This window comes from Schistocerca cancellata, chromosome 9 (genome assembly GCF_023864275.1).
Source record: "Schistocerca cancellata isolate TAMUIC-IGC-003103 chromosome 9, iqSchCanc2.1, whole genome shotgun sequence".
In the NCBI taxonomy this organism is placed as follows: Eukaryota; Metazoa; Arthropoda; class Insecta; order Orthoptera; family Acrididae; genus Schistocerca; species Schistocerca cancellata.
In genome coordinates this window covers 315,664,274-315,736,362 of record NC_064634.1, presented here as the reverse complement: position 1 = coordinate 315,736,362, position 72,089 = coordinate 315,664,274, and positions in this window count along the sequence as shown.

The following is a 72,089-nucleotide window of genomic DNA, read 5'->3' as shown; positions in this document are numbered from 1 at the left end:
TGTGTATTGAAAAGCAGCAGGGTTAGAAAATTGTAGCAAAGTGTAGGCAGACCTGCACAGGATGGACGCTAGGTGCAGCCAATGGTAACTGACCATCAATATTAATAAATGCAACGTGCTGCGAATACATTGAGAGAAAGATCTTTTTTTGAGTAATTGTACGATTGCACAACGATCACTGAAAGCAGTTACTTATGTAAATTATCTAGGAGTATACGTACGAAGGGATCTGAAACGAAACGGCCACTTAAAATAAATCGCAGGTACGTCAGGCAGATTCACTGGAAGAATCCTCAGGGAGTGTAGTCCACCGATAAAGGAAAAAAATGGTTCAAATGGCTCTGAGGACTATGCGACTCAACATCTGAGGTCATCAGTCCCCTAGAACTACTTAAACCTAACTAACCTAAGGATATCACACACATCCATGCCCCAGGCAGGATTCGAACCTGCGATCGTAGCAGTCACGCGGTTCCGGACTGAAGTGCCTAGAACCGCACGGCCACCGCGGTCGGCCCGACAAAGGAAGTAGCTTAAAAAACACTCGTTCGACCAATACTGTTCATCAGTCTGGGCTCCGCACCAAATGGTGAAAATAGAGAAGATCCAAAGAAGAGCAGCAAGTCTCGTTAGAGTTTCATTCAGTAGGTGCGAAAGTGTGACGCTGACGCTCGGTCAAAACCAGTGGCAGACACTGCAAGACAGGCTTCGTGTGCGACGGTATGTAGAGAATGTAGAAGAGCGACCTCCTATGTTCCTCCCACGAAAAGGCCATGAAAATAAAATCAGAAAGATTCGAACCCACACCGGGGATTACCAGCAACCGTTCTCCCAGCAAGCCATTCGCTACTGGAACAGGAAAAGAGTGAGGAGACATTGGTATACAAAGTAACGTCTGCCACATACCGTAAGGTGGCTTCCCGAGTATAGGTGTAGGTGCAGATGTAGATGAATGCGAACTTAGCTTAGTAAAATTAATAGAGCTGGGCGTGAGTAAGCTTCCTTCCTTGCTGGGGTGTCTGCGAGATCTCTACTGTCACGAATACGTAGCACCGAGTCGCGTCGCTGGCATAGCCAAAATAAAAAAAGGAAACGCAGAGCGGTTTATGACGCATGGGCCGGGCCAGGCCGGGCCGAAAGTAATAGCAGCGCTCCGCTTCACCCCCCCCCCTCCCCTCCCCCACTCCGCCACTCCATCTCTCGTCTTGTCCGCGATGTTCCTCAGAGTTACGGGGAGAGAACACGAATTGTTGGTAAATTGCAGTCATCGTCGACGGCGACGGATGCGGGCCGGCGAAGGCGGGGAAGAGCGAGGGAAGGACGAAAAAGGAATTAAAACTCACACGCGCGCGCGCCCACACACACACACACGCACACGCACACACACACACGAGAGCACGTCTCCGGCTCGCCTCAGCGTGCCCGGCCGACCGCAGCCGGCTACACAGGCCGGAACCCTCTTATTTCCTCTCAGCGCTGCCGCCGTCTCGGGCGGACTTGCTGAGATTCTATTAGGCGACAATTAAATGCGGACCTTGCTCAGCCAGACGTGAGGCGAGGGTACCGCACACGGCATGCCGCGGTATAGCGTAACGAGCGCCGGTCGGGTTTTTACGCGACCCGACATGCCTCTCCCCACCCCATCCCCCTCCCTTCTTCCTTCCAAGCCCTCAGCCCGCGACGGTCAACTATCTGGATCGGCGGAGCAGTGTCACGTATTAGCCGTTCGACAAACAGACAGCGTCTCCGATAGGGATCTGGCCGATAATTTGGGGGCTTTCGGGGTGAGATAGTAGATCACCCGGTTCCGGTTTCCCAGCGTCTCGCGGCGAGTCGAGCCAGCGACACCCCGCAATTAAGCGGGAATTGTGGACGTGGCGCGGCCGTAATGCGCGGCTGCCGCCGGCCGGCGTTATTTCGCGAGACGTGTCCCGCCAGCGACCGCCGGCACTTGTCAGCGGTTGCCTGCTGCCGAGCTGCACACCGCACCACACTGTACCACGCCTACCGCCTCCGCCCTGCCTCCTGACTTACATGTTGCTCCTCCGCCTCTCTACATCAGTTCGCTGCACAGCTCTTGAGCGTAGTCTGATGTGACGTGGAGTGCTTGTAATTGTGCGTATCCCCCAGATGCGGAATTAAAGTCCCCTTGATCGAAAAACGGAGAGGAGCTCTCTAAGCATTCATGAGCGCAATCGATAACGACTTATTAAATCTAAATGGCTTAAAATGGCTCTGAGCACTACGGGACTTAACTTCTGAGGTTATCAGTCCCCTAGAACTTTTCGAACCTGCGACCGTAGCGGTCGCGCGGTTCCAGACTGTAGCGCCTAGAACCGCTCGGCCACAGCGGCCGGCATTAAATCTAAATTTCATAGGGTTGGGCCCACCGTTAAAAAATGGTCGTGCATACACAGGACAACCACTTCCCGACATCACGTATTAGTTAAGGGAGGCATCTAACTGCTGAACGAAAATGCACTCTCATAAAAGATGCTATTTATTTCCCTTAATATGCATTCACGAAGGAAAAACCATCAACAAAATGACAATGAGTACAAAGTTAAATAAGCAATTATGTTTAACTCCAATCTTGGTCGAGGCCTATTCAGTCAGGTCCGATCGGTCGCAAAATGTAAACCACTGTAAAAAATCAATTTTTTTTATTTGAAACAGTTAATTACACCTTCCAGCTACTTCTCTACATCGAAATTAGAATTATATTTTAATACCTTCAGCTGCTACTGGGCGTTGATACACTCCTGGAAATTGAAATAAGAACACCGTGAATTCATTGTCCCAGGAAGGGGAAACTTTATTGACACATTCCTGGGGTCAGATACATCACATGATCACACTGACAGAACCACAGGCACATAGACACAGGCAACAGAGCATGCACAATGTCGGCACTAGTACAGTGTATATCCACCTTTCGCAGCAATGCAGACTGCTATTCTCCCATGGAGACGATCGTAGAGATGCTGGATGTAGTCCTGTGGAACGGCTTGCCATGCCATTTCCACCTGGCGCCTCAGTTGGACCAGCGTTCGTGTTGGACGTGCAGACCGCGTGAGAATACGCTTCATCCAGTCCCAAACATGCTCAATGGGGGACAGATCCGGAGATCTTGCTGGCCAGGGTAGTTGACTTACACTTTCTAGAGCACGTTGGGTGGCACGGGATACATGCGGACGTGCATTGTCCTGTTGGAACAGCAAGTTCCCTTGCCGGTCTAGGAATGGTAGAACGATGGGTTCGATGACGGTTTGGATGTACCGTACACTATTCAGTGTCCCCTCGACGATCACCAGTGGTGTACGGCCAGTGTAGGAGATCGCTCCCCACACCATGATGCCGGGTGTTGGCCCTGTGTGCCTCGGTCGTATGCAGTCCTGATTGTGGCGCTCACCTGCACGGCACCAAACACGCATACGACCATCATTGGCACCAAGGCAGAAGCGACTCTCATCGCTGAAGACGACACGTCTCCATCCGTCCCTCCATTCACGCCTGTCGCTACACCACTGGAGGGGAGGCGGGCTGCACGATGTTGGGGCGTGTGCGGAAGACGGCCTAACGGTGTGCGGGACCGTAGCCCAGCTTCATGGAGACGGTTGCGAATGGTCCTCGCCGATACCCCAGGAGCAACAGTGTCCCTAATTTGCTGGGAAGTGGCGGTGCGGTCCCCTACGGCACTGCGTAGGATCCTACGGTCTTGGCGTGCATCCGTGCGTCGCTGCGGTCCGGTCCCAGGTCGACGGGCACGTGCACCTTCCGCCGACCACTGGCGACAACATCGATGTACTGTGGAGACCTCACGCCCCACGTGTTGAGCAATACGGCGGTACGTCCACCCGGCCTCTCGCATGCCCACTATACGCCCTCGCTCAAAGTCCGTCAACTGCACATACGGTTCACGTCCACGCTGTCGCGGCATGCTACCAGTGTTAAAGACTGCGATGGAGCTCCGTATGCCACGGCAAACTGGCTGACACTGACGGCGGCGGTGCACAAATGCTGCGCAGCTAGCGCCATTCGACGGCCAACACCGCGGTTCCTGGTGTGTCCGCTGTGCCGTGCGTGTGATCATTGCTTGTACAGCCCTCTCGCAGTGTCCGGAGCAAGTATGGTGGGTCTGACACACCGGTGTCAATGTGTTCTTTTTTCCATTTCCAGGAGTGTATATATCAAAGGGGACCGGTTAAATATGTGTGTCCCCACTGGAACCCGGAATCTCTTGCTTACATGGTAGACGCTCTATCCTTCTTTTTTTTTTTAAATCTCATTTCGTTCGCTTTTGTTCGTTGCATCTGCTCGGGGAGGACGTCGTAAGACAACCGTTTAAGTTCGTTATTGATCAATTAACTCAGTTTTTTTTTAATACAGAGGGCGCGTAACCCTCTGACCGAACACGCTGAGCTACCGTGCCGGCTACCCATCTGAGCAACCGAGGGCACAGAGGATAGTGCGACTGCAAGGACTGTCTCGCACACGCCTCCCGCGCGACCCACATTCTCACCTTGTATATCCACACACTACATTCGTAGTGTCCCACCCCAACACACTCATTACTCGTGCAAGACATTCTTACCAAGTCTCGTAAGTGTTCGAGGAATGTGTGTGCATCCGCACAGAAGAAGAAGGTCATTGCTAGTGTTGCCATAACTATGTACTTACACGGATATGATGTCAGGTCTTTCGGACATGTGCGAATTCGAATTTCATTCTGCACGGCTGCAGGTCATCAATGGTGTCTGTTCTTTCGGACATGTCCGAAATAACAGACACCATATCCGTATAAGTACTTCTCTACATAGTCGTCGCTCCGATGAAGACATTTGTCGTAGCGTTGTACCAACTTTCCAATACCCTCGTCATAGGAGGCAGCCGCCTATGCTTCCTGCCAATTCTCTGCGTTGGTCTACAGGTCGTTGTTGGTGCCAGAACACTGTGTTAATAACCAGCGGTTCATGTTGGCAGAGAAGAAACTCGGGGAGAGTCAATTTCGAGCTCTATTGTGGGTGATCAAACGCACCTCATCGTAAACGCTGCAGGAGCATCTTCACTGCCCCTGCAGAGTGCGGCCGAGAATTGTCTTGCAGGAGGAAACGCATGACAGCTATGTTATGTGGGCTGCATAACATCAGGCGATATCTCACCCCAGACCCTCATACTTTCCGGGAAACACTGTTGTTCTAAGCATCATTATGTGCTCACTGCGCGTCCAGAACTGAGAAGAGCAACGTGACGAGATCGACGGAAATACTGGAGGCACTCTGAACGCATCTGTGCAAGACTTAATCGGATTTTCACTGTGGTTTCCATTTCGCATTCCATCGGATCCTATTCGCCGAATAGTCCTCATAGCAATATTGAAATGGAAATGAGTGTTTGGCGTCATTGGCCGAGAGGCCCGTTGCGGGGCAGGTCCAACCGCCTTGGTGCAGGTCTTATTACATTCGACGCCACATTGGGCGACCTGCGCGCCGCATGGGGATGAAATGATGATGAAGACAACACAAAACCCAGTCCCTGAGCGGAGAAAATCTCCGACCCAGCCGGGAATCGAACCCGGGCCCGTAGGACGGCAATCCGTCACGCTGACCACATTTATTTATTTATTTTTTCTTTTTTTTATATACTTATATTAAATTAATAATAAAGTAACAGAACCTAATAAAAATGTAAATGTTAGAAAAAAATTCACGTACTGGCGACTCGCGAACCACCGCCCAAACATAAAACTTCCACAAATCAGTGACGCAACTTTTTTTTTTCTCTGCAAAAACAAAAAAAAAATCATTGTAAAACAAATCACAAATGTAAAGGAACAGGGAGACAGGGATGTCGTTTTTATTTATTTATTTATTTATTTTCCATAAAGATCACTCTGTTAATAGGAACATGTAGATCATTTCATGGCATAGTATGAGCATCATATATGGAGCGGTGAGAGAAGCGTGAGGTTCATTATCAGCTGTCAAATGTGCACACCGACTGCACCCGGCACATCCCAACTGCGTGGGGGGTCGAGGAAGACTGCCTGAAGATAGCTGGCAAAGGTTTTCCGATAGTGTGACCATCTATGAACCTCATTGTGGGCTTGCTGCAAGAAATACCAAAAGTCGAGTCGCGACTTGGCAGCGTCCCCATAGAGGTACGCGATCGTCCAACCTTTGACCCAGATGATCGAGTGTGATTTAGTCGCCGGAAAGTAGTCACTCTCCGGATGTAAGAAGGAAGCAGGTGTAATATGTTGCGGGGTCACACGGAGGTAGCAAGCCACCATCTGTCTTCCTAGGAGCCATACGTCCTCCACCGCGATATAAGTTAAGCGGTGATTGTCGTCATCCACTTGGCGACATTTCGGGCATAGCGGAGTGTCCACTAGTCCAATTGCATAGAGTCGTTGGTTGGTGTTGAACTTGCCACAGGTGACAGAGAACCACAGTGCCCGAACGAAGGTAGGAAGGAATTTTTGGTGCACATGTCTCCAAATCTTCGGCCAATGAAACTTTGGGTGTTTGAATTCAATGACATTACGACTTATCCGTCGTTGCAGCCAAACATAAAAATCCTTCGCGCATGGTGGTCTCGTGCGCGGAAGCTCGTCTCTGATATAACTAAGTTCCACGATAAATGTTGATACATGCGCAAAATGTGGCGTAATGTTGCCCACCGCTACCGGAGGCGTGAGGGACGCTGGAACTAGGAGATCCAGTAGGCGGGATGTAAGGGCATCACGCCCGCTATGCCATTGCTTGTACATCGTGGCTAGAAGGAGCGCCGTCGCTCGGCAGTGAACATTCGTAAGTCCGAGTCCCCCCTTGTCCGTAGGGAGCGTGAGCGTTGTGTACCGCACCTTGAGGGGCGATCCAATCATCACAAAATAGCCTAATGCTGATTGAAGTCGACGTCCGAGCGTGAGTGGTAGGGGCAGGATCTGCGAAATATGCACCATTCGAGAAACCACATAAGTGTTCAGATATTCGACTCGCTGCAAAGGATCAAGGCGCCGTAGGAGATGTTGTCGGACCATGGTACGTGTTGTCTGTAAAATACGTCGGTAGTTAACTGCCGCAGTATGTTTTACAGATGAGGTAAAGTCTATGCCGAGATAGCGGAATCGTTGCACATAAGGAAACGGACTGATTTCTTCCGGCGTAAGGCCCCTTCCAACAGGCATTGCTGCCGATTTGTTCATGTTCACTGCACTACCCGCCGTCACACTGTGGTCCAACAACAGTTCAAGGACCGTCTTCATCTTTTTTTCAGAACGAACGAGCAGCAGGAGGTCGTCCGCATAGGCACGACATTTGAAGGTGTAACCCCGCAGTTCCATCCCAGAAAGAGAATTTGTGAGCCTCCCAATTAATGGTTCCAAAGCTATCGCGAACAGCAGCATCGAAAGAGGGCAGCCCTGGCGAATGGATCGTCGAAATTGAATGGGCCCTGCTATACGCCCATTAACCTGTACCAAGGATTGTGCGCCCCCATAAATCCATCTAATGAGACCAGTAAAACGGTCTGGAAATCCCATTTGTTCCAGTACAGCGTACAGATAGTTGTGGCGCACCTTATCAAAAGCACTGTCAAAATCAACCGCCACCATCGCCGCTTTAAGCCGGCACTCCTCCGCCAGCGCTGTCACATCACGGCATTCGCCAGTAGCTGTTTGCACATTCACCGATCCACCCGGTGTCGTCTGTTCTGGAGAGAGAACGCTACGAATTAACATGCGACATCGGGACGCTAGCAACCGTGCAAAGATCTTATAGTCGGCATTAAGCAGGGTGATGGGGCGATAATGTGTGACCTTAATTCCTGGCTTCGGTTTATGTACTGGCACCAAGAGGCCTTCCATAAAAGCCGGTGGAATAGGCGCATCGGAATTTAACATCTCGTTGTACATTTCCGTCCATCGCGGTGCCATTTCGTTGCGAAATTCTCGATAAAATTCAGCAGGAAGTCCATCAATGCCTGGGGACCGATTCAACGCACCCTTTGCGATCGCATCATGTACTTCCTCACAGCTAATGGCTTCCAGTAAGGTTCCCGCGGCGTCCATCGTCAGTGTACGGGAGACGTACGTGGCTATACGTTCGAGGTCATCGACAGGGGCTGCTTCTTCCCGATAGATGTGTTGGTAATGGTCGACGAATGCAGAGACAATGTCCACTTGACGCGTCACTCTGCGGTCTTCGCGGGTAACTAATTCCCGTACCAAAACGCGTCGTCGGTGCTTTCGGTCATTCACGACGTGGTGCATGGAAGGAATCTCGTGCAGTATCGTATCGTGACATCTGGCGCGCACCATGGTTCCCTGAAGATGTTTCCGAGCTAAAGCCACTAGTTTAGCTTTTATCCTTTTGCGTTCGATCCAGACGTCCTGTCCTGGCGGACCATCGACCAGGTCGCGCAGCGCTGCAAAATAAAAGTCGGTCGTACGGCGGCGCCATTCTGCCATCTCCCTGCTATATGAGATGAACGTACGGCGAAGCGCCGGTTTAGCACAAGTCAGCCACCAATCAAGCTTCGTCGCATACCTTCCAACCCTTCGCTCGCACATCGTCCATGTCTCAAGGATCCGGTGACGGCATTCAGGATCATGTAGATGTTGAATGTTTAATTTCCGCGGGGCCTTACTGTTCCACACCTCTCTACGGGGAAGAAGCACCGTACAGATGTAAGCGCTGTGATCGGAAAATGCCAATGGCCAGCGTTCCGCGTCCTGGACATCATTTGCATGAGCGCGTGAGATATAAATGCGATCTAACCTGCTCGCCGAATGACTTGTCACATAGGTGTATCCCGGTGCATCTCCATGTCGTAATTCCCACGTGTCACTAAGTACAAGGTCGTTGACAACGATTCGCAACTCTTGGCTGATGTTTGCTTGCGGCCATTGGTCTTTCTGGCTGAGAACACAGTTGAAATCTCCACCAATTATTACACATTCATAACGTCCGTGGAAAAGTGGGGCAATGTCTTCTGCATAAAATCGCGCCCTTTCCCGCCGCCGATTGTTTCCCGACGGTGCATAAAGATTGATGATGCGTGTCCCAAACGTCGTGAAAGCCATTCCCCTGGCCGACGGAAGGTAACACACGTTTTCCACTGGGAAGCCATCTCGCACGTAAACTGCCACCCCACTCCCATTGTGATCTCCATGTGACGAATAGGATTGGTAACCTGCGATGTATGGGAGTGCAGCTATGTGGACTTCCTGCAGCAAAGCAATATCCACATCAGATGCCCAAATCGTTTCCTTCAGTAGGTGTATTTTGGCCGGTGAACGCACGTCATTTATATTTAATGTCGCAATACGGTTCGCATGGCGTTGAATCCCACTCTGTCGATGCGCAACACCATCTCCCTGCATCGGCGCTGGGGGCTGAGTTAGAAGACGTTCTCTCGCCCCTCTCCCTTCACCTTCAGCAATTATTAGGCCGTCTTCGTGAGTGCCGGCTGCCTCTGTATGACGTCCGGCGCCTCCTCAATATCGTCATACCACATCTTTGCAGGCAGTGATATATTCGTGTCCATTGCCACAGCTTCTGCGTCTGGAGAGCCAACTGGTTGTGATTCCTCTTCAGCATCACCACGTCCCGGTACCGTCAATGTGACAGACCGCTGCGGGTCTGATCGAACAGTTTCCATTGCCTCATCCTGTTTCGTAGAAGCTGTTGTGTCGTCTTGGTCCACAGGCACATCATCGTCGGGGCAAGGGGAGTCATCCCGAGGAGATGTCGTGCGACGCCGCCGTTTCCTCCTTTTCGGCGAACGTTGTTTGCGTGATCTGCCTTCCGTGTCCTCAGATTGTAGGGAATCACGGCTGCCCGACAGAAAAGCATCCGTAGGAACAGGAAGTGTGTCAAGTCCCATCGTTGTACTGGGCGGGAGTTCGGTCGAAACTGATGGTGTCGTCACAGAGTGCGTTCCAGACGGAACAGCATCCGTAGTGGCTGGAACTGCTTCGTGTACTATCGTTGTGCTTGGTGGCAGCTAGGTCTCATCTGATGTCGTCGCCGTAGATTGTATGCTCGATGGAGCAGCATCCTCTGTCATCCCGACGTCTGCTACAAGGGTTCGGAGAGTGCCATCTTGATCTTCCACCAGGGCTGTGTCTTTTCGGTCATCAGCGGACGCAGTGAGGGCTGTGGCATAGGTGATCGGTAGTACTGTCATCGCCGGCGATGGCTCCCGCACATCTGAAGGCAGTTGCGTAATCCGCCGTTGCATACAGTTCGACCTGAGGTGTCCCTCCTGGCCACAGCCAGAACATGTACGTGGTTGACCATCGTAAATCACCACCGCCCGACAACCACCAATTGTCAGATAGGACGGTACATGCTTCTGAAGATCAATAGTGATCTGTCGCACTCCGTTAAGAACTGGGTACGTGGCGAATTGTGTCCAGCGTTCTGCTGTGTAACCATGTACCGTGCCGTATGGCTTAAAAGCCTCGATAACTTCGTCAGCCGGGAGCTCAAATGGCAGCTCAAAAACACGTATTGTCCGTACACCCAGACCAGCATGTTCTACAGTTACCGTGCCGACATTCCCGTCACTATGGCAAAATCGGAGACCTGCTTTTGTCGCCTGTAGAATTCTCTCACACGCCGCGTCATTTACCATCTTAACATACACCGTGGGACTAACGATGGACAGATGAATTCCGACAATATCGTTTGGCGGTATCTTGACGTCCTCTCGAATGAATCGTTCCACTGCTAAAGCCTTTGGTCGTTCGTAGTCTTTGCAGAAATTGAATCGTAATGTAGTTTTCCTGTACTTGTTCGCCATGATCGTTGTTACTAGCCCGCGCGCAGACTAAGTCCACAAGTAAACAAACACTCGCACACGCCGCACAGGCGGAAGTATCGGACCTCCGCTTCGCACGGCCGCTAGCGCCGAACTGAACCACTCAGCTATCGGGGCTGACATACCAATATTGGGATTTTGTAATGAATATTGCCAATGGTCAAGCGGAAAGCGCATCAGAAAGTGCCAATATAAAATTAACTCGGAACACCAAATATCGTTGAAGGTCGCAGAGTGCGTCCTGCAAATAAATCAACTAACCGCGATCATCAGTTACCAAAATGACTAACTCCGCAAAGTTAACAAACACTGTACCACCTGAATTATGCCACGGGAAAGTACTGCTGCCCGAATCTCACCAAATAACTTCCAGTACTCTTGCGTGAATGCGCGCCACCGTGTTTGGCAGTCAACAGCGTTTGCGACCCATTTTCGAGTACGCAACCCGAGAGACTGCAGCGAGACCGTCGTTCTTGGACGCAGAAGGCAGAGTGTGTCCTTACTAAAATTCCACCTTCTCCTGTGTCTTGGAAAAGCTCCAAGTCGCCCACCAAACACGCTAATGATTCCGAGTACCGTCCAGCCTCTAGGAAAGTTTTTCCGAGATTGCGACCATCGCCCCAATAAAACTTCAAGATTTTGACAGACCGTCTGAGAGAGGGAGATTTTTTTGTTTTATTTTTTAGACAGGGACAAGGGCAGAAGTTGACCGTCTTTCAAGCCACATTCCAAAGCAGCCGTTGAGACGCCGTGGAAGCGTCAAGCCGCCGCTTTTTCTAACATAAGGAGACAGTCCTTCAGGTACCACTCGCGTTTTTGAACGAGTGTTTGCTAGCCACCTAACGTGCTGTCTCCTGCCGCGTTAACATGGTCAGCCCAGAGCCAGGAGCCGGGGGGAACAGTTTCACTCCTGAGATACACGTCTATGGACGTCGCAAAGGTGGGTTGCTCACTTTCCTCTGCTGTTCTCTCTGCTAGGCTGTTGTGCCGAATACACAGAAAAATATGATTTTTCACAAACAGAAGTGAACAGCTAATTCATTTCATACCTTGGATGTGGGCTACATGTGAAGTCACATATGAAGTAGTAACATAAATTATGGAAAGAAGATATAAATTACCCATTCATTATTTTAATAGACCTGGGGTGTACTATGAAAGTATAGAAGGGTGAATAAAAACATTTCGGGTGGCGCTACATGGGTATTATACCAACTTACACTGAGTTCGAATATAATAAATTTCTCTCCTGCCCACAAAATAGCCCGGATGAAGGAAGCACCACTTGTGCAAAACACAGCTTGCCCTTTTCTCACATAGAATTCTGTGAACCACTCATCAAGGCCACCAGGCACATTCCAAATTCCAGACGTCCGGAAAACATTTTACACGCTGCCCCACTGTATATTCCTTACGAAGGTGCGAGCTTACGGAACAGGTTCTCAGATATTACTTTTGAGTAATAGAAACCAGCGCGCCGTCCTGGAAGGTAAGTGTTCATCAGAGACAAAGGAACCGTCAACAGTGCCACAGAGAGGTGCATAGAAGCGTTTTTGTGCTGTATATACGAGAGACATTCCATATTGGCTCAAACTTTACTTTTTCCCGCCATTCACGGTACGCTACTGCACTAATTCGGATAAAAAACTATATTCAGTTCCGTGCAAAAAAGAGAGTCATACCAGCAATTGATTTATCGCATGAGCAGGAGTCAGTAAATAGGGTAGAATTCTGGAAATTTTCTGGTGTACGTATTGAAAAAAAACTTTTACTGGAAAGAAGCACACTATTGATCTTCTCAAACAATTAAGTTCTGCTAATTTTGTTGTTCGTATAATGGCCAATATTGGAAAAAATGTTATCAGTCTCTAGGCGTAATTTGCATACTTTCATTTAATAAAGTCTTGTGGAATAACTTGCTCGGGCAGTTCATCACTTACAAAGAAAGTGTTGATGGCATAAATGCGAGTAGTAAGAATAAAATGTGTTGCTCACCAATGGATGTCATGTAGTTATCTCTTCAAGGAGCTAAGCATTTTTACTGCGCCGCCACAGTACATATATTCGCTAAAAAATTCGACATAAATAATTCGTCACTATTCGAGAAGAACAGTGATGTGCATACGTAGAACATTAAAAATTGACCTTTCTTACCCAGTATTAAAGCTGTCAGCAAGTTTCAAATCTAACTTAAAATCATTTGACCTAGACAACTCCTATTCTAGTTACGAATTACTATTTAAAAGCAGGTAGCCATAAAAAAAGAGGAGATTTTGTTTTTAACTGTTGTTGCATGAGTAGGACTAAGATGATAATGTTTTCACTAATGTTGACTCTAATTATGTGTACATATCCTGTAAAATGACTCGTTATAGATCATTTAGTGGTCATTTCTTTACACTTAGCTGCTATTTTCTTACATTTGGTTGACAAATCTTTACGAAACTCATTATTTTCACTTTGCGTTTGATCTGGCATTTAAGTTTTAAAAAAAGTTATATATCAGATGATAATCTATTTCCCATTCGTTGATAACTTGTCTAACCTTTCTCCCTATTTTACTAACAGTCGTTCAAAAGCCACTTCCAACATAGTGAGTTGATCAAGTGTGAAAACAAGGTTTGGGACTTATATGTCAAAAAGCAAACACACAAATATATGCTGTCACACAGAGTTACACCTTATAACACCAACATAATCATTAAAATTCGTTGTAATTCAAGTCGCAGGATCTTTACCATCGGCTCAGGGTGAAGTTAAGTACACACATCAAAAAAGGTTTTGCATCACCTCGGTTCATAGAACTCCAAAAGACGGACGTTGACTGTTGATATTCTATCACAGACACAGTCCCTTTGAATGTTCAGAGATGTCACTAAACCCGCCTAAAGATGTAAACAACCATGCGTGAGCAGCGCCTATTAGACGGAGGTGTTCCGACAGCCGATCAGTTCCCGTCATTCCACCAGGAAGGAAGTACACGGCTCATGTTGTCTGTAGTTCAACCATGCTTAGACGGTCAATACCGAGGTTCGATCGCGTCCGCATTGTAAGTTTCTGCCAGGAAGGGCTCTCAACGAAGGAAGTGTCCAGGCGTCTCGGAGTGAACAACAGCGATATTGTTCGGACATGGAGCAGATACAGAAAGACAGGAATTGTCGATGGCATGCCTCGCTCAGGCCGCCCAAGGGCTACTACTGCAGTGGATGACTGCTACCTACGGATTATGGCTCGGAGGAACCCTGACAGCTACGCCGCCATGTCGAATTATGCTTTTCGTGCAGCCACAGGACGTCGTGTTACGATTCAAACTGTGCACAACAGGCTGCACGATGCGTTAATTCACTCCCGACGTCCATGGCGAGGTCCATCTTTGCAACCACGACACCATGCAGCGCGGTACAGACGGCCCCAACAACCATCCGAATGGACCGCTTAGGATTGACATAATGTTCTCTTCACCGATGAGTGTCGCATATGTCTTCAATCACATAATCGTTGGAGACGTGTTTGGAGGGAACCTGGTCAGGCTAAACGCCTTAGACACACTGTCCAGCGAGTGCAGCAAGGTGGAGGTTCCCTGCTGTTTTGGGGTGGCACTATGTGGGGCCGACATACGCCGCTGGTGGTCATGGAAGGCGCCGTAACGGCTGTTCGATACGTGAATACCATCCTCCCACCAATAATGCAACCATATCGCCGGCATAATGACGAGGCATTCGTCTTCATGGACGACAATTCTCCTCACCATCTTGTGACTTCCTTCAGGATAACGACATCGCTCGACTAGATGGGCCAGCATGTTCTCCAGACATGAACGCTATCGAACATGCCTGGGTAGATTGAAAAGGGCTGTTTATGGACGACGTGATCCATCAACCACTCTGAGGTATCTACGCCGAATCGCCGTTGAGTAATAGAACATTCTGGACCAACAGCGTCTTGATGAACTTGTGGATAGTATGCCACGACGAATACAGGCATGCAAGAGGAAGTGCTACTGGGTATTAGAGATACCGGTGTGTACAGCAATCTGAACCACCACCTCTGAAGGTCTCGCTGTATGGTTTTACAACATGTAATGTGTGGTTTTCATGAGCAATAAAAAGGACGGAAATGATGTTTATGTTGACCTCTATTCCAATTTTCTGTACAGGTTCCGGAACTCTCGGAACTGAGGTGATGCAAAACTTTTTGATGCGTGTATAATTCAAAAAGCTAATATTTATGAAAAATCTATAATATTCCAATAGTGCTCAATGAGGCCTGCCCATAGACACTTCGTTTGTGAAGATCGTTTAAGGCATTACCAATGTACTAATTCTTAAATTTCATTTTGTACATTTGGTGGATTTAGTTTGATTTGATATTTATTCTGGACATTCAAACCATAGCAGTTACAGCTCCATGTTTCACAACTACTGGGCACCAGTTTTCCTTATCACGTTGTAGGGAAGCAGCCTACTCACGCCATAAATAAGTGGTGGTGGTGGTGGTTAGTGTTTAACGTCCCGTCGACAACGAGGTCATTAGAGACGGAGCGCAAGCTCGGGTTAGGGAAGGATTGGGAAGGAAATCGGCCGTGTCCTTTCAAAGGAACCATCCCGACATTTGCCTGAAACGATTTAGGGAAATCACGGAAAACCTAAATCAGGATGGCTGGAGACGGGATTGAACCGTCGTCCTCCTGAATGCGAGTCCAGTGTGTTAACCACTGCGCCACCTCGCTCGGTCATAAATAAGTCATGTGCTTTCCATTGTGTGCTAGCCTAGTCCGCTGTAACTAGCTATGACATCACAAATGTTGCGCAATACCTTAATAGTAAAGTAAATGATCTGAAAAGTTAATAGCATTTCAGTAGGGATGCTAAAATAATAATGTTTTAAGTTTCAGTTTAATAACTTTAACAGTTTTCGAAATTTGGACATTTTACGTAAAAATCATCAGTGCAACAGGAAGGAGCTAGAAAGTTCAAAATTTATATTCGGATTCCTTTTCATTGTAATTTAATGGAAACAGGATGCTGGATCCTACAAAGTAATATTCTGGTTGAAATTCATAATTTTCTCTTTTTGTGTCCTAAAAGTACAGAAGCAAGATAGATTAAGTAAGTGATTAGATAAAGCTAGGATGTTTAGATCCTTGTAGAATGGAGATACGCTATAATAACAATGATGTGAGAAGTTTCCAAAAGGTAACCATAAAACTACAGCTGTAGCGTCTCTCCAAAGGGCAAGTTCAGAGCTCATCTATTGCGTGCAGTGCAACTAAAATAATTCTCTCACCAAAAGTATTTAACATAGCCACATCAGAATTTTATTACAGATACTTACCTGTGTGATGATAGCACAATTAAATTGAGAGCTTCACCGAATGAAGCAATTAATTATTTAGTAACTTGAAGAGGTTTTCTGATAGCCCCAGCGGCTAGTCAGGAAGGCAAATGTCGGCTGCGCCTTCGGCGGTCCGCACGCGGCTATACAGGTTGTTACAAAAAGATACGGCCAAACTTTCAGGAAACATTCCTCACACACAAATAAAGAAAAGATGTTATGTGGACATGTGTCGGGAAACGCTTAATTTCCATGTTAGAGCTCATTTTAGTTACGTCAGTATGTACTGTACTTCCTCAAAATGGTTTAAATGGCTCTCAGCACTATGGGACTTAACTCCTGAGGTCATCAGTCCCCTAGAACTTAGAACTACTTAAACCTAACTAACCTAAGGACATCACACACATCCATGCCCGAGGCAGGATTCGAACCTGCAACCGTAGCGGCCGCGCGGTTCCAGACAGTAGCGCCTAGAACCGCTCGGCCACTCCGGCCGGCTGTACTTCCTCGATTCACCGCCATGATTTCATACGGGATACTCTACCTGTGCTGCTAGAACATGTGCCTTTACAAGTACGACACAACATGTGGTTCATGCACGATGGAGCTCCTGCACATTTCAGTCGAAGTGTTCGTACGCTTCTCAACAACAGATTCGGTGACCGACGGATTGGTAGAGGCGGACCAATTCCATGGCCTCCACGCTCTCCTGACCTCATCCCTCTTGACTTTCATTTATGGGGGGCATTTGAAAGCTCTTGTCTACGCAACCCCGGTACAAAATGTAGAGACTCTTCGTGCTCGTATTGTGGACGGCCGTGATACAATACGCCATTCTCCAGGGCTGCATCAGCGCATCAGGGATTCCATGCGACGGAGGGTGGTCGCATGTATCCTCGCTAACGGAGGACATTTTGAACATTTCCTATAACAAAGTGTTTGAAGTCACGTTGGTACGTTCTGTTGCTGTGTGTTTCCATTCCATGATTAATGTGATTTGAAGAGAAGTAATAAAATGAGCTCTAACATGGAAAGTAAGCGTTTCCGGACACATGTCCACATAACATATTTTCTTTCTTTGTGTGTGAGGAAAGTTTGGCGGTACCTTTTTGTAACACCCTGTATAAATAAGAGTGTTGTGAGCTAGAGTCAGGCCCCAATTCTCATCTAGATTCATATCAGTGTGCACTCCGTTTTGGAAGCCGCGTCGCGTCTGTGCAGTTGCAAGGAACAGCCTTGGATGCCGTATTATGTAACTCAGTATGCACGTAACAATGAGTTCGCATTGTGGTAAAGTATTAATTGCGGAACGACTTCAGTGATTTATTCTCAGTTTGCGTATCTCGTATTTTCACGTGTCGCCACAGGACATACCTTCTACTATTAGTAGCGTGGCATTTGGTAAGTATTAACAACAAATTTTGGCGAGCATTCACTTTGAACATTTACATCAATAACGATTATTGAACAGTTTCGTTAACTAGGGATAATAGGATCCGTGCAATAGACTCTGAACAGCTCTGATAGTACTACAGCTGATAGTAGCATTGCTTGGGTAAACATTTCTCATAATCTTTACGCGTTATCGTTTTCAGGATATAGTGAAAATTGTTATACACTCCTGGAAATGGAAAAAAGAACATATTGACACCGGTGTGTCAGACCCACCATACTTGCTCCGGACACTGCGAGAGGGCTGTACAAGCAATGATCACACGCACGGCACAGCGGACACACCAGGAACCGCGGTGTTGGCCGTCGAATGGCGCTAGCTGCGCAGCATTTGTGCACCGCCGCCGTCAGTGTCAGCCAGTTTGCCGTGGCATACGGAGCTCCATCGCAGTCTTTAACACTGGTAGCATGCCGCGACAGCGTGGACGTGAACCGTATGTGCAGTTGACGGACTTTGAGCGAGGGCGTATAGTGGGCATGCGGGAGGCCGGGTGGACGTACCGCCGGATTGCTCAACACGTGGGGCGTGAGGTCTGCACAGTACATCGATGTTGTCGCCAGTGGTCGGCGGAAGGTGCACGTGCCCGTCGACCTCGGACCGGACCGCAGCGACGCACGGATGCACGCCAAGACCGTAGGATCCTACGCAGTGCCGTAGGGGACCGCACCGCCACTTCCCAGCAAATTAGGGACACTGTTGCTCCTGGGGTATCGGCGAGGACCATTCGCAACCGTCTCCATGAAGCTGGGCTACGGTCCCGCACACCGTTAGGCCGTCTTCCGCTCACGCCCCAACGTCGTGCAGCCCGCCTCCAGTGGTGTCGCGACAGGCGTGAATGGAGGGACGAATGGAGACGTGTCGTCTTCAGCGATGAGAGTCGCTTCTGCCTTGGTGCCAATGATGGTCGTATGCGTGTTTGGCGCCGTGCAGGTGAGCGCCACAATCAGGACTGCATACGACCGAGGCACACAGGGCCAACACCCGGCATCATGGTGTGGGGAGCGATCTCCTACACTGGCCGTGCACCACTGGTGATCGTCGAGGGGACACTGAATAGTGCACGGTACATCCAAACCGTCATCGAACCCATCGTTCTACCATTCCTAGACCGGCAAGGGAACTTGCTGTTCCAACAGGACAATGCACGTCCGCATGTATCCCGTGCCACCCAACGTGCTCTAGAAGGTGTAAGTCAACTACCCTGGCCAGCAAGATCTCCGGATCTGTCCCCCTTTGAGCATGTTTGGGACTGGATGAAGCGTCGTCTCACGCGGTCTGCACGTCGAGCACGAACGCTGGTCCAACTGAGGCGCCAGGTGGAAATGGCATGGCAAGCCGTTCCACAGGACTACATCCAGCATCTCTACGATCGTCTCCATGGGAGAATAGCAGCCTGCATTGCTGCGAAAGGTGGATATACACTGTACTAGTGCCGACATTGTGCATGCTCTGTTGCCTGTGTCTATGTGCCTGTGGTTCTGTCAGTGTGATCATGTGATGTATCTGACCCCAGGAATGTGTCAATTAAGTTTCCCCTTCCTGGGACAATGAATTCACGTTGTTCTTATTTCAATTTCCAGGAGTGTAGTAAACAGCATTTTCTATGAATCCCAGACATCATCTTAATCCTCAGCGTAATGAACTTCAATGATCAATAATCTTATCTCTCCATCAGAGTAGGAACAGTGAACTTTAATTACAGGCATCAAGTGTTTGCTAATCACTTTCTGGTTGCCAACAGTGTAGTGAGAGAGCCTGTGTTGAGAACGGCAACAATAGACAAAGTTTCCACCTGCCATCCCACAATGTGGCCACAGTTTGCTCTTACCTGACACGTGGTCCTGTGCCAACCAATCACTGAGGCTGGAAGCGTGCCGCCAGCCATCTATTGAGGACCCTGCGGAGGCTCGCGCACCTGCTCGGTTCGTGCCGTATCGCCTGACCCGCCGTGCTGACTTGCGCTGGCTCTGTCACTCCTGTCTCAATCACGAACAGAATGCACACACACGGCTGCGTCTATTCTGAAAGTCCATCGCAGTTGCGGGAGTGTGCTGAGGGAGCTTCGTGTACCACTGCCATTTCCCCCTTTTCCTGTTCCAGTGGCTAATAGTTGACGGGGAAAACCATGGCCTCCATGTGAGCTGGAATATCTCTAATTTGTACATGTTTGAAATCTAATGAATAATTTCACACACCCAAACTGAAAAGTATAAAATAATTATGTAGATAAAAGTGAATTTTTAATATACTACATTTCTAAATTGGACCAAAATTTATGAAATAATTTTTTCTAACTCCGTACGGGTCTCAAACTCCGCACAGGTAGTCCTGAAACTTTTGTGATAGCAAATTTTGTAAGTAGGCTGTTTATGTTTTCTTATTGGCAACGTTACATAGCGCTCTGTACGAAAATCACTGGCTGTGCTGTGTGCAGTCTGTGGCTAGTTTGCATTGTTGTCTGCCATTGTAGTGTTAAGCAGCTGGATGTGAACAGCGCGTAGCGTTGTGCAGTTAGAGGTGAGCCGCCAGCAGTGGTGGATGTGGGGAGAGAGATGGCGGAAGTTTTGAAATTGAACTGCTATATGTATTATGATTATTAAGGTAAATACAGTGTTTGTTCTCTATTAAAATCTTTCATTTGCTAACTATCCCTATCCGTAGTTAGTGCCTTCCGTAGTTTGAATCTTTTATTTAGCTGGCAGTAGTGGCGCTCGCTGTATTGCAGTAGTTCGAGTAATGAAGATTTTTGTGAGGTAAGTGATTTCTGAAAGGTATAGTTTAATGTTACTCAGGGCCATTCTTTTGCAGGGATATTTGATAGTCAGATTGCGTTGCGCTAAAAATATTGTGTGTCACTTTAGTGAATGTTTGAGTACGTTCAGTTTTGCTCAGCTGTTTGAAAAGCAAATAGTGTAAGAGGTTTATCAGCACAGTCGTGTATAAATTGTTCTAAGGGGACGTTTCAATTTTTAATATATATGAAAATACTTGTAAGATTTAAATCGAAAACGTGGGGCATATGCAGTACAGAACTAATGCGTGAACAATTCACTTCCTTACTGCTACACTATTTAATAATTCGCACGTGAATAGTTGACGTCACAAGTCTGTCTGTTTAGGAGAAATTATTTGATACTTTTTAGTTTGAGTTAAAAACATGTTATGTTAAAATTCATTTTTATTGAAATAATTATTAAATTTATGAAAATTTAAAACACATTGCCATTCTTTGTAACAATTGGAAATCTGCACAAGCTTTGAATGTATATTTGAGTAGTTTCCGTGAAAGTCTGGGTTTGCTACACATATACTGTGCAACATCATTAACATACAACATGTACAACGCAGTTTCCTGGAGCACGCCTGATGTTAGTTGTACTTTTGTGCATGACTCTCCATGAAGATAACATGTTGCGTCCTTGCTACCAAGAAATCGTCAGTCAAGCAGAAATTTTTTATACTCCATGTAATCCTACATATGCTAGTAATTGTAATTTATATCTGTGGTCTGATGCTATATGCCGATAGGTCAGAATTTATGCTCAGGCCTCTTTAGCCTAGTCTGCAGTATATTTCAAGCCTGAAGTGTTTTTGGGCTTCCGAGTTGAGAACTGTTGGATTAAAGGTTTTACGATAAGATTGTAAGCGGTAAGGTCTTATGGAACCAAACTGCAGAGGTCATCGGTCCCTAAGCCTACACATTACTTACTCTAAATTAAGCTAATTTACGCTATGGACAACACACACACACACACACACTCACGCCCGAGGGAGGACTCGAACCTCCGGCGAGGGCAGCCTCACGAACCGTGGCAAGGCGCCTAAGACCGCACGGCTACCCCGCGCCGCTTTTACGATAAAATAGATTGTAACAGTCGCCTTATGCTATGGCTGAACCGATCTGATAAGTGATTCACACCTTTACTTTGCCGCTTCGAAAAACTCGCGAGGTAATTTATATGGATCATGAGAATCTTTCACAGTTCTTTGTGGATGTTACACAGGTGGAAGAGCCAATTAACTTAACAATTATTTCTGAAGAACCAGTGAGTACCTTTGTGCTTTAGGTTGCACAGTCTGGCAAGATGTATATGCAGTTAACCTTTAAAACCAGTCTGCTACTCAGATAACTCCTCCATTTCTTTGAATTCTGGCCGTTTCGTTTCTTTAAGACAGATTAACTTCTCAAATCTAACAGACCACATGAAATATATTACTGTAATCTGCAATTTCTCTTGCCACTGCAGCACCTGCAGCAGAAGAAACTCTGAATTCTCCGATATGTATCTTAGATTAAGAGTCTCTATAACGCGTTTCCTGTTTTTTTTTGTTCGCCAGCTGACAGGCGAGCAGAATGCTAAAACGGAAAATATATAGCTGCGCGTTTGAGCTAATAAGTTCTGATATGCACCTGCCTGATTATTATAATTACGGCCTACGTGATATTAGTTTCTTTGGGCACGGTTCTATCTCGCACGGTATTCAATATAATGGCAGGTACGCGCGTATCTCATAACAGGACGGACGCAGTCATCGATCTTTCTTTCCATCGTAACGTCGAGATCATACCCGCGCTAGGCTACTTTAGGCAGTGTTTTTTCCTCACCTGGAGAGCCTTCTGATAAAATGCTAGCACTTGCTTATTTAGTCTCTTCCGTGGTTTGCGGTATCAGTTGAACCGTTGATCTGTGTCAGACGTGTCAGATGTTATGGATTTTCTACATAATATATGGAGTTGTAGTATGTTTTAAAATAGCACAAATCAGCAGAGCTAGCGTCCGATGTCTTAAATTACGAGCTCGTTGCCGTCGCATCCGGCGGACAGATGGAGCTCTGAAACTTCCTGGCAGATTACAACTGTGTGCCGGACCGAGAATCGAACTCGGGACTTTTGCCTTTCGCGGGCAGGGGATCTACCAACTGAACTACTCATGCACGACTCTGGACCCCTCCTCACAGCTTTACTTCCGCCAGTACCTCGTCTCCTACCTTCCAAACCTCACAGAAGCTCTTCTGCGAAACTTGCAGATCTAGCACTCCTGGAAGAAAGGATATTGCGGAGGCATGGCTTACCTACAGCCCGGAGGATGTTTCCAGAATGAAATTTTCACTCCGCATCGGAATGTGTGCTGTTATCAAACTTTCTGTCAGATTAAAACACAGTTTCATAACAGCGTACTTCATTTGAAGTAAGCTATTATCAATCCTAAGGCCCCGGGTTCGATTCCCGGCTGGGTAGGAGATATTATCCGCTCAGGGGCTGGGTGTTGTGTTGTCCTAATCATCATCATTTCAACCTCATGCCGGCACGGTAGCTCAGAGTGTTCGGTCAGAGGGTTAGCTGCCCTCTGTAATAAAAAAAATAAAAAAATAAAAAAAAACCTGAGAGAATGGATCAATAATGAACTTCAACGGGCGTCAGGGGATGTCCGCCACGAACAATTGCAATGAACTACAACGAACAAAATGAGATTAAAAAGAATAAAAAAAGTTGGTAGAGCACTTGCCCGTAAAGGCAAAGGTCCCGAGTTCGAGTCTCAGTCCTGTACACAGTTTTAACCTGCCAGGAAGTTTCATAACAGCGTACACTCCGCTGCACAGTGAAAATTTCATTCCAGATCGAGCTCTGCCCTACGAATTTCGCCATCTAGATACAGACGGGAAAGACTAATTTCACCGTGTATTCAGTTTAAAATTTAATAAGACTTCGGTCTTAGCCTGTTACCTTGTTTGCTTTGAGCAAACAATAATAACTGAAGTCCAAGAGATAAGTGCTCCGATTAAAAAGACTGTGCATCGCGTTTCGAGCACGGTTCTGCTGATCTTCAGACATTTATACATACAGAAAAGTGTTCCTTAAAAATAAAATGTTTTACAATAAATTAACATAGGACTTTTTGTATATTGTTCACTGATGATTTGGTTGCTGGAGAATTCTGCGGGAGGGGGGCAGCGGTTGGTCATCAACTGATGTCCAGTGATGTGTTCTAGCCAACCACTGCCCCCTTTCCTCCAAATACCTCAACACTCACACAAACAGTGAACAAAAAACAAAAAGTCTTATGTTAATTTAGCTTTAGGCCTTTTATTTTTTGTGTGTATAAACGCTTGAAGATGAGGAGTACTTTCTCGAAACGCATTGCAATTTGTTAAATTAAACATAATACAAATAAAAATGATGGCTAGCAGAAAATAAATAAGGAAAAAGACATTTGTCACTAAAGGAAGTCTTCTAGTATCAAACATACAACTTAATTTGAAGAAGAAATTTTTGAGGAAGTGAGTCACTCCTGGAATTGGAGTGAAGCATGGAGCGTGGGAAAATCGGACAAGAAGAGAATCTAAGCGTTTGAGAGTTGGTGTTATAGAAGGAAGTCGAAAATTAGGTGGACTAGTAAGATACGAAGAATCCGCGAAGAAAGGAATATTGTTGCTTGTTGTTGGTCTTCAGACCGAAGAATGGTTTGATGCAGCTACCCATGCTACTTAATCTAGTGCAGCCCTTTCCATCTCCGAATAACTACTGCAACACACAACCATTTGAACCTGTTAACTGTACTCATCTCATAGTCTCCCTCTACAAATTTTATCGCGCACACTTCCATCAAGTACTCAACTGGTCCCTTGATCCAAAACGTGTCCTATCAATCTACTCCTTCTTCTACTCAAGTTGTGCCACAAACTTCTTTTCTCCCAATCCTATTCCGTACCTCCTCATTAGTTATATGATGTACCCATCTCATATTCAGTATCCTTCTTCGCACGACACTGCAAAAGCTTCTATTCTCTTCTTGTCTGAACTATTTATCCCCCATGCTTCACTTCCATACAAGGCTACATTCGGGACAAATATCTTCAGAAAGGTCTTCTTAGCACTTAAATATGTATTATATGTGAACAAATTTCTCTTCTCCAGAAGAGCTTTTCTTCCCATGGCCAGTCTACATTTTTTATCTTCTCTACTACGGCTATGGTTATTTTGCAGCCGAAACAGCAAAACTCATCTACTCCTTATAGTGTCCTATCTCTTAATTTAATTCCCTCAGCATCGTCTGGTTTAATTCGACTAGAGACTGCCACGCTTGTTTTGCTTTTGTTGAGATTTATCTTATATCCTAAACAGTATGTTAATTCCAGTCATGCGGCCATAATTACGTCTGAAATCTTTTCACATAGTGCAAATGACATCTCTGCCAATGCACTGCCCTTTTATACGTTCTGCGCGCGCTAGTACCTCCGTCTGTATACGTGCATACTGCTATCTCACGAGTTTTGTCAGCTCAGCGAATAAATGCACACTACAGCAGTTTCAGTTGGTTTCATGAAGCCATTCTTTAAATAAATAAATGAAACTGTCACTAACGAAGGAATCGCATAACAAATGCAGTAAAGTTGTGATGTAATATGCCACGCTCGAAAATACGAGGCGTGTTTTTTTAAGTAAGTACCGTTTTGAAATTAAAAAAAGACGTGCAAAGATATCTCAATAATTTTATTTTTACATGAAAGCCTGTACCTTAATCTACGCACTGACGCCATTACAGTCTGATTCTTCCTTGTTTACGTTGTTTAAGATGGCTCCGATAATCGTGGGTCCCGCCGACTGTAAAGTACGGGCTGTTATAAGATTTCTTAGTGATATCTGTGCAGTTTACGGAGAAAACATTATGAGTGATGGAATGGTAAGAAAGTGGGTGAGAGCATTTAAAGATGGGCGCATAAATGTGCATGATGAACAACGGAGTAGGCGACCTTCGGTCGTTAATGAAAGTTTGGTGCAGGAAATGGACAATAAGGTGGGAGAAAACAGACGCTTTACGATTTTCTGCTTGCGAGATGACTTTCCTAATGTTTCTCGTAGTGTTTTGTATGACATTGTGATCGAGCACTTGAATTACCGAAAATTGTGCCCACGTTAGGTACCGAAAATTTTGACGGATTTGCACTAAACCAAACGTTTAGACAGTGCATTGACTTTCCTTGAGCGGTACCACAACGACGGTGATGATTTCTTAAGACAAATTCTTACGGGCGATGAAACATGGGTGGCTTACGTCACACCAGCATCAAAGCAACAGTCAATGGAAGTTGAGCAAGGGCATCGTTTTGCTGCAAGACTATGCCCGTCGGCATGTGGCGAATCAGACCAAAGATCTCATCACATCTTCTCGGTGGGAAACTCTAGATCATCCTCCGTACAGCCCCGATCTTGCGCCCAGTGATTACCATCTGTTCCTGCACTTGAAGAAACACCTGGGCGGTCAGCGTCTTCAAGACGATGATGAAATCAAAACAGTGGTGATGCAGTGGTTAACAAGTCATGCGTCAGGAGGGTATTCAAAAACTGGTACAACGTTATGACAAGCGCCTCAATATTGACGGAAATTACGTATAAAAGTAGTTAAGGTACAGGCTTTCATGTAAAAATAAAATTATTGAGATATCTTAACACGCCTTTTTTTAAATTTCAAAACGGTACTTACCTAAAAAAACACGCCTCGTACGATATCTGATAATGATGTTTTGAGCCTCAGCTCCTTATAAAGGCCACGAGTGAGGTGACACTAGCCAGAGGCCGCCCTTACCGACATGCTCTGAGAAACGCCGCAGGTGGTCCCAGAGACAGAGGACAGCGGCGTACATTCCTCCAGTATGCGCTAACCCCGTGGCCCGCCATGAGTGTCGAGCGTCTTCCGGCGACTGTTTCAGCGCAGCCAGTGAAGTCTTTCGTACAAATCTGCAAGGAAATTACTTGATACTTCCACGATAATACGAGAAACGGATCTCTGTCTCTAATTTCAGAATCTCGTTAGCTGCAGCATTGCGAGGCTGTGTGCATGTAAACAGTGGTAAGTGCCGGAAACTTGGCAGCCAGTAGTAGTAGCAGCTGTACTGCGCAATGCGCCACTCTTTAGATACGACTAACTCGTAGGAGATACACTGTATCAACAAGCTCTAACAGCACTGCAAAACGTAGATGAAAAGCAACGTCGGACTATGTAACTCATTCTCGTAATACTACAATAACTTGTACTGACAAGTGTTTGTCTACACTCAACGACGTAATCTGTGTATCTTTAAATAATCGTCTGTACTAACACGAAGATGTCATGTAAGATTTGATATTCAGCTTTTCACGCTATAAATCACACTACAAATCGCTACGACATCACTATGTATAAAAGGATAGACACAATAACACTTTTCGTGGTATAATGGGGTCAGTAGTAGCTGTCTAGATATTAATTACAACAACGCATCTATCAGAGTTCACTAGGTTCGAAAGAGAAACTACCACCAAAACTAGTATCGGTCACCAGAAAAATGCTAAACGCGAGATCCTACGGGGAGTAGGAGTCATACATTTACTTTACCAATAACAGCAGTCTATAGCGGAGCTTACGCTGCATACTCTCACAACACAACTAAACACTTTCTCAACAACGTAGGTATCAGAAACTACCGCTTTCCATGTGACTGATTTTCAACATAGATCTGTTGCCTCTTGTAGTGGTCCCTCTTTTAAAGCTTCAACGAATAATCGTATATACAAGCAATCACTGTGAACGTTATACATTTTTACGCAAATTGAAGGATACGTTCATAAAGCAAAGATCTAATTTAATTTTGTTTATCTTTCGTTCTCAATGAACGATAAGCTCTATAAGTAGCGCCTTGATACAACAATATTCTTCATTACTGACATTTAATCCTAATGAACTATTTCGTCAATCTGAGCCTTTCAGAATTAAATGGAATAACTTTTCAATTATAATTAATCAACTTGCAATACAATGTAAACTTGCTTTCCCTATGCAAATATAGTCGTGCTTTTTGTTGAAAGTTATTCACTGAAAAATACTGTTCCTTCTCTTTAGTTTCTTTGAACTTTGCTTTTACGAATATTCCAGCGCTTTATTTTATTGGCATTTATTGGATTTACTTTGTTACGAAAAGATATATTTGAGATATTAGTCTGCCTTGAAAGAAGCCATTGAATATTTTCCTTGTAATAGTTTGCGGATAAAAATCAAGTCTGACTTTCTCAGTTTAAAAACAGCTAATTCTTTATTTACTGCAATCAATTCGTTTACTCGTACGTCAGCATTTTATTTCACAAATGCTGGTTCTCTACTCAAAACCCCACTAACCTGAAATGTAATAAAAAATAAAATAAAAAACCTAAGTGTCACCGCCGCTTCTCAACTCTATGAACTTCAAATAATCAAAGTTCAACCAATTTAAAACTCGAAGCACAGCACCCTACGATCTCATTTAGAGAGAATTGGCGTGTTTTCTTATAAATGGATCTTGGTTTTTCGTTTAGAGATAAGGAGAGAAGCTACCAAATTCTCAATAAACTTGCGATTGTTTCGCAATAAGCAAGTATTATATAGGACGACCGTTTTCTTTAATACAGACTACACATTCAGTGTATCCAACGAGATTTCCGAAATTCAATATATTAAAACGCTCACTCCGAAGTCGCAATAAATCCTGACCAAATATCGCTAAATCACTATTCCTCAGTGCTAGCGTACACCCATACAGCCACAATTAGGCAATGCAACTCTGCTAGCCTTCAGTATGTGCTTTAATCCTCAATCACAAAATAACTAAACGACTTTGCGTGAAAACGTCTCTTCACATACACCATCCAACGGACAATGTCCCGAAAATATTGAAACACGGTTCACCTGCAATTGTGTGGCTCTTCATCGGAGCTTTTTCTATACCTGGGGAGTCTACGTTCTACCAAAATCGGCGAAATAATAATCCACATAAGACGGTAATCTTCTTAAAATATCTTTCTAAACAACTTGAACTGCTTTGAACACACTTGAGTTCTGGCCCGTTTCAGACTAATTCACATACCCTGCGTGTGAGCCGGTCTCATCGCACTCTTGAGATAATCTCTCACGAGGCTTACTACTTGAACAAATCTCTCGTACTGAACTCAAATTATAAAGGTGGCTCCACACGTAACTGCATGCTTGACAAGCACGCTTGCGCAAGCGTGCTTGTGGGAATGGGAGGAATGAAGAGACCTAAAAATAATTATCAGGAATTTCATGATCTAGAGTTAATTGTTCGAATAAATTTTAAATCCATAGCTGACCTCGGGTTAAAATTTTCAAATATAATTTTATTGATTTAATTTTTATATTTATTTTTGTGTGTGGGTGTGTTTGATCATTAAATAATCTCCTAGTGCGCTGAAGTGGCCCACTTACTATTGGGTGGTTTGTGCTAGCATTTGTCAGTGACCTGGCGTGATTTAATTTTTATTTGGTTCTGTTAAATTGCATTCTGTAGGAAGGTTGTACTGTACTCTAGACCAAGTCAAAGAACACAGTATCACATGCAGAAAGAGAGGACAAAATCGACAGTACTGTGAGCCAGTTTCCAGAGTGTGTCTACCATGAATAATTAGCACGGGAATAATGTTTTCGCTTCTTCAACTACTCTTTACTCCATAGATCACCTTTTATCCTTTGCTTTCTCTTCGCAGTACAGGCAAAAAGCTTGCCAAAGCGAGCGCATCGTCGTCTGAGCTCGACATTTTCTGATAAACAAACTAATGCTTGTACAAGCCTGCTTGAACATGTGCAGGCCCAAGAAATTTGTGCATGCTTACACAAGCACGCATGCGCAAGCCTGCTTGTCAAGCAGCTACGTGTGTGGCTGCATTAAAATGACAAGCCAAGAACCATTCTTTGCGAACGAACATATCACACTAACTCTCTTTTTAACTGCTGTGTGCTGCCCACTCGTCTAATATAGGGTGTCTAGGGCACCTGCTTTCTCGTAGCGCTACACAACAGTTCAAGCAAATCGTATTAATGAAGTTTACTACAGAAAATAAATGACGATACGTAACTTTGAGCATTTACAATGATGGGTCGCAAACAAATGGCGACAGATAAATGAGAAGTCTCATCAGTGTTTGACAATGCCTAATACAAGTGAAACAATACACTTCATAAGTCGCAGCTGTACCATTCGTAGAACAGCTAGTCTTCCACTGAGCTGTGGCCAGGTGACGCGGCGCTTATGTTTCTCTTCATGTAGCTCCTGCTGCTGTCTCATTGTCGTCCTAGAGAGGGGTCGGTCAGAGTACTGTTGGCTGACGTTTTCTTCACAGCCCTCTCTGATCTATCTTGACCGTCGTGCTGGCGCTTGACTTTTACGCCGGAACATTAACAATAAATGTTTCTTCTTATCACCTGCTGACAAACGTTCATACTGGACAGCTGCATCGTAACAGTTATCTTTGCCACACGCTGCGATTCTGCGGTCGGCTGTGTGTAGCAAACTCGCTGACTTGATAGGACACAGCTTTTCTTGGCCATCAGGTATCAAATATCTACAACGTTTTAATACAAAAATACACGGAAACTATACAAACAACTTAACAAACTCTTCATTCACTCAAAACAAGTTGGTAATAAATTGAGACGATATTAGCAAGTTATGCGCTTTTTCGAGCTGAAGGCGTTTGACGCATTACAGTGTACGTTATTCGTGCTAGGAAAATGCTTTTCAGGGGCGATTTGTAAAAATCCGAAGATGATGTGGATAATTTCAAATCAGATAAAAATCCTGAATATAAATCTAAACGCCAATGCGATTTAATAGTTGTTGTGTAAGGTGGCATGCTCTCCTGACCTTCATTTCTTACGTATTCCGTCCTCACAATCGTATTCTACATATCAAGACGCTTCATTCGAACCCAAACTCGATAAGGTACAGTCAATTTTATATGAATTCATCTAAGTGATATGCAAATCTAATAAGTAAATCGCAAGTGCGCACTGGGGTTGAAAAAGTCGAGGCTGGCGTACACAACATAATGGCCACAGGAATTTTCGTTCTGAAGAGGCAACCAGCCTGCTGGGAGGCCCGTCCCTTCAGAGGGTTGGGTCAACACACACCTACTTTGGCCGGAACGACCACCCAGACAGAGTGAAGGGCAAACGACCCCCATGTTCAGCTTAAAAGCAATTTCAGCTACATTGTGTGGCAGTGGCCAGAAGATGCATTTTTTCACGGACCAACTGCGTAGTTACGGAGTTCTCAGGAGGACAGTATATGCCTAACAGATGCTGCGTATTTCCGCATTGGTCGACTCAGACGAAACGTCATTCTCCCATTTAAAAGAGCAACGCTGATTGGCGGAATATTTCTGACACAAAGAGTCAGAGGTGTGAGGGAAGAAAGCGAATGATATACCCTCTCAACTTTTCCAGAAAAAGGTGCCGTTCCGTTGCCGCTCTTGGAGTGGGAACATGTAACGAGAGCGAGTGTGCTCGTATGTGTACGCAAAGAGTGAGGAACAAAGTCTCTCCTCAGTACTTCACTGGGAGAGCACCTCTGTCGTTAGTGAATAGGAATGATACACTGTATTGAGTCGCTCAAGATTAAGCATTGTTCACTGTGTTGGCCGCCACACTTATTGTGCGGTGTGGACACGGACAAAGTACTAGTTAAATCACTGTGAGCGAATATTGAGTGGCATCGTGGTGGACTGGTTATCTGACTGGTGTACCACGCCAATAGTTAGACTAGGGGTGGATAGGAGTCCTTGACTTCATGAAGCCATAGGGAGAGTTTGATTGACAAAGGTCAAGCCAGATATAAAGAGACAGTTGTGTTATCTGTCAGCAGTGAGCGACGCAGGCAGCAGTCGTCGCAGCTCACGGTATTCTACGCTACAGCTATGCGAACCCCATGTGTCCTCCACAACAGTACTCTCCATTACATTTCTTACGCGACAGCCTGGACCGTATCCAGAAAAGTTATTCAAGTTGTGTAGGCGCGGCTCTCAGCTATTCTGCCGAGTAAACAACATTCTTAAAGAAAAGGGAGAAAAGAACCTTTCAAAACTTTGTAAAATAATAGCATTCCTGTCCATAAGAGGCAATCTACTGTTCCAAAAAGAACCCGGAAATTTATTAATTTATAAGAAAAAGTTTCACTTGATTTCTCAGAATTTTTTAGCAATAAATAATATTTTTCGTTTGTTTAATGTTTTCCTTACACTAACTAGCAATACTCCAGTACCCAAGTATTCCACTAGTTACATAAGAATATAGAATATTTTTGTCTCTTTTTCCTTACAGCAGACGAATCCGAAGATATTTGTTGCTGAATGTTTTTCAAGCAGTTCTTGTTGGTACGTTAGGAGCGTCTGTCTGACTTCCATAGTAGTGTGAGGTGGAAATCGTTTCTTGCAGGAGCCAAAGGGTATTTGTGGTTCAATCCATTGCGCAACTTGACAAAATAAAACCCACACACTCACAGTTGCTAATCAGGTAAATGTGAACTATCATTAAACAAGTAAACAATGTTGTGTATCTTACGTGACTACACCGCAGTGTGATGGCAGAAATGTTAAGGGACACCTTAACATTGTTTATATGTAGTAGTAACGTGACAATGAAATCAGTTCTATATGCTGCTGAACCATAGATTAATTTTTGAGGCTCTTATACTTTAAAAAAATGGTTACTACAAATCTTAGTATCAATAAGTGAAACTCCTAATACTCTTGAAATTGTGTTTTTTAGAAGTTTCGCTGTAATGTTCCGTTAATCCGTCCATCAAGTAAACATGAACGTTAAACCATGTTACGTGAACTCAGTTTGCCAAAATTTTAAGTACCCATTTTTAAGAATGGAAGTTTGGATATGAATTTTATTTCATAGATATTACCCTAGAATTATTTGAAAGCAATCACATACCTGAATAAATAAATCACAATGGACGTACTTGAAATATCTTGTGATATTCTGTAGAAACTTTAATGCGGTATTTGTCAAAACAACATGGTTACAGCTGAGGACTACATGTCATTACAAGACACATAGTTCAGAAGATATGGGGCCATAAAGACTGAGATCTGTGAAGAACTCGCTTTTCTTAAAATTCTCAGACTATACTCGTCGAGTCTTTGGTAATGAGAGCATTTAGCGACTTCCAACAAACTTTAAACTTAATTTCAGAACTTTTCTAAACTTTTCCTAAGTCTATGGGTGAATAATCAGAAACTAAAAAACGAAAATTTCGGTTTTTCGTTCTGAACCGTAAAGGTTCTAAACCCTTCAGGTCAATTATTTAAGAGGCATTTAACTCATTTGCAAAGTACTCAGGCATTTGAAGCTGTTTTATAAGTGGGGATTCGATTGTTTAAAGACTCGAAAGTGGAGGTTACTGATGCTTACCATTTTGACATAATAGGCGAGCCCCCATCAGTAAATTCTCACATTGACACTTCCTGTGGTGGCACTTATCTTGCAGTCGTTGATGATAGGTCTACTGATGATGACAAACACCTGATATTTGTTTATTATTATTCTGCACAAAATAAAAGCGCATTGCTTCACTCCACTGTGGTGTCAGTGTTGCTACAATATTATTTATTAGAGATGGATGTGCTTGACATATGCAAGATATGGTGGCGATGATATGCTGAGATCGGAGCTGAGGAATTTGAGAGAGGAAAGTAGTGCATTAAGGAATATTGTTAGGGCAGAAACTATAAAATTAGGTGGAAAAGGTTAAATAAATAGATAGGTTGGTTGGTTTGGGGAAGGAGACCAGACAGCGTGGTCATCGGTCTCATCGGATTAGGGAAGGAAGTCGGCCGTGCCCTTTCAGAGGAACCATCCCGGCATTTGCCTGGAGCGATTTAGGGAAATCACGGAAAACCTAAATCAGGATGGCCGGACGCGGGATTGAACCGTCGTCCTCCCGAATGCGAGTCCAGTGTCTAACCACTGCGCCACCCCGCTCGGTAAATAGATAGGAGACCGAGGATTATAGTACTAGGGAAAAACGAAAGGTTGTGGTAAAAAATGCAAATCAAATTACTGACCAGTCAACATAAAGGCGAGGAAGATATTATAGAAACAGAAGATAAATACATGTATTATTTTTACGGGACATGGGAATGCTGTAGTGGGTGAAGGAAGCAAAAGAGATATTATAAGAAAATTTGGCTAGGCACAGGGAAACATCAATTAATTTTTCGAAGGAAAGCTCTACAAGAGTTTCTAGTTTGAATGCAGGGAGGCATTAATCACATACTTGCGCACAAAAGACAGAGGAACTATCTGAAGAAGCTTTCACTGGATCTGACAAGTAGAAGATGGTTCAAGGATCGTTCGGAGTAAACGAGCCAGCTCGCCCCACCCGTGGTGGCTAGCAGTCTGTAGCACATGGCTGTTGTCTGGAGGGATGGGGTGGCCTGTCCGCCATGCCGCGTCCCTCCACAAGAGGCTTCAGAAGGCAACTGGAGCTTAAAGAGCCCCCATATTAACACTTTGCCGTCCGCATGTCTCGTACACATTGATTCGCTTGTGTGCCAATCCGAGACTCGTAACCGGCACCTTTGCCTTTTGTGGGCAAGTGCTCTACCGGCTGAGGTGTTCGGTTTACACTGGAGGAAATGGAATGTAACCGAATACACTTCGCAGACAACAACACCATTCATTGTATCTGCGAAGAAGCGTTATACTAGAGAACGCAGAAGGCAACACGAGATAAGGAACACAGGCTATGAACGCCGCATTATTGTTTTTTGGCGCTAATGATGGCCACACAGTAGACACCGCTTGATAGCTAGAGCCACGATGCAAAACCTTGCTAGAGACAATCAGTTTGCATGGCGAGTGCACTGTTATTGATGAGGTGGTGTGTTGGTCCATTTGAGACCTACTCCTACCATGTAATATGAACCTGAGTACAAATTTCGTGTTTTCTGTACTAATTTTTATGTCAAGATGTTTATTTTTTCCCACAGAGAGTGTCTAAGAAATTCAAGTAGTGGGTTTTTGAATTAGATTTCATTTCACTTTCTCTATAACCTTCTAATTTACTGACTGCAGGAATTCCTGGGAACTCGGCAGAGGTTCTGTTCTTCTCTTGGGCTGGAATAAATGGAGAGTTACATCGAGTGCCTCGTGGGTGAGTTTTTCAGCGAGGGCAGCCGCAAGAACAGACAGGTAACGTCCATGGACAGGGAGAGTCATGGTCTGTCTTCACCGTGTGTGCGAGGACCCAAGTGCTAGGTTCGATCTCTGCACTTTGGCATCAATATTTGGAGGATTGGAGAGTACTGTGGGGCGTTCACCTCTTGATAAACACACGGGGGTCCTACTGAATTGAGTATTCGATGAACTGTGGATTAAGCCCGACCAACAGGCATTACATGCATTGATCAAAAATGATAGTGCATTGAGAATGGCTAATTTCTAGCTGAAATTAAGATCTGCCAATAAAATTTCAAAAGGACGACTGATAGCTGAAATCTGTTATTTACAAGTCGATAACAGTCGCTGTGTGCAACAGTCTCTGAATGGAGGGTAACCTGATGAAGTCTTATTTCTGTTTACAGTAGCATCACCACAGTTCTGGTAGCATTCCACTTGCACAAAGAAGTCCAGGTCTGATGTTAGGTAGTTTTGCTCATGTGTAGGATAATATAGCAGTTTCGACCTAACATAATGTCTCTTGAATGCACCCCCATCCCCCACGTTATTAGTGTTGGTACGTGGGACATCGGTCGAATCTGCTACAGAACACTCCAGGGAATGGTTTAAGTCTGATAAATGCATTGATTCTTCTGCCTAATACTTAAGGAATATGCATATTGAACTGCACAATTGAGAACGCAGTTATGGATAGGGATACATATGTTTTGCATGCATATGGTGCCTATGTAAAGCACTTATGTCACATTTGTTGAAGTAAACCCATGTAGTTTACAGGGGAGGGTTAAAAGTGAATGCAACCAGAGCATAATTTTTAAGTATTTATAGGTCATGAGTGCCTGGATACTCCCAACCCATCTCAGTTCCCCATTCCTCACATTTTGTGCCACTTTTCCTCTAATTTTATGCATTCTATGTCAATTTAAGTAATTTTGCAAGTTTTTTCGCGTTTTTTACATATTTCATCTTATTTTATTCAATTTTGCGTATTTCCCATCAATTTGTCTGTAATTATACCACGTTTTCTGCCATTATTACCGATCTCATGTCATTTTCTTGATATTTTTCCGTATGTATATAGTGATATTGCCAGCATACCCATGCGTTGTTTGATTTTATGTGAGGACATTTGCGTGTCATATACACCAGCATATTAAAAAATCCTATGATTTCCCCTCTTCCCAGTAATCTACATGCCTGCAGTACGGATAGGAAGAGCATGAAAAGTACAGCAACAGTGTCCTAGTACCTAGATGAGACTCAGCAAGTGAAATTTGCGTACTGCTAAGACACATCAGGGAGCTTATCTGCAGACTCGTGTTGCGATACACATTTGATGGAAACTCAGTCTGGCACAGTTCAACATGTTCATCTGACTGTCACTTTACTGTGTAGAGATCTGCAACAAGGAGTTGAGACGTTTACAGAGTTGATTTCTGCTGTTGCTCTGATATATTTCCCCATAAGAATGTGCTCTTATTGGTTACCAGATGAGCTTCCCTACTCTTGTTTACACGTTCCAGTTCCGATACGTTCCCACAACCATGTCAGGACTTCTACAAACTATTCATTATGGGTATTTTTTTCCTAGTAATAAGTCATTCGTTAGTTGGCACTTAGCATACTGGAATGTGCGTTTCTCCTTCCTGTAGCTACAAAGTGCACTTCACTGCCAATGTAATTAGTACACAAGTAGTTAGCAAGTTATGCATTCAAACCGCAACCATCTACCACCGATAGCTCTACACACACACACACACACACACACACACACACACACACACACACACAATCAATCACTGAGTCTTGATTTCAACCGCTTGTTTTTTCAACCGTGCTGCAGCACTGCAAATAGTGAAAAACTCTTCGCATAACGATTCTGTAGGGGATGTAAGCTCACTTAAATTCATACTGCTAAAGAGCATAACATCTTCGATGCAAGTTATATTACCGATATTTCATAAAAATATTGTGTAGATTTTTCCAGTATCAACAACAAAATGAGGCATACTGTTGCACCTATCACAGCTGCTTTTATACTCTTTTATACTCACAATGATGGCACATGATCTTCTCAAGTGCGGTATTTTGTGTGCTAGATGTCCGTTGGACAGAGGGAGACAGTCCTTCGTGCGTATTATTCTTATGTATGGTACAGAACAGCAAGCTAGTCAGACACTATAGCACTGTACTAAAATGCACAAAGTCACTTACAACCAAATATTCTACAGATGGAGGGCACTTGCTCTATTTTATGTATGTCTATGTCCAAGCGAATGTCATGGATGGCTGCCACAAACTTCACCCAGTTCCCTTGCTGGTGGATCCAGCTTCTAGCTGTATACTTCAGACAACATAGCGTCTACTGCATTGGCATCCCTCTTTATGTCCAACCATCACAGGATGCCTACATCACAGGGTGTGTATTCATCAGGAAAACCTATGTCATCCATGATGTCAAAACAAACACTTACCAGCAGCTACCACACAACACAACACCAAGTCTCCACCAACTGCCGCCAGGGACCACTGCACACTCGCAGAACCTGCAAAACAGTTTTGTAAGATGGCAAGAACTATGCCCCTTACATGAAGTCATTAAAGATCACCTAACTCACGTTGAGTGAGCAGTAGCACTAAACAAAATGACTGACAAGGCACAATGCATCTTGTAGAGGTATAGTATGGATGTAGTGGAATAATTAATGTCGGGTGATGGTTTTAAAGTAACTCACACGACATGAAAACTTTGTGGAAACGAGTCGATTTACTGGACGCTAGTTTACCCCAGGGAAGTATTTAGAATTGACCGTGGCTGGATGGGGAGCGGCGAAGGGAAGCGACAATAGGCAGCTTAGGGCGGCTCAAGCTCTGAGAAAGCGGTAACGGGGCGCAACTTCCAGCCACCTTAAGATAAGTGACAGCATGGGTGGTTGACCCCGACCCCATGCTGATGTACTGGGAAACAGACGGAGAACTTTACGCCTGTGGATAAATGACCGTCGTCCTGTTTTCTGTGAAACTTGCAAGAAAGCCGCACAAAGCAACGGTGGAGCAGTCAGCAGAGGTCAAAATATGCGTGTTCGTGACTATAGCAACTTCACGGTGAATTCACAGACCGCATAGCCTGAAGTAAATCAGGTGAAGAGCGACAGCATGAAATACGCCGGCCTCCGATGAGAACGTACGACCAAGGAATCTGAAGTACTCTCCTGGGATTCAGAATTCCGGAAAACTTGTTGTTTGTGCAGACGCTAACCTTGATGGGTGGCCTGGGAGGGGTTATATAGCAGAAGTTGAGAAGAAGGGAAATTTTGTGGGAATTTGTTCACTTCCCAGAGCAGGCATTGGTCGCCGCTGGGAAGCGACGCATAATTAACGCGACTTGCGCTGCAATTGGCGTAAGTGATTTTACTGGAGGGGAAACCGAGGCGAAGAGCGGACTGTGAGAAGTCTCCGTAGAGGTCTTCCGTTCCCAGCTTGCCTAGAGTGCGGACGTGGCGTTGTTTACTCAGTTTGCCTGAGAAAGAGTGAGCATCTCTGGAGTTTAGGACTTAGCAAATGGAACGATTGAGCTTGGAGATAGTAAGTTTTGGTTCAGCTATGTACTGAGCAAGATGGCTAGGAGTGAATAGACGAGCGCAGCCTTGCAGCACCACGAGGTCGGCCGACGTCCACACAACGACGCCGCTCCGCCACACTGTATTCGGTGATATTGCGCCCGCTCTGGCCACTGATTAATTTGTTGGATCACGTCGGCAAAGTTTCCACGAGGATTTCATGGGCCGTGTACTGTAGAATTCTTCTCGCACTTCGCATTACGCCTGGGTCAGTCGATAGGAATTACTTTTGAATTATCGAGCTTCATTCCACGCAAACGCAATTTATTATCACTGCCTGGTAGGAGAGTCATGTAATGTGATGATTGAAGGTCGTGAGTTAAAATAAATTTGTGATAATCGACTGCATCTGTTTTCAATCAAGTAGTTGAAATCCCAAGTCACTTTCTTAATTAATTTAATGTTCAAAATTTGTATCTGGTGTTCAATAGCTGCATATAACATCAATGTGCACCCATTTCTAATTAAAAGTGATCAATTCTGAATCAATTAATGTCAACACTGCCACTGCAGTTCCATCAGGAGTCACAGGGCCTTATTACTTTCTTTGCGTTATCCGATATTGCGGCAGTTTTGCACTCTCTGTTGATCTGTTAGTCAATTAGCTGGGGTGAACACACGACAAAACCAGATAAGTGATGGGTGGGGTGTTACAGTTTCACCAAAGGTCGCATCTAGCCTAGGAACTACTTTGTTACACCAGGCACATGATCGCAAATAGTTCCAGCAGATACATCCGCCATTAGGCTTTATAAGGTGACGCCCCACTCGGAAGGATACATCCTGTATGACCTCTTTCCCTTCCCCCACCTCCTCCTTTTCCTCCAACATCTCCGCTTCCTTTACACTGTCCGCAGGCTTCATCCCCACACCCCGTGGATTCTTCCTTCCTCTCCACCCTCGCCCATTTCCGCCCTCCTCCGCTGTATCCCTCCTTCTCTCTACCTCCCTCCATCTCTTTCATTAGGGAAATTTCCAGCACCTCCCCCTCCAGGATGTTGAACATCGCCATGACATCTACCCTTCCTTCCAACTGTAACTTGGGCTTGTCCCCCCCCCCCTCCGCAGTGCCCCCTTTTTCCTCTCTCCTCCTCCTCCCAGAGCGGATTTTTCTCGTTTCCTCCCTGAGTCCCTGCACCCCCTTCTCGACTGCTTCCCTCCAACGCCCTTCCCTCCCTCGCCCTCTTCGGCGAGGCCCCCGGCCGTCCCCCTCATCTCCTACCCTCCCTTCCTTCTTCCCTTCTCCTCCTCTTCTCCCCTGCCTCCCTTCTTCCCCCCTCCCCCTCTCCTCCCCTCCCTCTTCCTTCCTCCCTCGTCTGTATGTCCCTAGCATATCCTCTCTGTTTGCTCATCGTCATGAGTTACTACGTCAGTGTTGTGTTCGGTGCTGCTCTCCTGTGCATCAAGAGCTATGGTTTTAATTGTGTGCTGGACTTGTAGATAGTGTTATTGCCAGTGATTGTTATGTGCTACATCGTCCATCAACACTATTATGATCCAATGTATGGTTTTGCTTCGGTGCTGCTCTCCTGTGCACCAAGAGCTATGGTTTTAATTGTGTGCTGGACTTGTAGATAGTGTTATTGCCAGTGATTGTTATGTGCTACATCGTCCATCAACACTATTATGATCCAATGTATGGTTTTGCTTTGTGTGCACTAATTTTTTACCGTTTTTATCTCCTTTTTCCAGTCCCCCCCCCCCCCCTTTTTGTCTGTTCTTTTCCATGATGTTCGCCCTTTGTATATCTCTGTAAGCCATATTCTCTCTTTTATGTTATTTTAAATATCTTGTATTGTACGATTAATGTCTTTTGGCGCCGGCCGGAGTGGCTGAGCGGATCTAGGAGCTACAGCCTGGAACCGCGTGACCGCTACGGTCGCAAGTTCGAATCCTGCTTCGGGCATGGTTGTGTGTGATGTCCTTAGGTTAGTTAGGTTTAAGTAGTTCTAAGTTCTAGGGGACTGATGTCCTCAGCAGTTAAGTCCCATCGTGCTCAGAGCCATTTGAACCATTTTTGTCTTTTGGCTGAAGAGCAGCGCATATGCTGCTACCAGCCTGCCCCAGTTGGGGCAATGATATATAATAAAGAAAAAAAATCGGAAGGATACAGAGCTGCCGCCCCGGCAGCTACCGCCGGACGACTCCTCTAACTGGCAGATCTCTTGGTATAGTCGACGAACCTCTCGATGTTGTAGAATTGTTTGTGTTCGCTCCCTCTGAAGAGTCGGGTCTTTTATTATTGTTATTATTATTTGTTGTTTTGTATTTGTGTCGATCCGCAGTTGGGATCGAGTCGGTTGTTCTTTTGGAGATTGTATTATTGTTTCGTTTTGGTGAGCCCAATAAATTGTTTTCGGATTTGTGTTTTCCGCATTTCTATTCTGCTAGCGCAGATACTTCACAAACCATCCTCTAGACACTGTTCTGGAAATAATGCGTAGCGGATCCACCTGCTGGAGGACTGGGTCAGGTTTATTGGAGTCATTTGCGACACATGCATGGACATAGACATACAAAAACACTTCAAATGCATTACATTTGTAGAATATTTGGTTGTGAATGACTGGACGCTTTCAAGTACAGTACTACACTTTCCAACTAATGTGCTATTCTGTACTGTACATAGGAATAATACTCATGAATCTGTTCATCCAATGGACATCTGGCGCACATAATAGCGGAGTTGGGAAGATTATGTGCCATCATCATGGACCTTTAACATACAAGGATGTGTGATAGGTGCAGCAGGCTGCCTTGGTTTGTTGTTATTACTCGAGAATCCAGTCAAAATTGTCACGAAATATTGGTAACATAAGTTGCATCGAGATGTTATGCTCTTTAACAGGAAGTACTTACATCCCTTATAGAATCGTTTTGCGAAGAGTTTTTCGCATTTGCGGGGCTGTAGCACTGTCGAAAATAACGTACAAATGGTTGAAATCGAGACTTCGCGATTGATAATATGCATGCATAGTCTCTATATGTATGTGTACAAAACAGCAACGTCCTCTTGAATTATATCTTATTGTTGTCGAACATGATTTTTTCCGACATGTGACTAAATGATATGACAGATTGTAATCTGTAATGTTATTTCACGTGTCTGAAATATGTGCAATACGCACATGCATTACAGTTTATTTAAAGACACTGATTCGAACGTGAGAGACGCTCTCAGGGCGTGTAATTTGTCCACCAAGCTGAAATAAATTGCTTAATATAGATGTTTTTTCTTGAGAGTTTAAATTCTCGTTTTTTCTTTGCTTTGATGATGCTTTCAAAATAACGAGGACGTTCTGTAGTGATCGGTAGTTTTCACAGCACAATAGTGGATTTTTCCCTTCCCTATTTTACGCAATTTGGATATATATAGGGGGTGTATAGTCCGACCTCTGTATTTTAGTCATCTTATGAAATGTCCCCTTAGAACAATTGTACAAGACTGTGCTTAAACTGACACACAATATTTTTAGCGCAACGCAATCTGACTTTCAAAAATCCCTACAAAAGAATGGCCCTGACTAACATTAATGTATACCTTTCACAAATCACTTACCTCACCAAAATCTTCGTTACTCGAACTACTGCAATACAGCGAGCGCCACTACTGCCAGCTAAATAAAAGATTCAAACTACGGAAGTCACTAACTACTGATAGGGATAGTTAGCAAATGAAAGATTTTAATAGAGAACAAACAGTGTATTTACCTTAATAGTCATAATATATATAGCAGTTCATAATATCCAGTATAACAAATTTCAAAACTCCGCCATCTCTCTCCCCACATCCACCACTGCTGGCGGCTCACCTCCAACTGCGCAACGCTACGCGCTGTTCACATCCAGCTGCCCAACACTACAATGGCAAACAACAATGCAAACGAGCGACAGACTGCACACAGCACAGCCAGTGATTTTCATACAGAGCGCTACGTGGCGTTGCCAATAAGAAAACCTAAACAGCCTACTTACAATCTGTAATCCGCGGCGGTGCACTATACTGATTTTGCTGCACCTATTTTTGTGGAAAGAGGACATTTATTATCGCCTCAATTGTATTTTCCTTTTTAATAGATGCTCGATTATAGGAGGTACGTTGATGTTAAATACAACTGTCACAGTGTTCTGATTTCTCCCCTCAGAACGGAGGGCACTTGTGGGGTCACCATAGGCAGCTGTGTCCTGAACAGGGCTTGGTGAGTGGAGCAGGGCTGTGTCGCTATACTTTAGAGAAGTTGCACTTGTGGTGGCCTGCCATTTATCTCTTACGGTTTAGTTGACTGTACATGTTTTTGTGTTGGTGAAGGACTATTGCCTCAATGTGGTCAGAGACCATGGTGAGCTTTTCCACCGGTAGAAGGGCAGTAGACTGCAAAAAAAAGAACCGCGAGACACACAGCAGTAACAGTTGACTGTTCGAAGAAACCTGTGTCGCTACTGTATGTGGAGGGAGGGATGGAGGGAGGGACGGAGAGGGGGGCATGAAGGGAGATAAGAGCGCCTCTAATTTCGAAAGTTTGTGATCATACATCGAAGAGAACGCACATTGCGTTCCCTGCAATCTTTTTGGGACGAAGATTTTCCCCAGTACAAGTGTTGCATTATGACCCATTCATTACTAGTGCTGGATTTTTTCACGACAGTTTTTATGTGTAATTAGCGCAGTGAAGCATTTTCCATCAGTTGCAGATGTGTTTTTTGGCTTCAGTTACCTGGGCTACAGGGTGAGGCTTCTGTAGCGAACTCTGATACCAAACAGCGATACATACAATCCTCAGCCGTATGTTTACAGGAAATACACCTATCAAACTCATCTCTGATCAATAGCAGCGTATCATCAGTTGAGCATATTCCCACCAAAAATAAAGATAGTACCTCCTATTTCAGCCATTTTTTGCGCCAGCTTGTAGGTGAAGGGTGGAGTTTGTGTGGGTCTACCACTAGTTTCGAGTCGTATTGTGAAACTTTTTCCCAGCAAGATAACACCATTTATATGGCATCATCAATTTTTGAGTTATATTGCGATTTTAGGCAGTCCTGACCGATCTTTGTGATAAATTACGTAGTTAGGACCGATCTCTACTCCTTCACAACCAGAATAAATAAAGTGCATCTTTATCTGCTGCATTAGGACAATTTTCATATGTTGGGCGGGGGGGGGGGGGTCCACTTGGGCCTCCATCCAGAAGGACCAGGGTTCGAGTCCTAAAAAGGGCACAGCCATTCTGAATTTCCCACCAATTCCTAGGTGGGGGGTGGAGTGGGGTGGGACATCAGCTCAGCCCTGGGACAAATAAATTTCCGCCAAAATTCGAAATCCCCACCAATGGGGTAGGTGTGGGAGGGAGCGAGGGTGGAGTGGAGCAGGGGTGGGGCTTATGTACCAGCTGAGGACAACACATGACGTCATGGCGGTTGGGGGGATAAGGGATAATTAATTGATTAATTTAGTTCATTTGCATATCGATATGATATAAAAATTGCGATGATACCCTCGTTACCCTACTACTTATGAATGGTTGCAAATGGTCTCGAAGTAGCCGAACATAACCATCGGTTCAGCTGGACAAGAGGACCCAGTCCGTTCCATGTAAACACATCCCATATCATTATGGAGCCACCACCAACTTTCACATAGCGTAGTTGACAACCTGATGCATGGCTTCATTGGATCTGCAGCACCGTCGAACCGTACCATCAGCTCTTACCAACTGAAATCAGGAGTCATCCGACCAGGCCACGGTTTTTCAGCTGACTATTGGTCAACAGCAATGCTCACGAGACCAAGACGACCGCTACGGTCGCAGGTTAGAATCCTGCCTCGGGCATGGATGTCTGTGATGTCCTTAGGTTAGTTAGGTTCAAGTAGTTCTAAGTTCTAGGGGACTGATGACTTCAGATGTTAAGTCCCATAGCGCTCCGAGCCATTTGAACCATACTGAACGAGCCCAAGAGAGGCGCTGCAGGCCCTGGTGTTGGTCGTCTACTGCTAGCACTCATTAACACCAAATTTCGCCGCAATATCGTAACAGATTCGCACGTCGTATGCGCCCCATTGATTTCTGCGGATTTTTATTTAGTGTTGCTCCTCTGTTAGCACTGATAGCTCTACGCAAACGCCGCTGCTCTCGGTCGTCAGGTTAATGCAGTAGGGTTTTCCGTTGTCTGTGGTAAGAGGTAATGCCTAAAATTTGGTATTCTTAGCACACTTTTGACATTTTGGATCTCGGAATATTGAATTCCCTAACGATTTTCGAAACTGAATGCCCAATTCCTCTAGCTCCAACTCCCGTTTTGCGGTCAGAGTTTGTTAATTCCCGTCATGCGGCCGTAATCACTTCGGAAACGTTTTCACATGAATCACCTGAGTGTAGATGACAGCTCCACCAATGCACTGCCCTTTTATATCTTGTGTACGCGGTACTACCACCCCCTGCATACGTCCATATGGCTATCTCACTACTTCTGTAATCTCAGCGTATATTCGTATTTATTTAAGAACATTTATTGTGCTTTTCCTTTTTAATACAACAATGATTCTGCTTATTCATACCGTTCCGGCCGCATACAAGCGTATAATGGATTCTTATGGTCTCAGTTGGACCTGTGAGTGCTTCACAGATTTATACCATATTTTTTCCCTTCCAGATCTGTGCTGTGGATCTCCTGGATTCGGGAAGCACGTATTATACTACATTGCTCAATCAGCAACTTTACATTCTCTTCTGACCACTCCACTGCTCACGCAGTTCATGTCAGCAACAGAAGCAGACAGCATAACAGACGAAAGCTTTCTGTACTGCAAGCGCCGAAGCGGAGAGGAAGCGAGATTCCTTTAATGGTTCGCAAAAGGCCAGCAACCAGCGTGACACGAGCGAACACAAGCAAATGCGTAACGCACTCTGTCGAATGCTGTTTGCACCCCTCACCCTCAGCATTTACATCAAAGACAGTTCTCGTTAGCTGTTGCACTTCCGCTAGTGTTCGCTTCTGTGTAAAGCAGCTTAAGGGAGGACCACAGACCAGCACGTAGTTTCGAGGTTCTCAGCGCAGGAGGTTGTCTGCCGGATTGGCGTACCCCACAGCGACGTCGTTCGAATATTCAGCTGCTATCGTGTGACTCAAACTACTGCTATTGGACGCCTACAGTCAACAAAATCAGCTGAGGACTGCTGCATGTAAATTGATTCTTAAGGACACCGAGAAAAATGCAAAACAACTGCATTTTTGGAAGTAACGAGGAAACTGTATAGACTAAGAAACAACGCAACCATCTCCAAACGATCGGTATGTTTTGTATACAAGCATTACGAATGGGAGAATAAGTCCTCCCAGCAAACTGTTGTGCTAAGAGGCTGGACGAGGTACCTCAGAGAATGAAACGTGCATAGATACGTCGGTTTGTCTGCACAGAAAAGTGCAGGATTTTTGTGACGCCTGAAGATTGTACGGCAGCAGCGCATGACTCAGCCATGCAGTCCCATTGTTTCATCAGGGAAGAGTTTTAGCATATTTTGGGCCGGAATCAAGTACAGATGTCGGACAGCTCTCGTCACTACTTTGTGCCCTCCATCACGCATCAAGAACTACGTGAATGTCACACTGGTGTAAACACAGATCCTTGTGTTTACTTTCATTCTGAAGCAAGGGCAGAACATGGCGAAGTTTAACATGAAAAGGGCAAATTGTTCGAATAACACTCCATGTTTTCTGGCCTACAAACAAACAGAAAGCATTATTTGGCCTCATTATAAGGCTGGAATACCAGTATATGTGCATGCACATTTGAAACAAAACGGAAAGGTAGTGCCTAAAAAAGAATTTCTTGAATAGTATTTTAATACAAAATTCTTAACAAGCAGAAGTTTATGCAATAACAAATACGTTTATGTTTACGCAATAATAGTTATGTTTATAAATGATTGGCCAGCCGGGGTGGCCGAGCGGTTCTAGGCGCTACAGTCTGGAACCGCACGAATGCTACGGTCGCAGGTTCGAATCCTGCCTCGGGCATGGATGTGTGTGACGTCCTTAGGTTAGTTAGGTTTAAGTAGTTCTAAGTTCTAGGGGACTGATGATCTCAGAAGTTAAGTCCCATAGTGCTCAGAGCCATATAAATGATTCTCTGGGGCATTGCTTCCGTTTTAAGTATTAATAACCATTTTTAAGTTGAATTAAATCGCATCAGCAGTTTACATTACAGTTATGGAGAACTGCTTCCACTTCTAACATTTATACACTCCTGGAAATGGAAAAAAGAACACATTGACACCGGTGTGTCAGACCCACCATACTTGCTCCGGACACTGCGAGAGGGCTGTACAAGCAATGATCACACGCACGGCACAGCGGACACACCAGGAACCGCGGTGTTGGCCGTCGAATGGCGCTAGCTGCGCAGCATTTGTGCACCGCCGCCGTCAGTGTCAGCCAGTTTGCCGTGGCATACGGAGCTCCATCGCAGTCTTCAACACTGGTAGCATGCCGCGACAGCGTGGACGTGAACCGTATGTGCAGTTGACGGACTTTGAGCGAGGGCGTATAGTGGGCATGCGGGAGGCCGGGTGGACGTACCGCCGAATTGCTCAACACGTGGGGCGTGAGGTCTCCACAGTACATCGATGTTGTCGCCAGTGGTCGGCGGAAGGTGCACGTGCCCGTCGACCTGGGACCGGACCGCAGCGACGCACGGATGCACGCCAAGACCGTAGGATCCTACGCAGTGCCGTAGGGGACCGCACCGCCACTTCCCAGCAAATTAGGGACACTGTTGCTCCTGGGGTATCGGCGAGGACCATTCGCAACCGTCCCCATGAAGCTGGGCTACGGTCCCGCACACCGTTAGGCCGTCTTCTGCTCACGCCCCAACATCGTGCAGCCCGCCTCCAGTGGTGTCGCGACAGGCGTGAATGGAGGGACGAATGGAGACGTGTCGTCGTCAGCGATGAGAGTCGCTTCTGCCTTAGTGCCAATGATGGTCGTATGGGTGTTTGGCGCCGTGCAGGTGAGCGCCACAATCAGGACTGCATACGACCGAGGCACACAGGGCCAACGCCCGGCATCATGGTGTGGGGAGCCATCTCCTACACTGGCCGTACACCACTGGTGATCGTCGAGGGGACACTGAATAGTGCACGGTACATCCAAACCGTCATCGAACCCATCGTTCTACCATTCCTAGACCGGCAAGGGAACTTGCTGTTCCAACAGGACAATGCACGTCCGCATGTATCCCGTGCCACCCAACGTGCTCTAGAAGGTGTAAGTCAACTACCCTGGCCAGCAAGATCTCCGGATCTGTCCCCCATTGAGCATTTTTGGGACTGGATGAAGCGTCGTCTCACGCGGTCTGCACGTCCAGCACGAACGCTGGTCCAACTGAGGCGCCAGGTGGAAATGGCATGGCAAGCCGTTCCACAGGACTACATCCAGCATCTCTACGATCGTCTCCATGGGAGAATAGCAGCCCGCATTGCTGCGAAAGGTGGATATACACTGTACTAGTGCCGACATTGTGCATGCTCTGTTGCCTGTGTCTATGTGCCTGTGGTTCTGTCAGTGTGATCATGTGATGTATCTGACCCCAGGAATGTGTCAATAAAGTTTCCCCTTCCTGGGACAATGAATTCACGGTGTTCTTATTTCAATTTCCAGGAGTGTATAATAACTGGTGGATTGTAAAACATCTCGCGACTTTATCACTACTGATTAAGGAACTGGACATTCCGCTGCAACAGAAGTCAGTTACATGCTGATAAAAATCTAAAACTTTATATTTAAGACTCTCAAATCTCTTTTTTTTGTATTTGCGTATTACTTCACAGAAGCACTGATCTTCATGTCATACGAAATATTAATCAGAAAAACAAAAAAATGTTTCATTCTTCAGAATTTCCCGGCGAGACACTGTCATGTTGAACGATCTGGTTTCCACCGGTTATTCGCATCTTTCTTGCATGATATTTCAAATGCGTGACTCGCAGTCTTCTTCGGGTGGTGCCTGTTACTGATTCCAGTGTTACTGGTTCCGGTGTTTATGCCTGTGTCGTGCCAGGCGCTCCGTCTGCGGCCCTCGCCGCGACACGCTCTCTGTCTGCGGTATGCGCCGACAAGTAGCACCGGCTGTAGTGACTTCTTCCAGCCGCGGCTGTTCCGAACGCTATACTTTGTGATTATTACCCGTTACCAATCTTTCTGTATGAGGTTCTGAATGACGTCCGAGTCGTGGTAGACATTTTATCTTGCGATCGTCGTCATTTAAGCCCTCCTGTAATCTACGACGTTCTCTTACAGAGGCGTGCCGTGTTACGCGTTCGGTCCGAGGTTCGTGCCAACCAGGAGCGGCTGCAGTGTTATTTTCAGGCCGCTGGCATTCAAATTGCCGCTAGAGACTCGGTAGAACGTCTTCAGGTATCGGGTCTGTTGTCTGAGATACTATTTCACGTGCGTTCTTTGTTACATGTACTGGGCTATTTTCTGCAACTCTATCTTCATACTTGTGCCACTGGAATCTTCAAGTTGCCTCCGTTGCATCATCAGAAGATAGAGTGTCAGTTTCAGCTGGAAACCGGTGTCACAATTACGTTCTCTGTGACCTTAATGTCAATAGATTCTTAGATGATGCTGTCCCAGTATCTCGATATTTCAGTTAGACTCTTGCCATCATTATAGTTCATGCACTGAAGAGCCAAAGAATCTGGTACACCTGCCTAATATCGCGTAGGGCCCCCGTGAGCACGCAACACGACGTGGCATGGACTCGACTAATGTCTGAAGTACTGTTGGAGGGAATTGATACCATGAATCCTGCACGGCTGTCCATAAATCTCTTCTGAACAGCACTTTTGCAAGGCATCCCAGATATGCACCATGATGTTCATTTCTGGGGTCTGGAGGACAGCGGATGTGTTCTGACTCAGAAGAGTGTTGCTGGAGCTACTCTGTAGCAATACTGGATGTGTGGGGTGTCGCATTGTCCTGCTGGAAATTCCAAGTCCGTCGGAATGCACAATGGACATGAATGGATTCACGTGCTCAGATAGAATGCTTACGTACGTGTCACCTATCAGAGTCGTATCTAGACGTATCAGGGATCCAATATCAATCCAACTGCACACACCTCACACCATTATGGAGCCTCCACCAGCTTGAACAGTCCCCTGCTGACATGCAGGGTCCATGGAGGTTGTCTCCTTACACGTATACGTCCATCCGCTCGATACAATTTGAAACAACACTCGTCCGACCAGGCAACGTGTTTCCAGTCATCAACAGTCCAATGTCGATGTTGACGAGCGCAAGCGAGACGTAAAGTTTTGCGTTGTGCAGTCATCAAGGATACACGAGTGGGCCTTTGGCTCTGAAAGCCCGTATCCGTGATGTTTCGTTGAATGGTTCGCACTCTGACACTTGTTGATGGCCCAGCAGTTTGTTAAAGGGTTGCATTTCTGTCACGTTGAACGATTCTCTTCAGTCATCGTTGGGCCCGTTCTTGCAAGGTGTTTTTCCGGCCGCAGCGATGTCGGAGTTTTGGTGTTCTAGTGGATTCCTCATATTCACGGTACACTCGTCAAATGGTCGTACGGGAAAATCCCGCTTCATTGCTACCTTCGAGATGGTGTATCCCATCGCTCGTACGCCGAATATAACATCACGTTCAAACTCACTTAAATCTTGGTAACCTGATGTTGTAGCAGCAGTAACCGATCTAACAACTGTCAGACAATGTATAAGACATTTGTTGTCTTATACAGGCGTTGGCGATCGAAGCGCCGAATGCTGCGTGTTTATGAATCCCTGCATACCAGTTTCTTTGGTGCTTCAATGTAGAACGATTTTCTGCACCACTTTTGTTTTAATTATTATTATTAATTAAAACAAAAGTGGTCCAGAAAATTCATGCTCACCAAATGTAAAGGTATTTACAAAAAGAAACGATCTGTTGTTTGAACTAAAAATGCACATAACTTTATAATCATGTACCAAAAATGTTCACATTGCAGAATAAATAAAAACGAAAACTCACTGATGATGGCACAGTGGTGCCGAAACATGTTTGGGTACTGAGAAAAATGGTGTTTTGCGTAACTGGCGGATCTCAAATCACCCCAAAAAATTAAAAAAGAAACATTTGACACACAGCTTCAACTTTAACACGAACACTTAAAACATATTTATAAATTGGTCAATCTTAAAGAGCAACCCCGAAATTATTCAAATGCCCATTGACTTGTAAAATGGACTTTTAAGGCATAGAAAGTTACAGCTTTGTACAATGATAAATGTGCAACAACAGAAGCATGGTCCAAGCTTGTAAGGACGAAGTTTAACCACGAACGGTGGAACCGTCTGAGAGGAATAATACTTAACTTCGAATCAAGACGTGGCTTCGTTTGCAACCCCACGTCGACTAGACCACCAAAATGTGAACCAAGCAAACACTACGAGCTCAGGCGAAGACCACCGCCCGTAATCCAAACTTATAACCTAAAGGGAAGTCCTGCGCTTCGGTTGCCCGCTGCCCCAGCTTACCGAAACTCAGACCACACCCGACAACAGAAGGCAGAAAAAACTTTCTTAACCTTAAAATTTAAGATTGGCCAGTAAATGAACTCTATAAAACCAAGGCTAAACAACAACTAATTTGACTAGGAAGTGCTTCCTTTAACTGAAATAGTGCTTGGTAAACAAACTCTAAGAGTGGGAGATGAACTGGCTTACGAGAACGGCACTCACTAGAACTTAACATCTGCAAATACATCAATATTATGCGGAAGCAGAGCACACGCTTAATAGGAGGCCTCAAATGAAGTGGAACAAACGTAACATCACACATCGTGCAACGTCTTACTGTACTAAAAGCGATCACTATCGCAGTTAGCTAAGCGCTCGTAGTAATTAGCGTACTTAACAGGGCGTGTTGATGCTGGGGCGATATTGCGTAGATGCTAGACCATCACTTCGCAAGACCGTAACAGCGTGTCCCTCCAATGAAGCGGTCACGTCCACAGCTCACGAGGTTGCCGGAGAATTCACCACGCCGGTCACCTCCCGCCGACTCCAGCACAGCCACGTAAGAACGGCCGCCCCGCCTCAGGCACGCCGTCTTCGCTTCTGTCCGCCCGTGAATCGCCTTCCGTTCTCACAGCGTTGTGTCCTCTCCTCCCTACTCGCGGTCGGCACTCCCTTATATCTCGAGCCGGCCCAATGATACAGTGCTTGTTTCGCCACACAGCGAACTATAATGAGGCGCGAGGCAGAGAATAACCCGTTGGCGCCGGTTACAGCTTGAATACTGTAATATGTTACTGAGTGCTCAGTTTCGTATAAAGTTCTGATCTGTACGTTATGTTGTAAAGGTACATGTGCAAAGATTATTTTTAATTCCACTGAAATTAATGGACTGTAGCTCAAGTACGATTCTCAAAGGTAATCAGAGAGTTTTAACGGCGAATCACAGTAAAGAACTACGAGAATATGTAATGGTACTAAATTACTGCTGTGGTTTCGTAATTGTAATGGAACGTTAGTGATATTCTGATGGGTGACTCATGATTTAGGTGTCTACTTGCTCCCAATGTCGGAAACGACAACTTTGACTGATTGGCGAATGTTCTTTAAGAAAGTGTCATTCTGTTTATTCTTTGGCTGAAAGCTACTCTGAGAGTTGGGTGATTTTTTTTTCTGGTGATAGGGGTAGTCACTGCTTTCCCTTCGCTAATCTTCTGAGCAATCCAAGATATAGCAGCGATTACTAAATCGTGATTAAATGGCGTATTTTAGCCTGGCCCCTATATTGCTTGGTGCTGATTCAGGAGAGATGATGCCAACTAAGCGCTCCGAGATTCCGCGAGCCAATTGGTAGATCAGGTACCGGAAGCCGAGTGTAGCCAGACTCCTCGGAGGCAGGGGTACCGCCACACAGGATGTGCTTGTCATGTTCTGCAATACGTTGTAAGGTTTTCGTTATCCGCTTCAGTCATTCCTCACGGAGTTTAATCAACACATCATGTTCCAGAATCAGACCATAAGCACCAGCAATCTGCTTGTTGAGGTGTGTAGGGTTTCTGATCATAACCTCAAACACAACTGCCTTCACATGTCCCGACAGACATATCTAAGTGAATTTAATATGGGGAATGTCGCAGCCCCTCCGCCGAACCTATCCATATCCGAGGAAACTGGATATCTCGCTATGCTCGGATGTAGGTGCGACATCTCCGAGGTCAAACAAAGTTGGAAGTGTTCTGCCTTCAGACTTCAGCGACACCAGCACATCTTCATCTAACAGCTATAGATAACCTTGTGTACTCTGAATGAAAAAGAAGCCAACAATGAGAGAATCCTATACTCAACACCAAACCACGACTTACGAGGTGCCAACTGTTGTGGATTGGCAAGACAGCCAACCCACTATGAGGAAGCCGAAAGGCACGCGTTTAAGCTCACGCAGGCTGGTGTGAGGTCTGGAACAGGACGAGGTAATTATACTAGCAAAAAACGTACGTAGCTTCGGGAATACTTAACTTTAATCCATAAGTACATGTTTTACAGCATCAATAGTGACTGGTAATGGCGCCTTGCTAGGTCGTAGCAAATGACGTAGCTGAAGGCTATGCTATCGTCTCGGCACATGAGAGCGTAATTTGTCAGTGAACCATCGCTAGCAAAGTCGGCTGTACCACTGGGGCGAGTGCTAGGAAGTCTCTCTAGACCTGCCGTGTGGCGGCGCTCGGTCTGCAATCACTGATAGTGGCGACACGCGGGTCCGACGTATACTAACGGACCGCGGCCGATTTAAAGGCTACCACCTAGCAAGTGTGGTGTCTGGCAGTGACACCACATCAACTAGCTTCGAAAGATCCCTTCTAGTACAGGATAGAAACTGACCAGTACCTGTGACTAATTATTTACCACTCCATTCTTATAGAATTAGCTTCGTCCGTAAATAGTACATCCTTGGAGAAATGGCGGTTTTCTTCAACTTATATGTCAGCTGTTCTCTGAACTGATCTCGACTATCTGGATTGTTGTCTGTGAGATGTAACATTTTGATTTTGAAGAGATACCATTTATGTGTGGCCAAAACTCATCGTTGATGGGCGTCTGAGTCCAGTTTCCTTTCATATTTAGCAAGTAGGGAGATGAGGACTGCCACTGAACGATGCCAGAACAGTGACTAATGTCACTTCATTCGAAGACGTTTTCGATCGTCCAACTTTCGGTCTGTCTGAGACACAGTCAGTTTCGCAGAATTTAATGACAAGTGGGTAATAGGCGCTTCATCTGATTGGCGTTGGTTGACGTCCTCCGTGATAACACGGGTGCTCCTCTCGCCCGATATCAGGATGATCTGAATGTGTTAGGTTTGTGTTGATGCCAGTCGCTTTGTCATTAAGTGTAAGTCAGAAACATCAGTACAACTCGAGAATGAATAAACGTATGCTCAAATGAAAGACACAGTTGTGTGTGTGTGTGGGTGTGGGTGTGTGTGTGTGATACCCTATCAGTGGATGTGTGTGATGTCCTTAGGTTAGTTAGGTTTAATTAGATCTAAGTTCTAGGCGACCGATGACCTCAGAAGTTAAGTCGCATAGTGCTCAGAGCCATTTGAACCATACCCTATCAGTTTGATATTTCACAAGACCACCTTTCTATTTGAAAATAATGAATCGCCTCCAAGGTGGGAGCTTCTAAAATGGTCGCCATTTTGGTAACATGGTTCATAGGTCTTCCCCACTTACCATTGCATATTACTTGGTTTTAAATTTGTGCTTATTAAGCTCTTTTTGTTTTACAAACTTGGTTCCACATCTACGCGGATCCGCCCCGTAGAATAAAATGTAAAAGCGCAAAGTAGTTGTATTCCACCCATTACAGTAGTGACTTATCGTTAGGGTCAGCTCGGTCCGAAACAAGAATAACCAACAGCATTTCAGGGCAGCGAGAGCCAGTAGGATTGCTTCGGAAGTACCACGTTCGCGTCAGGTGAGGACCCTTGCTCGCCACTGATGTGACGCCATTTTGGTTCATCATATTAGGGTATAACTTGCATGTTATGACAGTATATCCTCTCAAAGCAATGGTGCAATGAATATTTATCAGAGACAAGTCGCTCTACGTAAAATTTGTTATAACTAAATGTCAGTTAATGTTACTTCGACTGTAAGAGTGCCAAGAAGGTTCTAAGATAAGCGGTAACGAAGGCTAAGATTGCCCAAGTCCGCCGGAATGGATGCAGATGATCAGACAGGACGCTTACGTACGTGTCACCTGATTGCAAGATATTTCCACTCATCAACAGTCCAATGCCGATGTTGACGAGGCGTAAAGCTTTGTGTCGTGCAGTCATCAAGCCCAAATCGATTACGTCTCGTTGAAAGGTTCACGCGCTGACACTTGTTGATGGCCCAGCATTGAAATCTGCAGCAATTTGTGGAAGGGTTGCGCTTCTGTCACGTTGAACGATTCTCTTCAATCGTCTTTGAGCCCGTCCTTGGAGGATATTTTCCCGGCGGCACCGATGTCGGAGATTTGATGTTTACCTGATTTCTGATATTCACGATGCACTTGTGAAATGGTCGTACGGGAAAATCCCCACTTCATCGCTGCCTTCGAAATGCTGTGTCCCATACTCGTGACCCGACTACAACAACACATTAAAGTTCTCTTAAATCTTGATAATCTGCCACTGTAGCAGCAGTAACCAATCTAACAACTGGGCCAGACACTCGTTGTGTTATGTAGCCGTCGCCGATTGCAGCGCCGTATTCTGCCCGTTTACATATCTCTGTATTTGAATACGCATGCCTGTACTAGTTTGTTTGGACTTCAGTGTAAGTGAAGTTGTAAGAACAGAGGACCGGGGGTCTCCATGCTGGGGCCTACTGATATATGTGTTTCCTCAACTTCTCTTTTTCAGGACATCTGGGACTTTCTTATACACTACTGGCCATTAAAATTGCTACAACAAGAAGAAATGCAGATGATAAACGGGTATACTAAAACTGACATGTGATTACATTTTCACACAATTTGGGTACATAGATCCTGAGAAATCAGAACCCAGAACAACCACCTCTGGCCGTAATAACGGCCTTGATACGCCTGGGCATTCAGTCAAACAGAGTTTGGATGGCGTGTACAGGTACAGCTAAGCTCCCCATGCAGCTTCAACACGATACCACAGTTCATCAACAGTAGTGACTGGCGTATTGTGACGAGCCAGATGCTCGGCCACCATTGACCAGACTTTTCAATTGGTGAGAGATCTGGAGGATGTGCTGGCCAGGGCAGCAGTCGGACATTTTCTGTATCCAGAAAGGCCCGTACAGGATCTACAACATGCGGTCGTGCATTCTCCTGCTGAAATGTAGGGTTTCGCAGGGATCGAATGAAGGGTAGAGCCACGGGTTGTAACACATCTGAAATGTAACGTCCACTGTTCAAAGTGCCGTCAATGCGAACAAGAGGTGACCGAGACGTGTAACCAATGGCACCCCATACCATCACACCGGGTGATACGCCAGTATGGCGATGACGAATACACGCTTCCAATGTGCGTTCACCGCGATGTCGCCAAACACGAATGCGACCATCATGATGCTGCAACCAGAACCTGGATTCATCCGAAAAATGACGTTTTGCCATTCGTGCACCCAGGTTTGTCCTTGAGTACACCATCGCAGGCGCTCCTGTCTGTGATGCAGCGTCAAGGGTAACCGCAGCCGTGGTCTCCGAGCTGATAGTCCATGCTGCTGCAAACGTCGTCGAACTGTTCGTGCATATGGTTGTTGTCTTGCAAACGTCCTCTTCTGTTGATTCAGGGATCGAGACGTGGCTGCACGATCCGTTACAACCATGCGGATAAGATGCTTGTCATCTCGACTGCTAGTGATACGAGGCCGTTGGAATCCAGCGCGGCGTTCCGTATTACTCTCCTGAACCCACCGATTCCATTTTCTGCTAACAGCCATTGGATCTTGACCAACGCGAGCAGCATTGTCGCGATGCGATAAACCGCAATCGCGACAGGCTACAATACGACCTTTATCAAAGTCGGAAACGTGATGGTAGACATTTCTCCTCCTTACACGAGGCATCACAACAACGTTTCACCAGGCAACGCCGGTCAACTGCTGTTTGTGTATGAGAAATCGGTTGGAAAGTTTCCTCATGTCAGCACGTCGTAGGTGTCGCCACCGGCGCCACCCTTGTGTGAATGCTCTGAAAAGGTAATCATTTGCATATCACAGAATCTTCTTCCTGTCCGTTAAATTACGCATGTGTAGCACGCCATCTTCGTGGGGTAGCAATGTTAATGGCCAGTAGTGTACGTGTAACGGAGGTAAGTTATGAAATATTCGATTTTATTTACAGAAACGACGGTGATGTCTCAGTAATGAATCTCTTCTTCCGTCAGATTAAATATTGGAAGATAAATTATCATTGAGGGAAACATCCAGCAGTAACATTTACCTGTCTTATTCTCAATCCGTTCAGAATATGTCATGATGATAGAGAGTGTGGTTGGCCAGAAATCTAAAAGTACAACTTAAATGACATTTTCATTCTTCCCGGTCGCAAATATTTGGCTTTGTATTTCCGAATATGTCACTATTTCCGACGATGTGTATAGGGAGGGGTTGAATTGCTTCGAATGAAACGAAAAACAAAGATATTTACTGTCTTACTTGTCACAAATATTTACCTGCGATCGAATCCTTAACGACGCTTTCATAAATTTGGCGGTTAAGACAAGACACCACACATTGAGCGAAGAGCGTCACGTGACCCATTCCCGATTTCAGCAGAACGGAGGGATGTCACTGGACCACCTTCCGCCTTCAGCTACTGGGCGTTCTAGTTTGTAGCCGAGCTGTTCCTGACCACCGGTTTAGTGTGCCCCTATGCTCGACGGATGACCGTTGTGGAAGTGGAGAACGGCCTGTTCCGACAGAGCTAGGCTAGACTAGCGACACCCTGACGGTAGTGGCACACACGCAGTGCCCCCGGCCTCACGGCACATGGCGTTAACAGGCAGCCCACGTGCGAGTGCTCGGCAGTCAGCACGCATGCACGGCGCGCTATCCAGGAGATCTCTGGCCCTTCCTTAGCTCTGTCTGTCCCGCGCCGCCAGTTATGTGCACCAGGGCGTCCCAAGGTCGCCGCGAGGTCGGGAATCCTAATGGTGCTTCTTCTCCCCCGCTGGCAGTTACGATATCCTCGGATTATCTGCCCACCGTCTTCTCCACGCACATGAAGGCCACAACACGCCACCATGACGCAATATCGGTGACAAATTTTTCGCTGACGTGTTTACATGTTGCGTCTGATTCGCTTTGGCTAGCATGGTTTTCTGGGCGTCAGGTGCGTTTTACTCTTTTTTTTTTCCTTTTTTTATACCAACTGTGCTTGTAAATATACTGTTCAGATTTCGTAGTAGCAATAGTAGTAGCAGCAGCAGCAGCTTCATTCATCCATAGATGAATGACGGTTCGGATCCGGAATCACCACAGGTTGCAGCTAAGCAGCTAAAATTGTAGGATATAGTTCGATAGTTCCCCAACGCACGGGAACATACACTGAAGGGCCAAAGAATCTGGTACGCCTGCCTAAATCGTGTAGAGCCCTCGGGAGCACGCAAAGTGCCATAATACGACGTGTCATGGGCTCAAATAATGTCTGAAGTAGTGCTGGAGGGAATTGACATTATGAATCCTGCAGGGATGTCAATTGCTCCGTGAGAGTACTAGGGAGGGGGTGGAGATCTCTTCTGAACAGCACTTTGCAAGACATACCAGATCTGTTCAATAATGTTCATGTCTGAGGAGTTTCATAGCCAGTGGAAGTGTTTAAATCCGAAGAGTGTCCCTGTAGCCACTCTGTAGCACTTCTGGACGTGTGGGGTGTGGCATTGTCCTCCTGGAACTGCCCGTCGGAATGCACACTGGACATGAATGGATGCAGGTGATCAGACAAGATGATTACGTACGTGTCAGCTGTATGAGCCGTATCTAGACGTATCAGGGGTCCCATGTCATTGCAACTGCACGCTCCCCACACTATTACAGAACCTCCTCAACTTGACATTCAGGGTCCACCCGCTCGATGCAATTTGAAACGAGACTCGTCCGACCAGGTTTCCAGTCATCAACTGTCCAATGTCGGTGTTGACGGGCCCAGGCGAGGCGTAAAGCTTTGCGTCGTGCAGTCATCAAGGACATACGAGTGGACCTTTGGCTCTGAAAGCCCGTATCCATGATTTTTTGTTAAATGGCTCGCACGCTGACACTTTTTGATGGCCCAGCCCTGAAATCTGCAGTAATTTGTGGAAGGGTTGCACTTCTGTCACGTTGAACGATTCTCTTCAGTCGTCGATGGTCCCGTTATTGCAGGATCTTTCTCCGCAACGGTGTTGCAGATTTGATGCTTTCCCGGATTCCTGATATTCACGGTACACTCGTGAAATGGTCGTACGGGAAAATTCCCACTTCATCGCTACCTCGGAAACCTGTTACCCATCGCTCGTGCGCCGACTATAACACCAAACTCACTTAAATTTTTGTAACATGCCATTGTAGCACCAGGAACTGATCTAACAACTGCGCCAGACACCTGCGCCGTATTCTTCCTGCCTACAAATCTCTGTATTTGAATACGCATGCCTATACCAGTTTCTTTGGTGCTCCAGTGTATCCTATTATGTCCACCTGCAGCCTAAATGCTGTGGAGTCTCGTCGCTTCCGCGCACAAAACTGATTCACTTTGTACTTTTTGTTGTTTCAAATCAGCCACGCAGCGAAGAAGTGTTTTGACAGTCGAGTTTTTTCAAGATTTGTGCAATCGAATAATGAAGCGGTTCATGTTCACTATAGGCCGATAAATTTACAACAGCAGTGAGGCCAGAAAGCAACGAAATTTTGGAAATTTGTGATAAGTTCCTATGGGACCAAACTGCTGAGATCATCGGTCCGTAGGCTTACTCACTACTTAATCTAACTTAAACTAACTTATGCTTAGGACAACACCAACACCCACACCCATGACCGAGGGAAGAATGGAGGCTCCGACGGGGGGAGCTGCGCGAACCATAGCGAGGCGCCTCTGACCACGCGGCTACGCCGCGTGGCACGAAATATTGCTTTTGGCTTTATAGAGTACTAGCGAACCAAGAAATGCTTTACAACTAATTATGGGAATTGGTTATACGTCCCAAGCTGCTTCTTCTCCTTTCCACCTCCGTCCCTGTCCACCACCCATCACCTAATTTCCCCTCCTCTCTGTCCATCTCTCCGTCACCCCTATGACCCGCAACCTTGCAAACCAAACCTTGACCGGGATCAGGAGTCGCTTAAAATGAGTAGGTAAATGCGTTGGGATCATTGTCATATGGAGTATGAGAGTTAGCGGTCCAGCTGCCTGATCCCTGATGACAGTAGCTTCATTGACAGTATTTCGCATATCGTTAATCTGCGAAGGCCTAGGATTATAAAGTTTCGGACGATTCAGATTCCGTAGTCGTGTTCCAACCATAAGCCTATAAGCCATAAACACAACTTTCGTGTTTCTTGTTTAAAACCGACTACGAGGAAGAAAAAACAGCGTTCCATAGTGTGCATAGTTTTTGTTGATAATTGTGTACAGCATGATTTTATTAACGTTTAAAAGAACCCTTAGCGAAGTAGATGACGTTGAGACAAGTAATTTAATATCAGTGGAGCGCAAGTGTCAGGAAACACCACAGAAGTGGATTATAAATGTTGGACATACGTCACACCAAAAATACGGAGGGTATTATTGAGCCCGTGCCTGGAGGGATAATCGAACGATGCAATACTTGCATTCAAGCAAACGGCGTAAATTTCTAACAACTTCTATAATATGATCTGCTGTAAATGTAGAAGTTACAAAATTATTGTGAGAGGCACCCACATGCCTTGCTCATACTGTGGCATCAAGCAATCAGGCCTGCAAGATGAGTGGTCTGCCAAGCGAGTGGATTCATTTTTTATTTATCAAGTAACATGAACTCTAGTACTCACAATTAAGTTAAAAGTTATTCTCCTGCTTGGATATTACGCAACGGAAACGCACATCTGACTATTAGTAATTCACACAACACTGACTGTTCACTACGCACTGGCAATACCACATTTTCTTTCTTATTTAACGTCTTTTATCAACACGTGGCCATCGCACTGAATATGAATGGCGCACACATTATAAATTCTGGATATCATGATAACATACAATTCGAAGGAAAAGGCCACCGATCTTTTTCTTCTCACTATCTTATTTATTCCGATAAATTCTATAACCTAAACACACAAATTCTATAACCTGCAACAATAACACATGAGAAATTCCGCCCAGTGGGCATGGCTTTACTTTGGTGATTATCTATCTTATGGTCTCGTAATTATTTAATGCTACAGTGCACTTTCTGGACAGGATGGTGGATCTTTTTCTATATCTCACACTTCGACTCTCACAACTATCATCACGAAACTTTCCTCCAGACCGAGCGGTACAAAAGGAACATGCATAACCCACTACCTCTGAAACTACCTTGCTACTCTCCCATGCAAACCACATATACTTAAATTACATGACATACACCACACTGCAACATGGAATACGACATAAGGAATAGTCACAACATTATAATCACATCACTTTCAGCTTTCCCACTTCAATTAGTATTCATCCCAGTTCCACACGACACTGCCCCACTTCGTAACTTTTCTTTCCTACTACGAACTCTGGACGTTATATGCACGTCTTCCTGTGCAATGCAAGCCAAGTGGCGTTGCTGGATAGACGGCTGACTCACCTTGCTTCTCTCTGAGTATTATAGTTTGAATCAAGCGTCACAAGGAAACACAACACGCAAAGTAATATTAAGAACATATTCATCACACACACGAGTCCTCAACTGATACCATGGACGAGTACTTCAATTTATCCTTTGTCTTATACACAGATTGAGACTCACACAGTACTCACCACGTGGAAGTACTCGTCTCTAATTTCAAGTCCTGCACATGCCATTTCTTAAATATTTCCAATTTATAGTACACACGCTAGTAATTCAGCTTAACTTAAGCACTCGGAAGTATTTCAACTTATTGCTACACGTGGTTTCATTGTGACCGTTGGTCACTTCCGAAGATTACTACGATCCCATTAATATTACCTGCCTGACATTTAATTCTCCCCACAAAAGTTCCTGAAATAGAGAAATTATTATTCTAAACTACTCTTAAGTATTTCACATGTCTCCACTCTTTTGTCCTTACGGAGCACGCCTAATACAGGTCTTACCAACACTAGATCCAGCGGCAGAGTGCTGAAACATGGCCGTTCTTCAGGTCATCTCGCACCTCTGTCGAGGTGGGGGAAGACCATGCTACCGTACTGGTCAGCCACATTTCAGGCGCTCAGAGCTCCGGTAAGTTTCATCTCTTTGGTTCCACCAAAGGTGGCCAAAGGATCGTCTCAAAGATGATCATATATTCACATTCACTATCTGCGGTTAGCAGACGACCATACATTCATTCATTTCACAGATCTCACCAAACTGGATGTAGGGATTTATTTTGTGGGAGTGCACATGTGATCAATTAAATAAATAAATTGTCATTCTTTCCCACACTGGTATCCGGCTTCGCTGTATTAATTGCAATTGAGTTATTTTTTACAAAAAATATGTTGTACTGACAAGAATAACGAAGAATGTTGTACCTATTTTCAATGTCGGGCGGTACTGTACCCTTTCAATTGACCTCGCTGTAACCAAGCAAAAACTGCTCTTATTTTCTGTTTCCTTTCCTTTTCTTTTCTCCCCTTATTTTGTTTTTGTTTACAGACGTTAGGTAGTAAAGGAAACCTAGATCATTTATTGGTAATGACGCAATTCGGACGTTTGTACTCACTTACTTGTGATACATTACCGTAAATTTTTATTGTAAGGTACTTTACAATAATCGAGGAGACGGGTAAATAAATTGATACCTCAATGCAAACACGTAATTCTCTCACGCAATGAAAAAATACTGCCTGCCTGACGCACGACTCGAACCCTGAGTCCGACGCTCTGAAGTCGCGCACGTGCGCGCGGATCTACACTTGGCTTGGGTTGTGGTGATCGGGTGCGACAGACAGACAGGCCCAACCGCTGTACGTGTGGTGAGGTACGTCGTCTGGTGAAGTCATGTATTCAACGTTTGTCGTCCAGTTTTGGGGAATTTCCCAACTTTTGCGGTCCCGTGCGTCTTGTATTGAATTACTTGTCTCAACGTCATCGAAGTCATTTCGGAGGATTTTAAACGTTAATAAGATTCTCCCCGTCTAAGGACAAAGAAAGTATGTGGGAGAGACAATTTATCCAATAGTTTAAATGCTCTGATATAATATTTAAAACTGTCTGTAAGGGGGAAAAATGAAGCCGCACGTTTTCACAGTACAGCACAACATTCTTTTTCCCGAAGTCAGTTTTAACATAAAACCTGTACACTTTTTTGAAAACAGGTACAGTCTGCGAACGTTTATTAAAGCATCACGTAGAAAAATTTGACGTGAATCCGTCAACAATTTTTAGAGATTTTTGCTAACAATGTTTCCCTATTATATATTACACAGGGTGTTCCAGGAGCAAAGGTCAAAATTCAGAAATATGACAGGAACAATCATGTGAAGCAGAAAACTTCATATGGACATATGCCCAAGGCGTGCGTTAGGAATGTGCAGCAGTCCTTACATGAACCCAGGACCTTCGGAGACCGGCTGGTGTGCAAGGCGTTGGCAAATATTGAGGGCAGTATATCACCAGCGCAAAGAGATCAGCAAGTAATTTAGATTATGGGTTAGAATGAATCTGTTCAACATTCATAATTCCACCGTAAGTCATAATTTAGAATCGTACTCTAGCGCATTTAGCAAAACAGCACATTTATTAATTCAGTTGCAAGATATGACATAATGACACAATGATAGTAGAACATATAACAACATTTATTGGAAATGAACAGCAGTTGATTGCTAGAGTTAGAATATTCCACAAATCCAGTCCTGAGCAGGATTTGCCTAATGTAAGTATCAAGAGGATGACACTTGCAGTAACTGTAGGCATTTCATCTGAGGCTAATAAGGATTACTGGTCTCTAACTGTGCTACATACTTCGATTTTTTCTTGTTTTGCTTTATTTTTAACAGTCCACCACCCGTTTTCCTAAGGGGGTATTGAACTGGCTCCATTAGCCACTGTGTCCGGCCGAGGGACCTGAGAGCGACTGATTACAACTCCCCCCCAGCGCCAACCCCAGCACATACCGTTGCCCAGGTCCCGCCACATGGAGGCGGACGTTTTGCTTTTTCTGCTGCAGCACTTTTTAAAACCAGATAACGGAACATAAAATTTGGAAACGGAAGTGTAAATAATGTTTTGATATTTAAGAAAAATAAAAGAAACAGACAACAGGGTACATGTAATAACTTAACCCCACCACCGATTCGACTGGGTGGGCAAGGGGGGAGGGGGGGGGGGGGGCGGACTAGCAATTGTTGCTTCGAGTCGTTAGCATTGGCTGTGTAATTGACAATGTAACATTGCATGATTAGTCTGTTATTATATTAGAGGAGACACTGTGTAGTGACCGTGTGGTTGATACTAAAGCAGTGAACTGGTTACTCTATAATCAGTAACTTGTTTATCTATTATCATGTTGTTCTGCATGTATTTAGTGCATTTTTGCGACAATATACATGCACTGTCACGTACTACTTTCACACATTCATTTCTGGATGTGTAAATTATTTACATTTCACTATAGCAGTGCAAAGGAGGTAGGAGTAGCATTCTTTATACAAGAAAAGATTAATGGCGGGTATGTCTTACAGAAATAACGTTTGAATGTTAGTTGCTTGTGAGAGGATCGTGTTATATCTCGTCTGAGATGGAAAAATGTCTATCGGTAAATGTCGGCTTTTAGTTCATCGTTCAGCAATGTTGTTTCTTGCGTTTATCAAGATCTCTCGACTGTCATGGGAATATGGGATTCTTACGCGAAAGAGAGTAAGGAAACGGGGCAGTAAAATTTTCGAAGATCTAACAGCCGACGTTACTCAGTTATTCGATCACCTGAAAGATTCAGCTACCGCCAGCCAGGAGGCATACACATTTCAAGACCCGTTACTCGGGCAGGAAGCAACCTCGACACTCTTGAGCAAGATTGCGAGCGATCTCAGTAGGAAACCAGTAGAAAAGAGCAGACTGAACTGCCTTCGATGCTCTCGTAACGTTTTGTAAGATACACTAGTTGGGTCACAACGACTTCTAGTTTAACTAAGCAGTAACCAAACTGCGACAAAATCGTTAAGTAAATGTTGCAAAAATAAAGATCTATGACGACTCGGTAAGAGCAGAACCGATTCGATCATTACAAATGACGTCGTAGAGCGAAGCCTTTCCTCAACGACATAAATACTCCACGCTCACTAGCTTACAGCACCCGGTCAGTAGGCTCCATGGCCTTCATGTCGTTCGCACTCAATTCTCCGGCTATGGTATGGTAACAACTTCTGTGTGAGGCTGTTGTAGTGCAGCGATCCGTAGCCACGGATGACGGAGTCCAGCATCCAGTGCTGTAGTCAGCGCAGCAGGCAGCAGTGATCTACGAGCATGGCTCCGTTCCAGGAAAGAAGTTGACCTAAGACTCTAGCGTAGCACGAATCTGAACGACCTGCAGTACTGGCGGGTCAAGCTCAACATTCAGCGCATCACAACAGACATCACGGTTCACCTAATGGGACAACGCGGGCAGTGATGTGGGAGGAATTGAGTACTCCCAAGAACAGTGTGTGAATCAAACACGCACGTTGTGACCACCACCACCAAGAAAGGCTACCGACAGGAAGTGCCTACATCGCCATCGGGTGGCAAACAGTCATGTCAGGCTGTCATCGACTTCCACTTTGAGCTGACGCAGCGCCCTCAGTAGCATTGAGTACCCTCTTGAATTCTGCGGACTTCTCTCCTGATGACATAGCAACCAGCAATTACAGAAGACATGACGACGACTTGCATTCTGAGTAATAAATGGAATAATCTTTGAGCCGTGTCTTGCTCGTGTTCGTGCCATATCTCATTTGACATTCTGTTTTTACTGTCGTACCACCTCGTTATGTTAATTTCAATTACTGGTGTCACTGAGTTGCCGCCTTGCCTGCCCGTGAGTGGCAGCAGCGGCGCTTGTCGATATCAGCCCTGGCGTATTATCTTTGCTGACTGCTATTACTTCCCGGTTGTCATGTGTTCGGGGTTAGTTCGAATCTACCAGTGAGTTGGAATGTGCCCGGAGTTAGTTCGGACCTGGCAGTGTTTGAGCTGGCATGCGGCACAAGTTAAGTCGGGGCGCAACAGCAGTCAGATCCGGACCACCATGACTCGCCCGACGGTTGCCGACTCACATGATTGGAGCTGGGACGATTTCTGTTGGTCATTGGTCGGTCGTCTTGCCGGACCATGTGTATTTGGTCGGCGATCGCTTATGGGTTGGCTGTGTGTGCCGCCCTTTTATTCGTCCCTGTTATTGTACAGTCACTGCCGTTAGCACTGTCTAGTTCTTCGTGCAAGTGTTTGTGAAACTGTACGTAGTTTATGTGATTTAGACTGACAAATTATTTTAAATGTTGTAGGTGTACTGGCTCTCAGCAGCCGGTCGGTTGGTGTGGAAGAGCCAGGAAATCTCGATGCGGTGCAGTGGGCCGGGCCCGCTGGCAGTCTCTACGCAGTGTCGGAGTGTGTGGGAGCTGTTCCAATTGCTACGAGGCTTGTGGCTCACCGACCCAGGACATCAAAGTTGAGTGGTGATTTAATTACCGAAGCCAGTCTGTTCACATTGTGCCTTTGGTTTTCATGGTTGGCTATTAGGGGGTATTCCCGTGAGCAACAGCGAGTGTTCGAGTTGGCGAAAGTTTGGCCTCCATCCGGTGCAGTTTAACCGTATTTTGGTTATTTGAAGTCCAAGTGCACCAGCGGAATTTTCTGCCTTGTGGCCGTTGGCGTTCCGGTTACCTGCCTTGGCTGGTGACGTAAAATTCAGGCAGTGTCCTTTCCTCACCGTGCTGTCGCTGTCCAACATGTGTGTGTGCTTTTAACAGCTTATGCGTACTTGGTTGTGGGCGGCTACGCCTTTTACGTTTTGGCTTTGGAGTTCCTTGTGCACTGGTCGTCTTGTCGGTGGGTCCATTGACTGTCTCTTGGTTGGGTTGCCGGTGGATCGGATATAATTGGGCCAACTACCCGTCTCCCCTAAGTGAACGTTAATATTTCAAGTGCAGACCGATTCCCAGAAACGTCTGAGCGCCACTGGCTGTACTGCCTTTCCTTATTGGTGTTTGTGTATTTTAACGGCTCATAGCCGATGGTTTGAATTTGTGTGCTTTTAGTTTGGTTTTAAATCATGGCTCTTCAGCCGTCTTACAATTTTAATTCCTTACTTGTTAAAAAATTATCGAAGGATAAAGCCTTGGGCTTTCTGCCTTGTAAAAATTTATTGTAGTTGTGCTCTGAATCATGGGCCTTCAGCCGCTTTAAAAGTAAAATTCCTTATTGTTAATCTTAGATTGTTTTGACCCTCAGCCTCATTTGAAATATTATTTGAGTATAAAACCTTGCGCTCTGTGCCTTTTGAAAATTTATTGTACATGTGTTTTAAATCATCGGCCCTCAGCCGTTTTAAAAATTAAAGAGGTTGTGCTCTTAAGCTATAAGATTGTGTGACATAATCAGTCGATATTTAAGGTCGGAAATTTGCGCTGTAGTATTTGGGCAACTAAATAAAGTCACGTGTGCTCGAGTGTAACTGACAGCCGCTCATTTCTGGCCCCTTTCCACAGTTCCGACTACCCGTTCTGTTCTGCGGATTTAACCAGGCGTTTCACTGAAGAGACCGCCAGCGGGCCCAGCCCACTGCGCCGCGCGGAGATTTTCTGGCTGATCCACACCAACCGACCGACTTCCGCACATCAGCATGGAGACAGCACTAAAATAGCTTGTCAGTCAAAATCACACAAACTACACAGTTTCACGAACACTTGCACGAAGAACTAGACAATGCTAACGGCAGTGACTGTAGAATAACAGTGACGAATCAAGAGTCGGCACACACAGCCAACACATAAGCGATCGCCGGCCAAATACACGTCGTCTGGCAAGACGACTGACCGACGACCAACCGAAGCCGTCCCCACTCCAACCACGTGTGTCGGCAACCGTCGGGCGAGTCATGGCGGTCCGAACCTCACTGCTGCCACGCCCCGACAAAATTTGTGCCGCATGGCATCTCAGACACTGCTAGGTCCCAACTAACTGCTGACACATTCCAACTCACTGGCAGATCCGAACTAATCCCAAACACACGACAACCGGGAAGCAATAGTAGTCAGCAAAGGGCTTATATCGATAAGCGCCGCTGCTGCCGCTCACGGGCAGGGAAGGCGGCAACTCTCTGACACCAGTAATTGAAATTAACGTAATGACGTGGTAGTAGAGTAAAAACAGGATGTCAAATGAGGAATGGCACAAACACGAGCCACGCACGGCTCAGTCTTGAACACTGTTTTATTGCGTCTGACGTTACCAAACAGGTCGTCAGTTTGCATCCTGACAGAAAGGTGGGGGTTTTCCGCCGGCAGTGGTCGATCCTTACAAAATGTTGGTCAGAAGTACTCCAGCCCAGCGCCAGTAAGAGTTGAAAGGCAACGATCCGGCGCACCAACATCAGCAGCAGTCAAAGAGAGTGAGTCAAAGGGAAGACGTTGTTATTTGTTCCCAAAGGCCGGCCGCGGTGGTCTAGCGGTTCTAGGCGCGCAGTCCGGAACGGCGCGGCTGCTACGGTCGCAGGTTCGAATCCTGCCTCGGGCATGGATGTGTGTGATGTCCTTAGGTTAGTTAGGTTTAAGTAGTTCTAAGTTCTAGGGGACTGATGACCACAAATGTTAAGTCCCATAGTGCTCAGAGCCATTTGAACCATTTTTTTTGTTCCCAAAAAACAAAATTATTCTTTGCTATGTCCAGGTTAAGACAAAGATTTTGAAGTAACCTCTTATATACAGAGAGAACCCGAAGATGTATCGCAGTTCAGGGATAACAGTCGGCAAGAGCAATTCTTTCCAACACTTTGTAAATGTTTAATTTAACAGTCGATCAGTTGTAGAATTTTGGAACACGTATTATGTTCGAGTATAATGACTTTTCTGGAGACTAGAAATCTACTCGGTAGGAATCAGCATGGGTTTCGAAAAAGACGATCGTGTGAAACCCTGCTCGCGCTATTCAGAGGGCCATAGACACTTGTTTCCAAGTAGATGCCGTGTTTCTTGACTACCGCAAGGCGTTCGATACAGTTCCCCACAGTCGTTTAATGAACAAAGTAAGAACATATGGACTATCAGACCAATTGTGTGATTGGATTGAAGAGTTCCTAGACAACAGAACGCAGCATGTCGTTCTCAATGGAGAGAAATCTCCCGAAGTAAGAGTGATTACAGGTGTGCCGCAGGGGTGTGTCGTAGGACCGTTGCTATTCACAATATACATAAATGACCTTGTGGATAATATCCCAAGTTCACTGAGACTTTTTGCGGATGATGCTATGGTATATCGAGAGGTTGTAACAATGGAAAATTGTACTGAAATGCAGGAGGATCTGTAACCAATTGACGCATGGTGCAGGGAATGGCAACTGAATCTCAATGTAGACAAGTGTAATGTGCTGCGAATACATAGAAAGAAAGATCCTTTATCATTTAGCTACAATATAGCAGGTCAGCAGCTGGAAGCAGTTAATTCCATAAATTACCTGGGAGTAGGCATTAGGAGTGATTTAAAATAAAATGATCATATAAAGTTGGTCGTCGGTAAAGCAGATGCCAGACTGAGATTCATTGGAAGAATCCTAAGGAAATGCAGTCTGAAAACAAAGGAAGTAGGTTACAGTACGCTTGTTCGCCGACTGCTTGAACACTGCTCAGCAGTGTGGGATCCGTAGCAGATGAGGTTGATAGAGGAAATAGAGAAGATCCAACGGAGAGCAGCGCGCTTCGTTACAGGATCATTTAGTAATCGCGAAAGCGTTACGGAGATGATAGATAAACTCCAGTGGAAGACTCTGCAGGAGAGACGTTCAGTAGCTCGGTATGGGCTTTTGTTGAAGTTTCTAGAACATACTTTCACCGAGAAGTCAAGCAGTATATATCCTACGTATATCTCGCGAAGAGACCATGAGGATAAAATCAGAGAGATTAGAGCCCACACAGAGGCATACCGACAATTTCTTTCCACGAGCAATACGAGACTGGAATATAAGGGAGAACCGATAGAGTTACTCAAAGTACTCTCCGCCACACGCCATCAGGTGGCTTGCGGAGTATGGATGTAGATGTAGATGTAGATGTAGACATAGTGCACCATGTACTTGTAGAAAATACGGTCACTCCACAGAAGATTGATTAGAGTGTCATTGGTTAATGGTCAGGCGTACAAATTAGATTTATTTATTTTATCTTTTCAACTGTGCTTATTGAGTTACTGTCAGAAGTAGTACTGGTATGACTCGTGTAAAATACAGAAAGGCAAACTGCACAAAAGTGGCACAGACAAGGTTAGCTAATACTCACAAGGTGATAAACCTTCTTACGGAGCATGTTTCCAGATTGATACAGGATAATGCACAACTGGAAGGAAGTAATGAACAGCTAAGTCAGCAGTTACGAGCTTTATTGGCGGAACAGCAGCCACAATCAAGTATGAATGAAGTTAAAACTGTAGTAATTGTTCCCTCTTCGTCCACTGATCCGTCAGCCACGACTTCAGCCCAAAAGAACAGAGGACGTTACTGTGTTTATGGACGATATATTAGCCACGGCCACGTTAAGGAGCTGTTCAGATGAAACATGATTGCGTATAGCCAAGTTACGCATCGCAAGGGAGGCAAAAACCTATATCTTAATAAGAAACGTACATCTGGTGAGTTAGTAGAGGGTTTACGTCAGGGGTATAGAAAGCAGAATAGTACATTTTTTTTTAATATTTCTATGGAGTAGCTCAGTAGTTAACCCAGACGGCTAACGAAACAGAGGAATCATTTTCTCACAGAACACAAAAATCAATGCACAGACTTACGAGCTGACGAACAAGGCAGATGAGGACAGTTTTACTCAATGAAGCGGAAAATAGAAGGTTGAACATGTTTCTCAGATGTATCCACACAAGTTTTTCACGGATGTTGCAAATGGAAAACTCTGAGGATTTAACCGCAGCATTTTGCGTAACTACACATTTACAAGAAGTGGACAGTGCCACTAAAACGCGTACTGGATGAAAGATATTCAGATATGGTACACGATGTAACCATTTTGGCCAGCAGAGGCATTTAAATGCGCAATGTCGTCAACCACAATGCTATAACTGACGAAAGTTCGGGCATAAGTCGCGGAATACTGAATTTAGAAAACAGGGCAAGTAAAGTAGGAAGAAGAAACACTTGAACGTCAATGGGAAGAGTTCCTAGCAAATCTCAGTAGTTAAAAATGAACGCAGATACGGATTTTTGCTTTATAGCTTCGATAAATAAAAGGAAGTAAAACGTTTTAGTAGATACCATGGTATGTCATGAACAAGAGGATAACGAATACGCTGAGATACATATTGCACCCAGTAGGGTATAACAAAATATATTCAGTGAGGTCAATACAGCTCAGCTGTAGGAAACACTAGGTTTCAGAATCAAATGAAAGTGTTGTCAGGTATGGGAGCAGAGATTTTTTGCAACACTCAGATTAGAATTTATCGGGCATCATGCTAAAATCGACCTTAGGCAACAGGTGAACTTAATAACGATTCGTTTTCGGTAGGTATAACAGCTGCAAATGTTTCTGTGTCACAAGATACACACATTGCTAAGGTACTGGCAACTAAACTGTGTGCAAGTACCTTAAAAGTTGTTTCGCATGACAGAGTACCAGCAGGTACAGAAAAGCTAATTTGGGTTACGATCGATATTGCTGTTCCACACAACAAAGTTTGTGTTTAATAGAACCTCTGACGAGTAATGACATGTTGGGCGAACAAAATTGTTTTATATGAAAAAATATAGCACATGCTACAGAAATAAATGGCCAGGTTATCGTGCAAGTAAGCCTGGATAATTTCGGAATGAACGAAGTAAGTCTTCTAAAGGAACTGGTAAGAGCTGCACTACAGGTATCGATGGGCTGGAGATAGAGCACAATGTCAAGCAAATCATCAGCACATCTGTGTTATGTAACGTGGTTACTCATTTAAAGAGTAATGATCAATCAGTCAGTGAGTTATTCTTAGTGTGGTAGAGAAATTAATTTAACCAGTGAACTGTAAGTAGTATACGTTACCAAAACGTCTCCAGCGACTAATAGCATCGTTTGTAGATCAACAACCTCAAGAAGGCGTAATAGACCATAGCAATAGTCCTTGGTCAGCAAGTACAGTAACCGTGCAGAAAAAGTCACCTAACAGAAAAACAAAGGAAATAGGTTCTGATGTACTGATAGAGTTTTAAGTAACTGTACAGTAACCAGTACATATCCAGTTCCAAATATAAAGCCTTTGATAACCTGAGACAGAGTAAATCGTTTTCAATGATAGATTTAAAGAACGAGTACCACCAGATTGAAGTCTGACCAGAAGGCAGGCTGAAAGAAGCTTTTAGAATATTATCCGGTCACTACAAGTATCACGGAACGCCTTTCAGGTTAAAAACCCACCTGAAACATTTCAGTTCTTGTTAGATGGAGTCCTTTCAGATTTAAAACTGAAAA